Here is a 69,602-nt window from a genome sequence, read left to right on the forward strand (position 1 = left end):
CTGTGGGTTGTCCATCTCTTTATTGTGTTCTAATTCCAGATATCTCTGTGGGTTGTCCTTCTCTTTATTGTGTTCTGATTCCAGCTATCTCTGTGGGTTGTCCTTCTCTTTCTTGTGTTCTAATTCCAGCTATCTCTGTGGGTTGTCCATCTCTTTATTGTGTTCTGATTCTAGCTATCTCTGTGGGTTGTCCATCTCTTTATTGTGTTCTGATTCTAGCTATCTCTGTGGGTTGTCCATCTCTTTATTGTGTTCTGATTCTAGCTATCTCTGTGGGTTGTCCTTCTCTTTCTTGTGTTCTGATTCCAGCTATCTCTGTGGGTTGTCCATCTCTTTATTGTGTTCTGATTCTAGCTATCTCTGTGGGTTGTCCTTCTCTTTATTGTGTTCTGATTCTAGCTATCTCTGTGGGTTGTCCTTCTCTTTATTGTGTTCTGATTCCAGCTATCTCTGTGGGTTGTCCTTCTCTTTCTTGTGTTCTAATTCCAGCTATCTCTGTGGGTTGTCCATCTCTTTATTGTGTTCTGATTCTAGCTATCTCTGTGGGTTGTCCTTCTCTTTATTGTGTTCTGATTCTAGCTATCTCTGTGGGTTGTCCTTCTCTTTATTGTGTTCTAATTCCAGCTATCTCTGTGGGTTGTCCTTCTCTTTATTGTGTTCTGATTCTAGCTATCTCTGTGGGTTGTCCATCTCTTTATTGTGTTCTAATTCCAGCTATCTCTGTGGGTTGTCCTTCTCTTTATTGTGTTCTGATTCTAGCTATCTCTGTGGGTTGTCCATCTCTTTATTGTGTTCTGATTCTAGATATCTCTGTGGGTTGTCCTTCTCTTTATTTTGTTCTGATTCTAGCTATCTCTGTGGGTTGTCCATCTCTGTATTGTGTTCTAATTCCAGTTATCTCTGTGGGTTGTCCATCTCTTTATTGTGTTCTAATTCCAGCTTTCTCTGTGGGTTGTCCATCTCTTTATTGTGTTCTAATTCCAGTTATCTCTGTGGGTTGTCCATCTCTGTATTGTGTTCTAATTCCAGTTATCTCTGTGGGTTGTCCTTCTCTGTATTGTGTTCTAATTCCAGCTTTCTCTGTGGGTTGTCCATCTCTTTATTGTGTTCTAATTCCAGTTATCTCTGTGGGTTGTCCATCTCTTTATTGTGTTCTAATTCCAGTTATCTCTGTGGGTTGTCCTTCTCTTTATTTTGTTCTGATTCTAGCTATCTCTGTGGGTTGTCCTTCTCTTTATTGTGTTCTAATTCCAGCTATCTCTGTGGGTTGTCCTTCTCTTTATTTTGTTCTAATTCCAGCTATCTCTGTGGGTTGTCCTTCTCTTTATTGTGTTCTGATTCTAGCTATCTCTGTGGGTTGTCCTTCTCTGTATTGTGTTCTAATTCCAGCTATCTCTGTGGGTTGTCCATCTCTTTATTGTGTTCTAATTCCAGCTATCTCTGTGGGTTGTCCTTCTCTTTATTGTGTTCTGATTCCAGTTATCTCTGTGGGTTGTCCATCTCTTTATTGTGTTCTAATTCCAGCTATCTCTGTGGGTTGTCCATCTCTTTATTGTGTTCTAATTCCAGCTATCTCTGTGGGTTGTCCTTCTCTTTATTGTGTTCTGATTCCAGTTATCTCTGTGGGTTGTCCATCTCTTTATTGTGTTCTAATTCCAGCTATCTCTGTGGGTTGTCCTTCTCTTTATTGTGTTCTGATTCCAGTTATCTCTGTGGGTTGTCCATCTCTTTATTGTGTTCTAATTCCAGCTATCTCTGTGGGTTGTCCATCTCTTTATTGTGTTCTAATTCCAGCTATCTCTGTGGGTTGTCCTTCTCTTTATTTTGTTCTGATTCTAGCTATCTCTGTGGGTTGTCCTTCTCTTTATTGTGTTCTGATTCTAGCTATCTCTGTGGGTTGTCCATCTCTTTATTTTGTTCTGATTCTAGCTATCTCTGTGGGTTGTCCTTCTCTTTATTTTGTTCTGATTCTAGCTATCTCTGTGGGTTGATCTGATCTCAGATCTGTCAGCCTTCAGCTGTTCAAGGCTCTAATAGAAACTGACTTATGCTGCAGCACTGAATATCGTCAGGGATATAAAATAGTGCCTCTTCACTCCAGAAATGTGGTTGTCCATAGCTGATTGAAGGCTAGTTTTCGTAACAATGAGGGGTTCACGGGGTTTTGGAAGAGATAAGATATAAGGCTTCTAATGGGTTCACATGAGTAGCAGTGGGTTCTCACTCATACCGTTCTTTATCAACCTTTTGTATTGATAAATGGTTGGTTTTTAATCAGTACATTTCTCACATTTCCAATGTATCTTTGCTGGGGTTATAGACCCTTCAGATGCTGAGGATTTAATCCATCTTTCTTCCCCTCCAGTGCCTGAAATCACCAAGGTGACCAGAGTGATCGAAGGAGAGCCGACCCTCACCAAGGTTACGAGACGCATCGAGGGAGTACCGTCCATCACCAAGGTTACGAGACGCATCGAGGGAGTACCATCCGTCACCAAGGTTACCAGGGTCATCGAGGGCAAACCCGCTATCACCAAGGTTACCAGAGTTGTCGAGGGCGAACCCGCTATCACCAAGGTTACCAGAGTTGTCGACGGCGAACCCACAATCACCAAGGTTACAAGGGTTGTCAAGGGCAAACCCGCTATCACCAAGGTTACAAGAGTTGTCGAGGGTGAGCCTGCCTTCAACAAGGTTACCAGGGTCATCGAGGGAGAACCAAGCATTACCAAGGTTACCAGGGTCATCGAAGGAGTGCCTTCCATCACAAAGGTCACCAGAGTTATTGAGAGTAAGTTCCCATGTTTCAAAAATGTTGGATCTGGAATATTGGCTCACAGCAAGGCCATGGCTAAGGCTTGGGTTGGTCAATTTGTGGGTCAGGATAGCATTTGAAAGATTTGCTTGAGAAGCAAACGAAAGTTTGGGACTCACAGCTCTCTGACGTCACATTGAGGATAGTTGAATGTAAATATTACATTGACCCGCTGCCGGGTTGAGTTAGATTACAGTGGGAGACATAAATAACTCCTCTCTATCCTCTCACACAGCTCCCCGTGGTTCCTCCGATGGAAGAATGAAGACTGAAGGAGACATCAACGAGATGCTTGAGGAAGGTCAGTAAAGATTTGCTACTTTAATCCTTCAGATGTAGTACTTCAATAAATAATCCATAGTGTTATATCTATTTATATCAAATGTATACAGATGCTGTTTCTTAATTTGATCATCCTGCTGTGCGAAGGTGGTGTATTGGAGGTTTAAGAACGCTTCTAACGTTTGTAATTTCCACTAATATTTCAGACTTGATTTACCGTAAAAAAATAAAATTCTGTGAATTATTATCCACATAACGATTTACATTTCCTGTTCCTGCACCTTTATTTTCCTGCTGTAGCAAACTGGCTCAAATTAAGATACGGCATCTGTATCAATATATGGATGTCTTTTTAAACAATATAAGGTATAGACGTCAATGTACGTTAACATTCTATAGACGTCAATATACGTTAACATTCTGTACAGGTCAATGAATGTAACATTCATTAGACGTCATTGAATTTAACATTCATTAGACGTCATTGAATTTAACATTCTATAGACGTTAATGAATTTAACATTCTATAGACGTCATTGAATTTAACATTCCATAGACGTTAATGAATTTAACATTCTATAGACGTCATTGAATGTGACATTCTATAGACGTTAATGAATTTAACATTCTATAGACGTTAATGAATTTAACATTCTATAGACGTCATTGAATTTAACATTCTATAGACGTTAATGAATTTAACATTCTATAGACGTTAATGAATTTAACATTCTATAGACGTCATTGAATTTAACATTCTATAGACGTTAATGAATTTAACATTCTATAGACGTTAATGAATTTAACATTCTATAGACGTCATTGAATTTAACATTCTATAGACGTTAATGAATTTAACATTCTATAGACGTCATTGAATTTAAGATTCTATAGACGTTAATGAATTTAACATTCTATAGACGTCATTGAATTTAACATTCTATAGACGTTAATGAATTTAACATTCTATAGACGTCATTGAATGTAACATTCTATAGACGTTAATGAATTTAACATTCTATAGACGTTAATGAATTTAACATTATATAGACGTTAATGAATTTAACATTCTATAGACGTCATTCAATTTAACATTCTATAGACGTTAATGAATTTAACATTCTATAGACGTTAATGAATTTAACATTCTATAGACGTTAATGAATTTACATTCTATAGACGTTAATGAATTTAACATTCTATAGACGTCATTGAATTTAACATTCATTAGACGTCATTGAATTTAACATTCTATAGACGTTAATGAATTTAACATTCTATAGATGTTAATGAATTTAACATTCTATAGACGTTAATGAATTTAACATTCTATAGACGTTAATGAATTTAACATTCCATAGACGTTAATGAATTTAACATTCTATAGACGTCATTGAATTTAAGATTCTATAGACGTTAATGAATTTAACATTCTATAGACGTCATTGAATTTAACATTCTATAGACGTTAATGAATTTAACATTCTATAGACGTCATTGAATGTAACATTCTATAGACATTAATGAATTTAACATTCTATAGACGTTAATGAATTTAACATTCTATAGACGTTAATGAATGTAACATTCTATAGACGTCATTCAATTTAACATTCTATAGACGTTAATGAATTTAACATTCTATAGACGTTAATGAATTTAACATTCTATAGACGTTAATGAATTTACATTCTATAGACGTTAATGAATTTAACATTCTATAGACGTCATTGAATTTAACATTCATTAGACGTCATTGAATTTAACATTCTATAGACGTTAATGAATTTAACATTCTATAGATGTTAATGAATTTAACATTCTATAGACGTTAATGAATTTAACATTCTATAGACGTTAATGAATTTAACATTCCATAGACGTTAATGAATTTAACATTCTATAGACGTTAATGAATGTAACATTCTATAGACGTTAGTGAATTTAACATTCTATAGACGTTAAATTCATTGACATGTATAGAATGTTAAAGTACATTGACATGTATAGAATGTTAACGTACATTGACATCTATAGAATGTTAAAATACATTGACATCTATAGAATGTTAAAATACATTGACATCTATAGAATGTTAACGTACATTGACATCTATAGAATGTTAACGTACATTGACATCTATAGAATGTTAACATACATTAACATCTATAGAATGTTAACGTACATTGACATGTATAGAATGTTAACATACGTTGACATCTATAGAATGTTAACGTTCATTGACATGTATAGAATGTTAACGTACATTGACATGTATAGAATGTTAACGTACATTGACATCTATAGAATGTTAAAATACATTGACATCTATAGAATGTTAAAATACATTGACATCTATAGAATGTTAACGTACATTGACATCTATAGAATGTTAACATACATTAACATCTATAGAATGTTAACGTACATTGACATCTATAGAATGTTAACGTACATTGACATCTATAGAATGTTAACGTACATTGACGTCTATAGAATGTTAACGTATATTGACGTCTATAGAATGTTAACGTACATTGACATCTATAGAATGTTAACGTACATTGACATCTATAGAATGTTAACATACATTGACATTATAGAATGTAGAAGTGCGAAAGAAGACGTCAACGTACGTTAACATTCTACATGTCATGTTCTGACTAGTTCTTGTGTTATTTGTTTGTTTTAGTTGGTCAGGACGTGAGTTGGGTGGGCATTCTATGTTTTTGTGTTTCTAGGTTGGTTTTCTGTGTTCGGCCTAGTATGGTTCTCAGAGGCAGGTGTCGTTAGTTGTCTCTGATTGAGAATCACACTTAGGTACCCTGGGTTTCACTGTTGTTTGGTGGATGATTGTTTCCGTGTCTGTGTTTGTTCGCCACACGGTACTGTTTCGGTTTTGTTCACGGTTATTGTTTTGTATTCATTGAGTGTTCAGTTTATGTTTTTAAATAAACAACCATGGACACTTACCACGCCGCATCTTGGTCCGATCCTTGCTACACCTCCTCTTCAGACAAAGAGGAGGAAAACCCTTACAGAATCACCCACCAACCAAGGACCAAGCGGCATGGTTAACGGGCAGCAGCAACAGCGGCCGAAGACACAAGACTCCTGGATGTGGGAGGAAATCCTAGACGGGAGAGGACCCTGGGCAAAGCCAGGGGAATATCGACGCCCCAAAGTGCAGCAGGAGAGGCAGCAGCAGCAGCAGCAACGGCCAGGATCACAAGCCTCATGGACATGGGAGGACGAGTTGGACGGAAAAGGACCCTGGGCAGAGCCAGGGGAATATCGCCGCCCCAAAGCAGAACTGGAGGCAGCGAAAGCAGAGAGGCGGCATTACGAGGAGCTGGCACGGCAGCGCCGAGTGTGGCAGAGTCAGGAGTCAGACCTGAGCCAACTCCCCCTGTTTACCGTGAGGAGCCATACTCGTCCTGAGGTGCCTGCTAGTCGTCTGGTGAAGACTGTGCCAGCATCACGCACCAGGCCTCCTGTGCACCTTCCTAGCCCTGCATGTCCTGTGCCAGCTCAGCGCTACAGTGCTCCTAGCCGTGCTAACCGTGGTGGGCGTTGTACTGGTCAGGCACCGTGTTATGCAGTGGAACGCATGGTGTCCCCAGTACGCGTGCTTAGCCCGGTGCGCTACATCCCAGCTCCCCACATCTGCCGGGCTAGGGTGAAGATCCAGCCGGGGCAGATGGCGCCAGCCCTGCTTTCAAGATCTCCAGTACGCCTTCACGGTCCGGTCCATCCAGTGCCACCTCCACGCACCAGCCCTCCGGTGGCAGCCCCCCGCACCAGGCTGTCTCTCCGTCCTTTGGCTACAGGTGCTCCCGCCTGTCCAGCGATGCTAGAGCTTTCCTCCTCTCCAGCGCAGCCAGATTCTCCCGTCTCTCCAGAGCTGCTAGAGTCTCCCGTCTCTCCAGAGCTGCTAGAGTCTTCCGTCTCTCCAGAGCTGCTAGAGTCTCCTGCCTGACCAGAGCTGCTAGAGTCTCAGTCCAGTTCAGAGCTGCTAGAGTCTCCTGCCTGACCAGAGCTGCTAGAGTCTCAGTCCAGTCCAGAGCTGCTAGAGTCTCAGTCCAGTCCAGAGCTGCTAGAGTCTCCCGCCTGTCCAGAGCTGCTCGAGTCTCCCGCCTGTCCAGAGCTGCTCGAGTCTCCCGCCTGTCCAGAGCTGCTTGAGTCTCCCGTCTGTCCTGAGCCGCCAGTCTGTCCTGAGCCGCCAGAGCCGCCAGTCTGTCCTGAGCCGCCAGAGCCGCCAGTCTGTCCTGAGCCGCCAGAGCCGCCAGTCTGCCCTGAGCCGCCAGAGCCGCCGGTCTGTCATGAGCCACCAGAGTCGCCAGTCAGCATGGAGCCGCCAGAGCCGGCAGTCAGCATGGAGCCGTCAACCAGCCTGAGCTACCTCTCAGTCCTGAGCTACCTCTCAGTCCTGAGCTACCTCTCAGTCCTGAGCTACCTCTCAGTCCTGAGCTACCCCTCAGTCCTGAGCTACCCCTCAGTCCTGAGCTGCCCCTCAGTCCGGAGGAATTTGTTAAGTCCAGGGGGGTCCCTCAGTCCTGTGGGCCTATTTATTAGGGTTCCCAGGTCAGGGTCGGTGGCAAGAGTTGCCGTTCCTAGGGGGCCACAGAGGCGGACTAAGACTATGGTGGAGTGGGGTCCACGTCCTACGCCAGAGCCGCCACCGCGGACAGATGCCCACCCAGACCCTCCCTTTGTAGTCCATATTCTGTAGTAGTCCATATTCTGTTGTAGTCCATATTCTGTAGTAGTCCCATGTTCTGTAGTAGTCCATATTCTGTAGTAGTCCATATTCTGTTGTAGTCCATATTCTGTTCTAGTCCATATTCTGTAGTAGTCCATATTCTGTTGTAGTCCATATTCTGTTCTAGTCCATGTTCTGTAGTAGTCCATATTCTGTTATAGTCCATATTCTGTAGTAGTCCATATTCTGTTGTAGTCCATATTCTGTTGTAGTCCATATTCTGTAGTAGTCCATATTCTGTTGTAGTCCATATTCTGTTGTAGTCCATATTCTGTTGTAGTCCATGTTCTGTTGTAGTCCATATTCTGTTGTAGTCCATATTCTGTTGTAGTCCATATTCTGTTGTAGTCCATATTCTGTTGTAGTCCATGTTCTGTTGTAATCCATATTCTGTAGTAGTCCATATTCTGTTGTAGTCCATGTTCTGTTGTAGTCCATATTCTGTAGTAGTCCCATGTTCTGTTGTAGTCCATATTCTGTAGTAGTCCATGTTCTGTAGTAGTCCATATTCTGTTGTAGTCCATGTTCTGTTGTAATCCATATTCTGTAGTAGTCCATATTCTATAGTAGTCCATATTCTGTTGTAGTCCATATTCTGTTGTAGTCCATGTTCTGATGTAGTCCATATTCTGTAGTAGTCCATATTCTGTAGTAGTCCATATTCTGTTGTAGTCCATATTCTGTTGTAGTCCATGTTCTGTTGTAGTTCATATTCAGTTTTGTCCAATAGTTTGAGAGAGAACACATATGAATGTGAAACATGGTGGTTTGTGGGTATATGTCTGTCCATCATCCGCCAGTCTGTCTGTCTGCACTGATGGGTTATGGTGCCCAGTGTGAATTGTGAATGGATTGGTCCACTTCTGTAAGGGTGAAGTGTGTGTGTTTGTGCATCGTGCATCGAGATGTGTGTTAGTGGTGGTGAAGTCGGAGGCATAGCCAGGTGTGTACTGTGTTTGTCAATCTGTGTCTCTGGTCAGTATATGTTGATAAGTCATTAAATGACTACGACATCCCTCCACTCCTCTCTGCTGCTGTTCTTAAGGTGGAACCGGACACACAACGGTCACCAAGATCATCGAGCCTCACATCATTGAGGGTAGGGCCACCTTAAATGAACTCTCTTCTCTCTAGACAGAATATCTTACTGTTAATGCTCAGTACAACCTCCCCTGATTCGGAGACCATTGATATCCCCAAAACCTTTCAGTGTTGCAGATCTGAAGAAAGTAGAACACAGGTGGAATCAAAATGGGATCAGGTTCCATGTTGGATTGTTAGGTGGAGTCGTTTTTACCAACAACTACCAGGGTCGCGGGTACGGGACCAGGGTCGCGGGTACGGGACCAGGGTCGCGGGTACGGGACCAGGGTCGCGGGTACGGGACCAGGGTCGCGGGTACGGGACCAGGGTCGAGGGTACGGGACCAGGGTCGCGGGTACGGGACCAGGGTCGCGGGTACAGGACCAGGGTCGCGAGTACAGGACCAGGGTCGAGGGTACAGGGCCAGGGTCGAGGGTGCAGGACCAGGGTCGAGGGTCGCGGGTACTCGACCAGGGTCGCGGTACAGGACCAGGGTACAGGGTACAGGACCAGGGTCGAGGGTACAAGACCAGGGTCGAGGGTACAGGACCAGGGTCGAGGGTACAGGACCAGGGTCGAGTGTACAGGACCAGGGTCGAGTGTACAGGACCAGGGTCGAGGGTACAGGACCAGGGTCGAGGGTACAGGACCAGGGTCGAGGGTACAGGACCAGGGTCGATGGTACAGGACCAGGGTCGAGGGTACAGGACCAGGGTCGAGGGTACAGGACCAGGGTCGAGGATATAGGACCAGAACTAGGGAGCTGTGTTCTACAGTGTGAAACCGTATCTGTGGATCCATGCATCCGCCATTTTGTGTCTAAAAGCTCCAGTTTCCTCCCACAGGCCCGGAATTCTCTAAGATCACCACCATCCACGGCAACCCGGAAATGATCGACCAAGAGTCAGAGAGGATCACCAAACTAATCCAAGGTCAGAACCTACAATCTTTCAAACTGAAGTCCTAATAAAGATTTTCAGACCTGAAGACAAGTTGTCTCTGTTAATAAGTATCTTCGCCTAATTTAAACAACAGTTTTCAGACCTCAAGGCAAGTTGTCTCTGTTAAGCACCTTCCCCTAATTTAAACAACACACAAGCATGCACGCAATAACCGTTAGGAAGGATATCCTCCCTGCATAGCGTTTTGCTTCAGAAATATGCATATTTTGTAACACAGAAAGGTGTCAGGAAAGCCATTTTACAAAGTGTCTTGCTTTCTTGCATTGGGTACTTGCAAAAGGTATAGATTGTGTTAGGCTGCATGTTCCATTTGAGTGATGTTTTGTTATCTCTCTCTCTCTACAGGTGGAGGGGGTATAGGGGCCCCTGCCAAAAGAGCTCCTGGTAACTACAGAGACATGACAAGACACACACATACACACACCACACATCAGTGAAATTACAACTCATTCAGCGACAGGTTCGTCAACAGCCCTACTTAACACTGATGATCAAAACAAGCTGTCAAATGATTGTTGTCAGCACTGTAAGACACTATACAGACAGTCACCAACTCAACAATATGCAGACAGTCACCAAGTCACCAACTCAACAATATGCAGACAGTCACCAACTCAACAATATGCAGACAGTCACCAAGTCAACAATATGCAGACAGTCACCAAGTCACCAACTCAACAATATGCAGACAGTCACCAACTCAACAATATGCAGACAGTCACCAAGTCAACAATATGCAAACAGTCACCAAGTCACCAACTCAACAATATGCAGACAGTCACCAAGTCAACAATATGCAGACAGTCACCAAGTCACCAACTCAACAATATGCAGACAGTCACCAAGTCAACAATATGCAGACTGTCACCAAGTCAACAATATGCAGACAGTCACCAACTCAACAATATGCAGACAGTCACCAAGTCAACAATATGCAGACAGTCACCAAGTCAACAATATGCAGACAGTCACCAACTCAACAATATGCAGACAGTCACCAAGTCAACAATATGCAGACAGTCACCAACTCAACAATATGCAGACAGTCACCAAGTCAACAATATGCAGACAGTCACCAAGTCACCAACTCAACAATATGCAGACAGTCACCAACTCAACAATATGCAGACAGTCACCAAGTCACCAACTCAACAATATGCAGACAGTCACCAACTCAACAATATGCAGACAGGCACCAACTCAACAATATGCAGACAGTCACCAACTCAACAATATGCAGACAGTCACCAACTCAACAATATGCAGACAGTCACCAAGTCACCAACTCAACAATATGCAGACAGTCACCAAGTCACCAACTCAACAATATGCAGACAGTCACCAAGTCACCAACTCAACAATATGCAGACAGTCACCAACTCAACAATATGCAGACAGTCACCAACTCAACAATATGCAGACAGTCACCAAGTCACCAACTCAACAATATGCAGACAGTCACCAAGTCAACAATATGCAGACAGTCACCTAGTCAACAATATGCAGACAGTCACCAACTCAACAATATGCAGACAGTCACCAAGTCAACAATATGCAGACAGTCACCAAGTCAACAATATGCAGACAGTCACCAAGTCAACAATACGCAGACTGTCACCAAGTCTACCGATCAAATATCTGTTATCGTTGGAAAACCCTTACCTGTGATTCATACTGGTGGTCTCTACCTCTCTACCTCTGTCTCTGTTTCTCTCTTTTGGCTCTCTCTTTCCATTTATTTTTCTGTTATACTCTTATTTTTCCTTTCCAACTCTTCTTCCTGTTCCGTGACTTTTCTTCTGTCCATCTCTTTCTCTACAGTTGGTGTAAGGAGGAGGAAGGTAAGGCTGGTTAGACGCCACAACAACCAAAAGTCACATCCAGCCAAGACCAGTCCATACCAGTCCAGGCCTGCCCAGTCCATATCAGTCCAGCCCTGACCAGTCCATACCAGTCCAGGCCTGACCCGTCCATACCAGTAAAGACCAGTCCAGACCAGTAAAGACCAGTCCAGACCAGTAAAGACCAGTCCAAATCAAATCAAATCAAATGTATTTATATAGCCCTTCGTACATCAGCTGATATCTCAAAGTGCTGTACAGAAACCCAGCCTAAAACCCCAAACAGCAAGCAATGCAGGTGTAGAAGCACGGTGGCTAGGAAAAACTCCCTAAAAAGGCCAAAACCTAGGAAGAAACCTAGAGAGGAACCAGGCTATGTGGGGTCCAGACCAGTAAAGACCAGTCCAGACCAGTAAAGACCAGTCCAGACCAGTCCAGACCAGTAAAGACCAGTCCAGACCAGTAAAAAACGGTAATGACCAGTCTGGAGCAGACTAGCCCTGCAGGGATATCTTTACAGATCACCATAGAGACACTGCAAAGAGCTCGCCAAGGTATACAGCAACACAAAAACACTTTCTAAGTTCTCTTGATGGGAAACAAAAGGAAGAACCCATGTGGAACATCTATAACAATCAAGTAATCGCCCTGGGGAGCAAAAGAGGTTGAAAAGGTGTTGGAAATACGCATTTTTGGGGGGTTGAAAAGACGTTGGAAATGCTGTACATCTTTTTTTGGGTTGAAAAGAAGTTGAAAATACATAGTTTCAACCAAATTTTGCTCACTGGGCAGCGGTGAACAATGAAATCAACCTAGAGTGAATCAACTGGGCCAATGGTGTCGGACATGATGTTTTAACAATGCTAAGAGAATCAGTTATCCTACACGTAATGTTCGTACTGTATGCCAAGAAATGAACTTTTATGAACTTTTGCTTTGGTATGGATTAGGTAGAACATTGGAAATAATGATTGTATGGTGGAAAAGAATAAACGTTTGTTTTTGTTAATCACATGGTTTAATAGGGTGAAGACATTTTGTACGTTTTTTTATGGTGCTGGCATTCTGTATTGTGCATCTCGACCAATAGAAATGAAGCACTCTGTCTTATAGTTGCTTCTTGACCAATAAGACTTAAGCATTCTGTTTTATGGATGCATCTCAACCAATAGAAATTAAGCAATACTTTTTATCCTTTAAAGATGCTGTAGTTATCGTAACTTGACAACCAACCAGGTTTCTTTAGTTTTACTTAGTTTTTAGTTTTTCCTGTTGTTGATTACTGTTTTCTGATTCATTTGTTGGGGTTTGTTATTGAGACTGTTGATGTTCAGTTGTACAATAAAACCTACCCAACATAAAACCTACCCAACATAGACCTACCCAACACAGACCTACCCAACAAAAGACCTACCCAACAAAAGACCTACCCAACATAGACCTACCCAACATAAGACCTACCCAACATAGACCTACCCAACATAAGACCTACCCAACATAAGACCTACCTAACATAGACCTACCCAACATGTATTGGAAATAAATGTTCAATAAATGTTTTTTTTATCATGTCTGGTCATATTTTTATTGTATTCAATCTTTATTTTATCAGGGATTCCTATTGTTACTGAGGTGTCTTTTACAGAGGAACCCTGCACTACAAGACCAGCAGCAATTAGACAAAGACCATTAGACAAAGACCATTACACAAAGTGAATTACACAATTACACAAAGACCATTACACAATTAGACAAAGACCATTACACAAAGACCATTACACAAAGACCATTAGACAAAGACCATTAGACAAAGACCATTAGACAAAGACCATTAGACAAAGACCATTAGACAAAGACCATTACACAAAGACCATTAGACAAAGACCATTAGACAAAGACCATTAGACAAAGACCATTAGACAAAGACCATTAGACAAAGACCATTAGACAAAGACCATTACACAAAGACCATTAGACAAAGACCATTAGACAAAGACCATTAGACAAAGACCATTAGACAAAGACCATTACACAAAGTGAATTACACAATTACACAAAGACCATTACACAATTAGACAAAGACCATTACACAAAGTGAATTACACAATTACACAAAGACCATTACACAATTAGACAAAGACCATTACACAAAGTGAATTACACAATTACACAAAGACCATTACACAATTAGACAAAGACCATTACACAAAGTGAATTACACAATTACACAAAGACCATTACACAAAGTGAATTACACAATTACACAAAGACCATTACACAATTAGACAAAGACCATTACACAAAGACCATTACACAATTAGACAACGGCCATTACACAAAGTTGAATAACACAAAGTGAATTACACATATAGTATACAGGATCAGAATACATGATCAGAATACATAATTAGAATACAGGATCAGAATAAATTATTAGTATACAGGATCAGAATACATGATTAGTATACAGGATCAGAATACATGATTAGTATACAGGATCAGAATACATGATTAGTATACAGGATTAGAATACATGATTAGAATACATGATTAGAATACATGATCAGAATACATGATTAGAATACATGATCAGAATACATGATTAGAATACATAATCAGAATACATGATTAGAGTATATAATCAGAATACATGATTAGAATACATGATTAGTATATAGGATTAGAATACATGACCAGAACTCCATGAGCAGAACTCCATGAGCAGAACTCCATGACCAGAACTCCATGACCAGAACTCCATGAGCAGAACTCCATGACCAGAACTCCATGACCAGAACTCCATGAGCAGAACTCCATGAGCAGAACTCCATGACCAGAACTCCATGAGCATTAAGCAGAAGCACAAGCATTTCGCTACACTTGCAATAAAATCTGCTAACCATGTGACCAATAACATCTGCTAACCATGTGACCAATAACATCTGCTAACCATGTGTATGTGGCCAATAACATCTGCTAACCATGTAACCAATAACATCTGCTAACCATGTGTATGTGACCAATAACATCTGCTAACCATGTAACCAATAACATCGGCTAACCATGTAACCAATAACATCTGCTAACCATGTAACCAATAACATCTGCTAACCATGTGACCAATAACATCTGCTAACCATGTAACCAATAACATCTGCTAACCGTGTGACCAATAACATCTGCTAACCATGTAACCAATAACATCTGCTAACCATGTCACCAATAACATCTGCTAACCATGTAACCAATAACATCTGCTAACCATGTGACCAATAACATCTGCTAACCATGTAACCAATAACATCTGCTAACCATGTAACCAATAACATCTGCTAACCATGTAACCAATAACATCTGCTAACCATGTAACCAATAACATCTGCTAACCATGTAACCAATAACATCTGCTAACCATGTAACCAATAACATCTGCTAACCATGTGACCAATAACATCTGCTAACCATGTAACTAATAACATCTGCTAACCATGTGACCAATAACATCTGCTAACCATGTAACCAATAATATCTGCTAACCATGTAACCAATAACATCTGCTAACCATGTAACCAATAACATCTGCTAACCATGTAACCAATAACATCTGCTAACCATGTGACCAATAACATCTGCTAACCATGTAACCACTAATATCTGCTAACCATGTAACCAATAACATCTGCTAACCATGTAACCAATAACATCTGCTAACCATGTAACCAATAACATCTGCTAACCATGTAACCAATAACATCTGCTAACCATGTAACCAATAATATCTGCTAACCATGTGACCAATAACATCTGCTAACCATGTAACCAATAACATCTGCTAACCATGTAACCAATAACATCTGCTAACCATGTAACCAATAATATCTGCTAACCATGTGACCAATAACATCTGCTAACCATGTAACCAATAACATCTGCTAACCATGTGACCAATAACATCTGCTAACCATGTAACCACTAATATCTGCTAACCATGTAACCAATAACATCTGCTAACCATGTAACCAATAACATCTGCTAACCATGTAACCAATAACATCTGCTAACCATGTAACCAATAACATCTGCTAACCATGTGACCAATAACATCTGCTAACCATGTAACCAATAACATCTGCTAACCATGTGACCAATAACATCTGCTAACCATCTAACCAATAACCATGTGTATGTGACCAATAACATCTGCTAACCATGTAACCAATAACATCTGCTAACCATGTGACCAATAACATCTGCTAACCATGTAACCAATAACATCTGCTAACCATGTAACCAATAACATCTGCTAACCATGTAACCAATAACATCTGCTAACCATGTAACCAATAACATCTGCTAACCATGTGACCAATAACATCTGCGTGTAGGTGTGTAGGTGTGTATGTGTAGGTGACCAATAACATCTGCTAACCATGTAACCAATAACATCTACTAACCATGTAACCAATAACATCTGCTAACCATGTAACCAATAATATCTGCTAACCATGTGACCAATAACATCTGCTAACCATGTAACCAATAACATCTGCTAACCATGTGACCAATAACATCTGCTAACCATGTAACCACTAATATCTGCTAACCATGTAACCAATAACATCTGCTAACCATGTAACCAATAACATCTGCTAACCATGTAACCAATAACATCTGCTAACCATGTGACCAATAACATCTGCTAACCATCTAACCAATAACCATGTGTATGTGACCAATAACATCTGTTAACCATGTAACCAATAACATCTGCTAACCATGTGACCAATAACATCTGCTAACCATGTAACCAATAACATCTGCTAACCATGTAACCAATAACATCTGCTAACCATGTAACCAATAACATCTGCTAACCATGTAACCAATAACATCTGCTAACCATGTGACCAATAACATCTGCGTGTAGGTGTGTAGGTGTGTATGTGTAGGTGACCAATAACATCTGCTAACCATGTAACCAATAACATCTACTAACCATGTAACCAATAACATCTGCTAACCATGTAACCAATAACATCTGCTAACCATGTGACCAATAACATCTGCTAACCATGTGTAGGTGACCAATAACATCTGCTAACCATGTGTAGGTGACCAATAACATCTGCTAACCATGTGTATGTCACCAATAACATCTGCTAACCATGTGTAGTTGACCAATAACATCTGCTCACCATGTGTATGTGACCAATAACATCTGCTAACCATGTGTAGGTGACCAATAACATCTGCTAACCATGTGTATGTGACCAATAACATCTGCTAACCATGTGTATGTGACCAATATCATCTGCTAACCATGTGTATGTGACCAATAACATCTGCTAACCATGTGTATGTGACCAATAAAATGTGATTTGATTCGATGATCAGAACTCCATGATCAGAATATATGATCTGTCAAGTGACACATCGCTAGAATTTGGGCTCCCGAGTGGCGCAGCAGTCTAAGGCACTGCACCTCAGCGCTAGAGGCGTCACTAGACCCTGGTTAGATTCCAGGCTGTATCACAACCGGCTGTGACTGGGAGTCCCATAGGGCGGTGCACAATTTGCCCAGCGTCGTCCGGGTTTGTCCGGTGTAGGCCGTCATTGTAAATAAGAATTTGCTCTTAACTGACTTACCTAGTTAAATTTAAAAACCTTAAAATTACAAACAGAATCACATTGTTAACAGATCAAAAAATCACAATTTTAAAAGGTTTTAAAATGCATGTACCCAATCCCAGATTGACCATTTTGACAATTCATAAAATCATCAAATCCCGAACTTGAGATCGGCACACATTCAATACATTAACTCTGACTTCCGTGTCAATCAATCAGAGTTTGAACACTTGTGTAAAAAATGTTCAGGTCCGTTTGCTCAGCATTTCATTTGTTATAACCACAGGTCTGATTCAAACCTGTATGTTGCATCCGCGACCATGTGTTTATTGGATTGTGTATCAATGATTTGTAGCGGGATAGAACAAAAATGATATCTTTTGTTTCCTGATTGAGTGGGCGTACCAGATGTGTATGACAATATACACATGGAGACACTTACGAGTCTTCAAAGGATAGTAAACATGTATTCATCTGTTTAATCAATAGTTGTTAAACAGCAACAGTTATCATTACAAAGGATGGTATTAAATACCAGGCAATTTTAGGGCCGTTGGAGAACGAAACAAAATGTATTTGTCATTTATACGAGGCACTATTCATCCCTACTAATTCAACCACCCTACGTGATACCAGCTGTCGTTTCTGGACTATCATTAAAATGTGAATACATATTTACATCAAATCAGTTCTCTAGGTTTAACTATTACGTGATTAAACTAATCATGTAAACATGAAGTCCCTAGTGGACGAAGCCGATATGACAGCTTGGTAGACGAAGGAAAGAGGTGGGGACTGAGAAAGAGCGGGAAAAACTAAATGGATTCACTACACACAGTTTAATTATATTTACTGAAATGCTAATACTTTGCACATGAACGGCTGCTTATTCGAGAACAATTGCAATGTATATATATTTACGCCCTTAAGTCGTTGTTGTCTTCTCTATTGGAATCGCCGGTCCGTCTGCTTAGAGAGTCACTTCATCAGAGAGACTCAGGTTAACTTCCCCAGAAATCACAATGTCCTTAGTGATTGGTAACTTTCTCTGCGGCTCTGGATAGTGTCTGTTGTCGTGGATACGTCAGGCGTACCACGTTCTTCCCATAGATGCTTCGGCGGTTGTCGGTATTCTCGTACTCGACTTACGTAATTTCTAGCTGCAGACTAGTAATTCTACGTCTGAGATTTACTCTTGTTCTGTAGTGATCGATAGTCTCAGAGTTGAACCATTTCCAGACGTGTTGCCAAGCTACAGTGGCGTTCTCTGACTTAATGTGTATTCTGTAGGAAGAGGGTTTAATACACTGTGGAAAAAGGGGCGGTTCTATGACACCTGATGTCATGTCTGGGCTCACTGGGGGTGTGGCCACTGTAACGGGAGTCGTCGTCTGAAGAAGAGGAATCACACCAAAGCGCAGCGTGCTAAGTGTTCATGACTTTTTATTTAAACTGAACACTAAACAAAAATAACTAAATGAATAACCGAAACAGTCCTGTAAGGTGCAAAACACTAAATAGAAATTAACTACCCACAAAAACCATGTGGGGAAAAAGCTACCTAAGTATGGTTCACAATCAGAGACAACGATAGACAGCTGTCCCTGATTGAGAACCATACCCAGCCAAAAACAAAGAAATACAAAAACATAGAAATACAAAAACATAGAAAAAATAACATAGAATGCCCACCCAAATCACACCAAACCAAAATAGAGACGTAAAAAGTGACAGCCACTGACTAGTTAAAACTTTATAACTAATGTGACGACCCTCCCACTCTGTCTGCCGTATTCTCTCTTTGTTCTTGTTTCCTTATTAGGATGACGGTGGGCGGAGTTGGGAGGGTCGTCAGCTACATGGGGAACACCTGGGCCAGGTGTGTCCCAGGATAAATACACCTCTTCCCCATTCATGGAGGAGACTCTCTCCACGCAGACACCTTTACAGATTTTTGTTGTGTTTCTTGGTGGCCTTTTGGTTGTTTGCTTTGGCACCTTTCAACACCCTGCATTATCACATTCATGCATGCAAAACACTCACTTACACTACTGATTACTGATTACACACACCATTGTATATTGTACTTAGTTACTTATTTAATAAATATATATTTTGTTACTCCTTATCTCCACGTTGTCTCCCTTTTGTTACGGGCTTTGTGAGAGTCTAGTGAGAGAGGGGGGAGAGAGTCTAGTGAGAGCGGGGGGAGAGAGTCAAGTGAGAGAGGGTGGGAGAGTCTAGTGAGAGAGGAGGGAGAGAGTCTAGTGAGAGAGGGGGGAGAGAGTGTAGTGAGAGAGGGGGGAGAGAGTCTAGTGAGAGAGGGGGGAGAGAGTCTAGTGAGAGAGGGGGGGGGAAGAGTCTAGTGAGAGAGGGGGGGAGAGTCTCTGCCAGGATTTAATGAACTGTCATAAAGGCATAAAACTTGTGGTGGGAGAGAGAGAGTGAGAGGGGGGGGGGAGCCACAATATACAGCCCAAAGGGCAACGTGACACAGCACTATTCATCACTCCTAATTCAACCACCCTACGAGACACTATTCATCCCTACTAATTCAACCACCCTACGAGACACCAGCACTATTCATCATTACTAATTCAACCACCCTACGAGACACTATTCATCCCTACTAATTCAACCACCCTACGAGACACTATTCATCCCTACTAATTCAACCACCCTACGAGACACCAGCACTATTCATCATTACTAATTCAACCACCCTACTAGACACTATTCACCCCTACTAATTCAACCACCCTACGTGACACTATTCATCACTCCTAATTCAACCACCCTACGAGACACTATTCATCCCTACTAATTCAACCACCCTACGAGACACCAGCACTATTCATCCCTACTAATTCAACCACCCTACTAGACACTATTCATCCCTACTAATTCAACCACCCTACGAGACACTATTCATCCCCACTAATTCAACCACCCTACGAGACACTATTCATCCCTACTAATTCAACCACCCTACTAGACACTATTCATCCCTACTAATTCAACCACCCTACTAGACACCAGCACTATTCATCCCTACTAATTCAACCACCCTACTAGACACTATTCATCCCTACTAATTCAACCACCCTACGAGACACTATTCATCCCTACTAATTCAACCACCCTACGTGACACTATTCATCACTCCTAATTCAACCACCCTACTAGACACCAGCACTATTCATCCCTACTAATTCAACCACCCTACTAGACACTATTCATCCCTACTAATTCAACCACCCTACGAGACACTATTCATCCCTACTAATTCAACCACCCTACGAGACACCAGCACTATTCATCCCTACTAATTCAACCACCCTACTAGACACTATTCATCCCTACTAATTCAACCACCCTACGTGACACTATTCATCACTACTAATTCAACCACCCTACAAGACACCAGCACTATTCATCCCTACTAATTCAACCACCCTACTAGACACTATTCATCCCTACTAATTCAACCACCCTACTAGACACTATTCATCCCTACTAATTCAACCACCCTACTAGACACTATTCATCCCTACTAATTCAACCACCCTACGTGACACTATTCATCCCTACGAGACACCAGCACTATTCATCCCTACTAATTCAACCACCCTACTAGACACTATTCATCCCTACTAATTCAACCACCCTACTAGACACTATTCATCCCTACTAATTCAACCACCCTACTAGACACTATTCATCCCTACTAATTCAACCACCCTACGTGACACTATTCATCCCTACTAATTCAACCACCCTACGAGACACCAGCACTATTCATCCCTACTAATTCAACCACCCTACTAGACACTATTCATCCCTACTAATTCAACCACCCTACGAGACACCAGCACTATTCATCCCTACTAATTCAACCACCCTACTAGACACTATTCATCCCTACTAATTCAACCACCCTACGAGACACCAGCACTATTCATCCCTACTAATTCAACCACCCTACTAGACACTATTCATCCCTACTAATTCAACCACCCTACGAGACACCAGCACTATTCATCCCTACTAATTCAACCACCCTACTAGACACTATTCATCACTACTAATTCAACCACTCTACGAGACACCAGCACTATTCATCCCTACTAATTCAACCACCCTACTAGACACTATTCATCCCTACTAATTCAACCACCCTACTAGACACTATTCATCCCTACTAATTCAACCACCCTACTAGACACTATTCATCCCTACTAATTCAACCACTCTACTAGACACTATTCATCCCTACAAATTCAACCACCCTACGAGACACCAGCACTATTCATCCCTACCAATTCAACCACCCTACTAGACACTATTCATCCCTACTAATTCAACCACCCTACTAGACACTATTCATCCCTACTAATTCAACCACCCTACTAGACACTATTCATCCCTACTAATTCAACCACCCTACTAGACACTATTCATCACTACTAATTCAACCACCCTACTAGACACTATTCATCACTACTAATTCAACCACCCTTCTAGGCAGGGTTGCAAAGAAAAAGGCATATCTCAGACTGGCCAATAAAAAGAAAAGATTAAGATGGACATTATATATATATACTGTATATTTTTATAGTGGAAAGTATTCAGACCCCTTGACTTTTTTCCACATTTTGTTCTGTTGTATACATAGGGCTTCTGAGTGGCTCAGTGGTCTAAGACACAGCATCACAGTGCAAGAAGTGTCACTGCAGTACCTGGTTCGAATCCAGGCTGGTTAGATTACAGGCTTTATCGCATCCAGCTGCAATTGGCACAATTGTCTGGGTATAGGCTGTCACTGTAAATAAGAATTTGTTCTTAACTGACTAGTTAAATAAATATATATACTCCCCATCTGGTTTGGCTGTCATTTGTTTCTCAACGGGTCAATGACCCAACACACCTCCAGGCCAATAACTCAAATACACATGAAAACATGAAATGATCCAGGGAATCGAAAGAACATTACTCAGAGATGGACAAAACAATATAACATTCATTATGGGCGAGCCTTTCCTTTTACAAAGCCAGGCACAAAACACCACACAGGCATGAAGACAAACGTTAGTGGGAGAAAAACGTTTTTTTTTAAAACATCTCTGGGGGCTGGTGTCTACATTCACTAGGAGTGACGTGGTTCACTATGAGAACACGAAAACACAGCATGTCGAAACTTCCTGATTCTACCAGGGAAATGAAAATGTGCTCGTTTTGATTCTACCAGGGAAATGAAAATGTGCTCGTTCTAGCTTTGTGGATTGGATGTTTATGATCAAAACGTATCGTTGCTAATATGATAATGACTACATGTTGTGGCAGAGCCAGGGTGAAATCCCTTTTAACTCAGCAACATTTGTGGGTTTTTGAGTAGGAACGGCTCATTTAAGGTCCTGCCACAACATGTCAATTGGGTTTAGGTCTGTTTGTCTGAGGAGCTTGCATGGCTGCGTGCTCGATTGTATACACCTGTCAGCAACGGGTGTAGCTGAAATAGACAAATCCACTCATTTGAAGGGGTGTCCACATACTTTTGTATACATCTTGGCCAAAAGTATTGAGAATGACACCATTTTTTATTTTCAAAGTCTGCTGCCTCAGTTTGTATGATGGCAAATTGCATAAACTCCAGAACGTTATGAAGAGTGATCAGATGAATTGCAATTAATTGCAAAGTCCCTCTTTGCCAAGCAAATGAACTGAATCCACAAAAAAACATTTCCACTGCATTTCAGCCCAGCCACAAAAGGACCAGCTGACATCATGCCAGTGATTCTCTCGTTAACACAGGTGTGAGTGTTGACCAGGACAAGGCTGGAGATCACTCTGTCATGCTGATTGAGTTTGAATAACAGACTGGAAGCTTCAAAAGGAGTGTGGCGCTTGGAATCATTGTTCTTCCTCTGTCAACCATGGTTACCTGCAAGGAAACACGTGCCGTCATCATTGCTTTGCACAAAAAGGGCTTCCAAGAAAGTCCAGAAAGCGTCAGGACCGTCTCCTAAAGTTGATTCAGCTGCAGGATCGGGGCACCACCAGTACAGAGCTTGCTCAGGAATGGCAGCAAGCGGGTGTGAGTGCATCTGCACGCACAGTGAGGCAAAGACTTTTGGAGGATGGCCTGGTTTCAAGAAGGGCAGCAAAGAAGCCACTTCTCTTCAGGAAAAACATCAGGACAGACTGATATTCTGCAAAAGGTACAGAGTGGCCCAGAAGTTCATTGACAGCATGCCAGGGTGGATTGCAGAGGTCTTGAAAAAGAAGGGTCAACACTGCAAACATTGACTCTTTGCATCAACTTCATGTAATTGTCAATAAAAGCCTTTGACACTTATGAAATGCTTGTAATTATACATCAGTATTCCATAGTAACATCTGACAAAAATATCTAAAGACACTGAAGCAGCAAACTTTGTGGAAATTTTGTTTGTGTCATTCTCAAAACTTTTGGCCACGACTGTATACAGTGTACATTCATCTGCTTCTGTTGGCACGTTATGAAGACATACCTTCAGGTTCTTCTGTGGCACGTTATGAAGACATACCTTCATCTGCTTCTGTAGGCAAGTTATTCAGAAAGTATTCAAACGCCTTTATTTTTTCCACATTTTGTTGTGTTACAAAGTGGGATTAAAATTGGTTTAGTTGTAAAGTTGGCAACGATCTACACAAAATACTCTAACATTTGTAAAAAATAAAATAAAAAGTAATGAAAAGTAAAACACCAATATAACTTGATTAGATACAGTAAGTATTCAACACAATACATCTCACAGCGATGATTCTTTCTCAGTATGTCTCTAAGCAAAAGCACACCATACAATTATGTTAGGTCAGAGCCTAGTCACAAAAAAACATACAGCCATTTTCCAGCCAAAGAGAGGAGTCACAAAAAGCAGAAAAAGAGATACAATTAATCACTAACCTTTGATGATCTTCATCAGATGGCACTCATAGGACCTCATGTTACTCAATACATGTATGGTTTGTTCGATAAAGTTCATATTTATATCCAAAAACGCACATCGGTGCGTTATGTTCAGTAATGTTGTGCCTCGAAAACATCGGGCGAATTTGCTGAGAGCCACATCAATTTACAGAAATACTCATCATAAACTTTGATAAAAGATACATGTGTTATGCATAGAATTAAAGATATACTTCTCCTTAATGCAACCGCTGTCTCAGATTTTAAAAAAGCTTTACGGAAAAAGCACACCATGCAATTATCTGAGTACAGCGCTAAGCCACAAAAACAAGCCATGTTGTGGAGTCAGTAAAAGTCAGAAATAGCATCATAAATATTCACTTACCTTTGATGATCTTCATCAGAATGCACTCACAGGAATCCCAGTTCCACAATAAATGTTTGTTTTGTTCGATAAAGTTCGTCTTTATGTCCAAATGCCTCCTTTTTTGTTAGCGCATTTAGTTCACCCATCGAAACTCACAAGGCGCGAGCAAGTCCAGACGAAAGTCCAGACGAAAAGTCCAAAAAGTTATATTACAGATCGTAGAAACATGTCAAACGATGTATAGAATCAATCTTCAGGATGTTTTTATCATACATATTTTTCCTTTCTAGTGGAAGCCTTAGGAAGTGCAATATGACACCATTTACAATGTATATTGGATAGGCAAAGACTTGAAAACCTACAAACCTCAGATTTCCCACTTCCTGATTGGATTTCTTCTCAGGTTTTTGCCTGCCATATGAGTTCTGTTATACTCACAGACATAATTCGAACAGTTTTAGAAACATCAGATTGTTTTCTATCCAACTCTACTACTGATATGCATATATTAACTTCTGGGCCTGAGTAGCAGGCAGTTTACTCTGGGCATGCTTGTCATCCGAACGTGAAAATACTGCCCCCTATCCCAAACAGGTTAACACATTTGTACTCCTGAAATGGTTTAGTCTTGCCATAACAAAGGGGTTGAATACTCTTTGACTCAGGACATTTCAGCTTTTAATTTTTTATTAATTTGTAACAAAAATCTAAAAACAGAATTCCACTTTGACATTATGGGGCATTAAACCAGAGACACAAACATCTCAATTTAATCCATGTTAAATTCAGACTGTAACACAACAAAACGTTTTAAAGGTTCAGGTGAATACATTATGACAACAACCTGGAGTCAGACTAGAGGTGGACACAATCACATATGGATTGTATCAATGATAAGTAGGCATTTACATTGGGTGAGAGGTCAGTTATGTGACAGGTGTGTTTTACCAGAACTCACTAGTGTTATTGCCCATGTAGTGGGTGAATCACAAATGGCATCCTATTCCCTACAATAGTCTACTATGTCGACCAGAGCCCTGAGGACCCTGGGCAAAACTAGTGCAATTTGGGAGGCACCACTATCTGTTTGTAAATCATCTACCTGGGCTATGGCAGGACTTCTGTACTATCAGGAGTATGAACTTTCAGAAGTTCAAAGTATTGCCAGCCGATATGTAACCATTTTCGTTGTTAGTGCTGCATGGACTCTATAGCACCGGTAAGCCAACTCTTAATGGATATTCTTATTCACCTACACTCAAGTAGTTTGTTGCTATGTAATAGTGTAATAAAGCTGTGCAGACAATACTAACTTATTGACACAAGTATATAACATAATGGTGTTTAGTTTTATTGAACTGTTATTTAACTATACGTTGCACGAGACTTGACTTGCTTTCAGGTCAATAAAGCATTTTACGTCTAGAGGTGACTAGTTGGAAAAACAAGTGACTTTTGTCCCCTTTTTCCTCTGTGTAGACACAATGTATTCCCGCTCTCCTTGGGGAGACCTCTCGTTTCTAAGTCTGGTGTCATTTCTCCTTCTCCTTCCTGCACCGTCCTGCCATGGAGGAAAAGTCCTGGTCTTTCCTGTCGATGGAAGCCACTGGGTCAACATGAAGGTGCTCAATGTTGTGTCTAGCGTTTTGTTACTTTACAAAGATTTCATGCTGATTATTCCCTTCTGATGTCGGGAATCCAAGCAGGATTTCTGAAAAATCAGGGAATTTTGAAAAGCAAATAGAAATGTGTTCCATAGTTGTGTCTTGACGTATTGTACAGTGAGTGTACAAAACATTAGGAACACCTGCTCTTTCCACGATATAGACTGATGAGGTGAATCCAGGTGAAATATATGAATCCCTTATTGATCTCACCTGTTAAATCCACTTCAATCAGTGTAGATGCAGGGGAGGAGACGGGTTAATTATAAGCCCTGAGACAATGGAGACATGGATTGTGTCTGTGTGCCATTCAGATGGTGAATGGGCAAGACAAAATATTTAAGTGCCCTTGAACAGGGTATGGTAGTAAGTGCCAGGCGTACATGTTTCAGTGTGTCAATAATTGCAACTTACTGTTAACTTAGTTACATTTGACCAAATCCCTCCAATTACATAGGTTTATATTATTATATATTATGTCGCAGGGCTCGACATACAGGACTGCCCGCTGGCCGGGGGAGGTTATTAATGGAAACTTTCTGGGCAGTTGGTCATCCACGGCCTGCTTGGAAAAAATACATATATTTATGTATAAACTCTGCAAAAAATAAATAAAACGTCCTCTCACTGTGTTTATTTTTAGCAAACTTAACTTGTGTAGATATTTGTATGAACATAACAAGATTCAACAACTGAGACATAAACTGAACAAGTTCCACAGACATGTAACTAACAGAAATTGAATAATGTGTCCCTGAACAAAGGGGGAGGGCCAAAATCAAAGTAACAGTCAGTATCTAGTGTGGCCACCAGCAGCATTAAAACCTCTTAGGGATCCCTTAACTCTCCAATCCCGTTAGCGGGATCAATTTGACAACATCCAGTGAAATTGCAGAGCGACAAATTCAAACTACAGAAATATCAATATTTAACATAACCGAAAATATAAGTGTAATACATCAAAATAAAGCTTAACTTCTTGTTAATCCAGACGCTGTGTCAGATTTCAAAAAGGCTTTACGGCGAAAGCACACACATCTGAGGACAGCAACCCGCATTCAAAAACATGAAAACCACTTTCAACCAGGTGCGACACGAAAGTCAGAAATAGCCATATAATAAATGTCTTACCTTTGAAGATCGTCATCTTTTTGCAATCTCAAATGTCTCAGTGACACAATGAATGGTAGTTTTGTTCGATAAATTCCTTCTATATATCCCCAAAATGTCCATTTATTTGGCGCGTTTGATTCAGAAATACACCGGTTCCAACATGCCTACAAAGGATCTAATTAGTTACCTGTAAACTTGGTCCAAACATTTCAAACAACTTTTCTAATCCAACCTCAGGTATCCTAAAACGTAAATAATCGATGCAAGATTTAAGATGGGATAATCTGTTTCCAATACCGAAGAAAAACAACACGGAGTGCACTCCTGTTCACGCGCAACAAAAGACTAGAACCCTTCAGAGTGACACGTAGAAAGAAGAGCACTACTTCTTCATTTCTCAAAAGAAAAACATTAAACCATGTCTAAAGACTGTTGACATCTAGTGGTAGCCATAGGCACTGAAATCAGGGCCCATATTAGTCAGGTTAGCCTTAGAAAGCCATTGGATAACACAATGACCTATAAAACAAATTCCCTGGATGGATTGTGCTCGGGTTTTCGCCTGCCAAATCAGTTCTGTTATACACACAGACATTATTCTAACAGTTTTAGAAACTTCAGAGTGTTTTCTATACAAATCTACTAGGTATATACATATCCTAGCTTCTGAGTAACCTGAGTAACAGTCAGTTTACTTTGGGCACGCTTTTCATCCGGAGGTGAAAATACTGCCCCCTAGCCCGAAGAAGTACTGCAGTGCATCTCCTCCTCCTGGACTGCACCAGATTTGCCGGTTCTTGCTGTGAGATGTTACCCCGCTCTTCCATCAAGGCACCTGCAAGTTCTCAGCACATTTCTGTGGGGAATGTCCCTAGCCCTCACCATCCGATCCAACAGGTCCCAGATGTGCTCAATGGGATTGAGATCCGGGCTCTTCGCTGGCCATGGCAGAACACTGACATTCCTGTCTTTCAGGAAATCACGCACAGGACGAGCAGTATGGCTGGTGGCAATGTCATGCTGGAGGATCATGTCAGGATGAGCCTACATGAAGAGTACCACATGAGGGAGGAGGATGTCTTCCCTGTAACGCACAGAGTTGAGATTGCCTGCAATGACAACAAGCTCAGTCTGATGATGCTGTGACACACCGCCCCAGACCATGACGGACCCTCCACCTCCAAATCGTTTCCGCTCCAGAGTACAGGCCTCGGTGTAACGCTTATTCCTTCAACGATAAATGCAAATCCGACTATCACCCCTGGTGAGACAAAACAGCTCTCGTCAGTGAAGAAAACTTTTTGCCAGACCTGTCTGGTCCATCTACAGTGGGTTTTTGCCCATTGGTGACGTTGTTGCCGGTGATGTCTGCTGAGGACATGCCTTACAACAGGCCTCAGTCCAGCCTCGCTCAGCCTATTACGGACAGTCTGAGCACTGATTGAGGGATTTGTGCGATTTTGGTATAACTCAGGCAGTTGTTGTTGCCATCCTGTACCTGTCCCGCAGGTGTGATGTTCGGATGTACCAATCCTGTGCAGGTGTTGTTACACGTGGTCTGCCACTGCGAGGATGATCAGCTGTCCATCCTGTCTCCCTGTAGCGCTGTCTTAGGCTTCTCACAGTACGGACATTGCAATGTATTGCCCTGGCCACATCTGCAGTCCTAATGCCTTCTTGCAGCATGCTTAAGGCACGTTCATACAGATGAGCAGGGACCCTGGGCATATTTCTTTTGTTGTTTTTCAGAGTCAGTAGAAAGGCCTCTTTAGTGTCCTAAGTTTTCATAACTGTGACCTTAATTGCCTACAGTCTGCCTACAGTCTGTAAGCTATTAATGTCTTAATGACCGTTCCACAGGTGCATGTTCATTAGTTGTTCATGGTTCATTGAACAAGCATAGGAAACAATGTTTAAACCCTTGAACATCTGTCAAGATATTTGGACTTTTACGAATTATCACTGGAAAAGGGAAGTTTCTTTTTTTGCTGAGTTTATATATATATACAGTAGTCGATTTGGACACACCTACTCATTTAAGGTTTTTTTTGTGACAATTTTTTACATTGTAGAATAATAGTGAAGACATCAACACTATTAAATAACACATAGGGAATAACGTAGTAACCAAAAAAGTGTAAAACAAATCTAAATATATTTTAGATTCTTCAAAGTAGCCACCCTTTTGCCTTCATAACAGACTTTGGACACTTTGGACATTTGACCGCCAAACATAAACGTTGTAAATAGCCGCAAGAAGAAGAAAAAAAAATATATATTATAAAAGTACTTTTACTTAAATACGGATTTTCAGTACTGTAGAAACCTCTGCTATTGGTCATTTACCGTTATGGTGTTCTACACAAGTTTTGTGATTTCAAATGAATGATTTCAACTATATTAATCAGGCCACACCTCACCACAACCACCAAAGTGGGTGTCGGCACTCCAGGACCGGAATTGAAGAACCCTGCATCTCAATGAGACTACTGTGTGTATTGTGCTAACATATGGAGTTGTTTTAAGATGGTCATACTGTGGATCATTTAGCTAAATGATGTTGAATTATAGGACCCCTTTAGGTATTAAAAAATATATATTGAAAAAAGATTTGATAAAATATTGAATTTGGCCTTTACTACTATAGCCCATAGAACGATTGAATGACATTGGAAAAAATAAAATGATTTTGAAGTGTCTGTATTATATCTTATTTTCATTTTTTGATTTTGAAGTGTCTGTATTATATCTTATTTTCATTTTTTGAATAATTAATCCCTTATTTTTTATTTTTATTTTTGATACAAAATGACCTTCATACCTTTTGCTTGCATGGGTTAGCTTCGGACGAGTCCAGTGACACTGCTGGGGGTCGTAGAACAAAACAGAGAACACCATCATGTTTGTGAGAGTCATCTTTCCATAGACTGGTCATATTAGTTTTGTAGGTCAAACCGTTGGGACCTTACAGACGTTTTCGTGAGAAGACCGATTTCGGGATGTCTCAAAGTCTGACAAACACTGCTGTAGCTCGGCCAACTTCTACCGCAGATGTGGAAGGCTGACCTAGGCAGATGCAGTGGATTGAGATCAGGTCATGATATCTCCAGCTTGAACTAAACGATTTTGATGCACATTTACTTCTTAGGTTTCTTAGATTGAGGATGAATACCTTTTATAAGGCACATTTTTGACAGCTCTCCACAACATGCCTCTGACATAATACCATTCCCTTGTGAGCTTACTAACGTCACCAATGTGTAGGTACTGATCGAGGAGCTTCATGCCAGAGGCCACACCATCACGGTGGTCAGACCCTCCACCAGCTGGTACATCACTGAGGAGTCACCTCTATACACCTCCATCACCATTAAGGAGAAAGAATCCTTATACAGCTTCTTCGAGGCCTTCCTACAGAAGCACTTTAAGGTACAGTATATGTCTTCATAACGTGCCTATAGAAGAACCTGAAGGTATGTCTTCATAACGTGCCTATAGAAGAACCTGAAGGTATGTCTTCATAACGTGCCTATAGAAGAACCTGAAGGTATGTCTTCATAACGTGCCTATAGAAGAACCTGAAGGTATGTCTTCATAACGTGCCTTCAGAAGCACATGAAGGTTTGATGTGTCTTCTTGATTGGTTGATTGGTTGATCAATCGATCCAGCTAGCAAACCAGCCAATCAACCATCCAGCAAGACATCCATTTATTTTGTCTAAGAAACATTCAATCTCTGTTTAATATCTTACAACAGGCTCAGCAAGAGGTGGTATCGACACTGAAGTTCTTCCAACTAACCATGGAGTTCCTCAGTATGATAGAAGAAGCGCACATCCTGGCTTGCGACACACTGGCTCGCATGTTCGACGACAAGAAGCTGATGAAGAGTCTCCAGGATGCTCAGTATGACATGATGCTCACCGACCCTGCTATGGCTGGAGGGCTGCTGATGGCCCACTACCTCAAACTGCCTGTGGTACTCAACGCCCGTTGGATCACCAGCGGGGAAGGCCATTTTGCCATCGCCCCCTCTCCCCTGTCCTACATCCCGGTCCCAGGGTCTGGATTCACTGACAAGATGACCTTCGTCCAACGGGTCCAAAACATGCTGCACTACAGCATCATCGTGTATCAGCAGAGGTTCATGGTTGGGCCGAGTTATGACGCAATTTGCGCCAAGTACTTCGAAGGGGGCTGTGACATCATCTCCTTGATCCAGGAAGCTGACATCTGGCTGATGAGGTCTGACTTTGTGTTTGACTTCCCCCGTCCCACCATGCCCAACGTCATCTACATGGGGGGGTTCCAGTGCAAGCCGGCCCAGCCCCTGCCTCCAGACCTGGAGGAGTTTGTCCAGAGTGCCGGGGAGCATGGGGTGATCGTCATGTCTCTGGGGACTCTTGTCAATGCACTTCCTGTTGATATCACAGACCAGATTGCCAGCGTGTTCGCCAAGCTGCCTCAGAAGGTATCCTGATTGTTTTTCATTATTAGCTTTTATATGTAAAGCTCTCTGCAATGCAAGTGATGTAAATAAGAAGTTATTTAAAGATAAATTAATATCTTCTTCTTCTATCTAAGGTGATCTGGAGGCACCGGGGCAAGAGGCCCTCCACTCTGGGCAACAACACTCTTCTGGTGGACTGGATGCCCCAGAAAGACCTCCTGGGTCACCCCCAGACCAGAGCCTTTGTGGCCCATGGAGGAACCAATGGGGTCCAGGAGGCCATCTACCACGGCACCCCAGTGCTGGGGATACCCCTGTTCTTTGACCAGTATGACAATCTTCTGCGTCTGCAGGAGAGAGGCGCTGCCAAGATCCTGGAGCTGGCCATGTTCAACGGACCAAGTTTCCAGCAGGCTCTGAACCAGGTGCTCACCCACGCCCCCTACAGGGAGAACATGCAGAGGCTGTCCCGCCTGCACAGGGACCAGCCCATCAAGCCCATGGACAAGGCTCTCTTCTGGTTGGAGTTTGTGATGCGACACAAGGGGGCGTCTCACCTCCATACGTCAGCCAACAGGATGCCCTGGTACTCTTACCACTCTGTGGACGTGCTGCTACTGCTGCTGGCTGCCGGGGGAGGAGTCTTGCTCTCTACTGGGCTCCTGATCAGGATCCTCTGGAGAACCTGCCGGAAGAACAGGAACAAAACCAAACAACACTGACACCAGTTGCAGAATCACATTACTGGAAATCAAGACTGTTCTCAGGGCAGACCTGGATATAGCTAAATAGTTTTAATTCTACCATTTTAGGTAACCCTAACCTTTTCCCTAAACTTAATGTAGTTCTCCTAAACCACTGGGTAAGTTCTCTTAACCTGCTACAAAAAAGTAACTTCTGTTAGTAAAAATGAGCAGACACTGCCCTGAGAGCAGTGTTAGTAAAAATGAGCAGACACTGCCCTGAGAGCAGTGTTAGTATCTACTAATTAGATACAGCCCATTAGATGTTCTTTAATCTATATGAATTATAAATCTGTACTTATTTCTTATATCAGGAACAACATCAAACAACTTATTAAAACCTACAACAACCGTGCAGGGCAGACCTGGTTATAGCTAGATATATTTTCCTTAATGTAGTTCTCCTTACACCCACAGGGTCTTCAGAAAGTATTCACATCCCTTGACTTGTCCATCATGTGTGTTACAACCTGAATTTTAAATCAATTAAAAAACTTTTTTTTTTTAAAGCTGAAATGTCTTGAGTCAATAAGTTTTCAATCATTTTGTTATGGCAAGCCTAAATATGTTCATGAGTAAAAATGTGCTTCACCAAGTCACATAAGTTGAATGGACTCACTCACATGATTTTTTATGACTACCTTATCTCTGTACCCCACACATATGTAACGAGCAGATTCAACCACAAAGACCAGGGAGGTTTTCCAATGCCTCGCAAAGAAGGGCTCCTATTGGTAGATGGGTTCAAATAAAAAAACAGACATTGAATATCCCTTTGAGCATGGTGAAGTTACTCGTTACACTTTGGATGGTGTATCAATACACCCAGTCACTACAAAGATACAGGCATCCTTCCTAACTCAGTTGCCAGAGAGGAAGGAAACCACTCAGGGATTTCTAAACCTTCCTAAACCTCCTAACAGGGATTTCACCAAGAGGCCAATGGTGACTTTAAAACAGTCACAGAGTTTAATGTCTGTGATAGGAGACAGCTGAGGATGGATCAATAGCATTATAGTTACTCCACAACACAAACCTAAATGACAGAGTGAAAAGAAGGAAGCCTGTACGGAATACAAATATTCCAAAACATGGTCCAACCCACATGTTGTTATAAAACACAGTGGTGAGTTCTGTAGCCAGCACCCGTAATAAATGATAAGTAGCATCCAGCGATGTAAGTGTTGATGCCGTAACCTTCATGTAAATAACATCCCCATAATCTATAACAGACATAAAAGTAGCTTGCACAATTTGCCTTCTATTTGTAGAGGAAGCCTAGCTTGATTTTTAGCCGTTTATAAAGTTCGTCAACATGCATTTTAATAGACAGTTCATCATCCCTAAGTATTTATATGCAGAGACCCTTATCAGTAGGTGATGGTGATCCTAGAGATTATACCTGTCTATCTAAAACATGGGTCTCCCATGGTGTCTGTCTCCTTCTCCATCTGAGTGTTTAATTGCCTAATTGATCTGTTCATTGGAACCGATAACTCATTAATACGATCATCACACACACACTTGATTTTTAGTATAAAAGTTTGTCAATATGCATTTTAAAAGACAGTTTATCATCCAACCATATCCCTATGTATTTAAATGCAGAGACCTGATTAAATCGAGAAACATCTAAGCTCGTAAGTGCAAGTGTATTTTCAACCAACTTTTTTAACCTATTAAAAATCATAAAATGTGTTGTCTTTGCATTTAAAACAAGTTTCAGCTGTATAAAAGACCTTTGTAATATCTTTAAGAAATCTGTCTCCAATAATGATAATGCTTGGTCAGCCGTTGAAGCGATAGAGTACATGACAGTGTCATCAGCATATAAATGAATTTTACACTTTCTTATCTCATCACCGATATTGTTTATGTAGAGAGTAAACAGTAATGGACCGAGTATAGAACCTTGTGGGACCCCTTTAACCAACTCCAATTGCTTCAACTGGATGCCGTCTACTCTAACAGCCGGACTTCTATCCTTTAGATAGTCATGAAACCAACGACAGGCATCCAATTCCAGTCCTATTGGCGATAGTTTACCCAAAAGTATCGCATGGTCTACAGTGTCAAAAGCTTTAGATAAATCTATGAACAAGGCGGCACAGTACTTTCTATTATCTAGGGCATTAGTAATATCATTTACAACACGTACAGTGGCCGTAGTGGTACTGTGTTTAGGTCTGAAGCCAGATTGATTACTAGAAATAGTATTGTTAACAGTTAAAGAAGATTGTAGTCACCAATGACTCTAGAATATTAGCCAAACAGGAGAGCTTAGAGATGGGCCGATAATTAACCAACTCACTACCATCATCTCCCTTGTGGAGTGGTTAAACAAAAGCTGTTCTCCAAGATTTAGGAATCTTTCCAACAACTAATGTTCGATTAAAGATATGCGTCACTACACCAGCAATAATAGGTGGCGCACACTTGAGTAAATATGGATCCAGATTGTCAGCCCCTAATGATTTCTTAGAATCTATAGCAGATATAGCAGATAAGACCTCATCTCCTGTGACTTTTTGAAAATTAAAAACAGGCTTACTGTTTTCCACATCAGGCCGAGGGACTGAAACAATAGACCGGTCAGGATCATGTTGGACATTTTTTTATTTCAAAAAGAAAACCACAGAAATAAAATGCTTACTGAAAACATCACAAATTTCAGTTCGGTCCCTGCTTCGATGTCAAGGAGTTTCCTGGTCTAAGTGAGTTATCTAAAGGGAAATCGTCGAAGTACTCTAGACGGAGTGGGAGTTCGACCAGTGGATACCCCTTTAGAAGTGGCCATGGCAGCCGCCATTCACTAGCCCTCAGTGATTCACAGACCGCTGTCCTACAAGAGACGATGAAACTATTAGCACTAGAGGAAAATGAGCGTCAGATTGAGGAGAAACGACAGGCTGACGAACGATGTCACCAATTGGATGTGGAGGCCCGTAGAGCTCTACAGGAACAGGAATTCATTGCCAAGGACCTGACACAGCAGCGACGGCACCGTCAAGCCAGAAGGGAATTGGAGGATGGTCTCATCCTTCCTGGAGAGGAACGAACAGGGAGTTGACCTGACCACCCCTACACATGGACCTGACCTGTCTGCCTTTCTTTCCTAATCTGCCCCTCTGGTACAGCATGGCACACAGTCCCCGGAGGCTCCGGGGTCAACAGCCAACACGGGAGACAGGCCGCTCCGCCAACGCCCTCTATGCCAGTGACACAAGTTAGCATTCCTCCATCTGGACAAAGCATCACTCCTTCGCCTTTCTGCCAATTACCAACCACAGCAAATCATTCCTTTCGTCCAGGGCCAGGCCAGTCCTCAAACATCAGGTCGGAGGGCTCTCACCCAATTCCGGCTGCCACAAATAGAGGGTCTGGGACAGTAGGGGACCGGCCCAATGAGGCCACAGTGGGCTCATCAGAAGTCCCGGGTTTATCCTTCACGCAACCAGAAGAGGGAGCCAACATTATGAAACTTCTAGTAGCCTCAGCCTATGGAATTCCCAGACCCAAATTGCCATACTTTGAAAAGGGAAAGGAGAGTGAATTTGTCCTTTTGGAAATGGCATTGGAGAGCCTACTGGGTATTCACAGTCAAATGTCAGAACGCTACAAATACCAAGTACTAATGGATCATTTGCGGTTTCCCAGTGCATACAGGCTGGCCCAATCCTTTATGCACTCCGCAACACCATACACTGCAGCTCTCCAGGCCCTGAAGGTGAGATATGGTGAGCCACGTCAGCTAGCCCAGAATGAACTAAACAACATCCTGAACACGTCTCCAATTAAAATGGTAGACATGGCTGTCTTCCAAGAATTCTCCCTGGCTGTCCAATCCCTGACCTCGATGCTCCAATCCGTTGAAGGAGAAGACGGGAACGAGCTGAAATGTGGTTCCCACGTGGACAGGCTTCTTAGCAAACTTCCAGTGTACCTCAGAGACAATTTCATTGAACAGTGTTTGAATAAGGGCATTGTTACGAATCCCTTTTGGCCCGACAGTCTAGGGGGGATGGTAGTTGTGACAAAGTAAGTGTGAACGAAATAACCACGACAACTGAAATAATACCGTCAAACGCAGGGTATATTTATAAACACACGGTAATGGGGGGAGCAGGAAAAGGGGCTGAGCTGGACCCAAGGAAAGAAAGAATAAGTATTCAAAACACCCCTAAGCTAGACTAGCCTATTTCAACAACAGCTAACTAACTAACCAAAAATACAATGGGTGGTCCGCCCAGTTCTAACTAGTGTATTTAACAAAGTTCATCTACGGGTAGTGTATGCCCATGGTCGACTTGTCTTGGTTTCCGCCTTTTCCCACCAGCAACAAACAAACACCATAACCAAAACAATACTCACAGGGGATGACAAAGTGCTATGGAGGTGCTCAAACAAAAGAGAGGTTAATTAATACACAGAGAGCGAGTGAAACACAGAGGTCTACAAACATGGCATTTACAAAGAGATTGAGCTACAGAGATCTACAAACATGGCATTTACAAAGAGATTGAGCTCTAGAGCAAACAACTGATGGGGTTTTAAACCAAGGGAAAGGAACCGTGATAGGGTAGGAAACAGGAGGAGGTGTGTCTTCTGATTGATGATTGATTGTTGACTGATTGGGGAGTGATGATTTTCACCTGTGAGGGGAGAAGGAGAGAAAAGAAACACACACGATACACTCACAGGATACTTGTATCCGTAACAGGCATCCTGAAAGAGGGCTTGAGAAGCACCTATGCTCTCGGAGACCTGCGCCGCATGGTTGGAGGTGAAGGCAAAGGCGAAGAGCATCGCTCACCAGGCCACAATCTCAGCCATAGCCACCGGGGGAAGGAAGGAGTTTGAACGCCAGGGGGGACAGAAAAGGCCAAATCCCACTACCGTGTACTTAAATAGTGAGGCCGGGGAGGAACCCGGGAAGAAGACCCCTCTCAAGAGCAAGACCATCAAATTCCAGCCTTACTACCCATAATGCAATAGTAAGGGGCACTTCCTTGGCTCATGCACCAGGGTAAAAAAGCTCACTCAAACTCAATTGAAGGCCTGGATCACTTCAGGCGAGCGATGCTACAAGTGTGCCCGTAGCCATAAGGCGGAGACCTGCGCATTGAGGAAACCCTGAAACCGCTGTAAAGAAATCCATCTCACCGTGTTGCATAATGTAATTCCCCAAGCACAGAAGGAGCAGAGTATGCTCATGGTAGGAGCTGCAAAGGAGCTGTACCTCGACCAGCAGAACCGGTCTCCAAGGGTCATGTTGAAGGTGGTCAAGGTCACTCTGCAAAGTGAAGGGAGAAGCATCGATACATTTGCCGTTCTAGATGATGGGTCAGAAAGAACAATCATTCTCACGGCGGCCACCCGTCAGCTTAACCTGGAGGGGACCCCCGAGACCCTTAATCTCAGAACGGTGCGCCATGATGTTATCCAAATGAAAGGCTCTGCTGTGACCTTTAGCATTTCACCTTCAGGAAACAGGGACGCGGCCTATAACGTCACCAATGTCTTCACGGCAGATGGCTTGAATCTCGCAGAGCACTCCTGCCCGGTAAGTGTTCTACAGAAACAATATCCTCATCTACGAGGATTGCCTCTTCCTAACCTGGCCAGAGTAGCGCCACTTATCCTGATTGGGTCAGACCACCCACATCTCGTCACCCCGACTAAGACTATACGAGCTGGACCAGAAGGAGGGCCCATTGCTGTCCATACATCCTTGGGTTGGGCTGTGCAAGGTCCATCCCATCTACTTCTCTCCACCCAAGCTGTACAGTCACAGCATGTCCTCTTCACCAGAAGCAATCCATTTCCATTCCCCTGTGCAGCCACTGACCTCCTTCGGAATGTTGAGATGCTCTGGAAGATGGACACCTTCTCCAAGTGGAAGCTACAGGAGGTCACTCGCTCGAAACATGACTCCTATGCATTAGACCTCCTGGAGAAGAGCACCACCACCACTGAAATGGATGGCGTTCGCAGGTATGCAACCCCACTGCTACGGGTGCCCAACCATCCTCCTCTGGCAACCACGACACGGGCTGTACTCCCACTACTGCGTGGAACGGAGCGACGCCTGGTGAAGAATCCTGAGCTTGCAGAAGTTCATAACCGAGAGATTCATAACCTTGTGAAGGCAGGCTACGTCACAGAAGTGACAGCTCATGAAGAGGGAACGCACTCCGTGAATCCTGGTATCTCCCTCACCATGTTATCCAGCAACATGGTGGGAAGTACCGACATGTCTTCAACTGTTCATTCCAAGCTGCTGGTCAAAAGCCTGAATGACTGTCTACTCCCCGGACCAACCTTAGGTCCTTCCTTGCTCGGTGTCCTTCTCCGGTTCCGGCAGCACTCTACAGCCATCAGTGGAGACATCAAAGCCATGTTTCATTAGATTAGTTTACTGCCTTCCGACACCACACTGCTCCGGTTCATATGGTGAGATATGGAACGAGATGCAGAGCCCACAATCTATGAATGGCAGGTACTCCCATTTGGCACCACCTGCAGTCCTTGCTGTGCCATATACGGTCTGCAGAGACACGCACGGGAGCATCCAGACAGTGACCCAGAAGTATTGGATTCAGTGGAAAATGCCTTCTATGTGGATAACTGCTTACAGAGCGTCCCATCCACGGCTGAAGGGAAAGCACTCCTTGATAAAGTACGGAATCTCCTGTCCAAAGGGGGATTTGAGGTCCGACAGAGGGCTAGTAACAGAGCGGAGGTTATCCAGCACCTCCCGCCACAAGCTAGGTCCAGTAGCAGTGAACTATGGCTAACGCAGTCTGGTTCTAACCCAGAAGAGCCCACTCTAGGACTGAGGTGGAGCTGCATACCGGATACCCTGGGGTATAAGCACCGCTCATCCCCGAGTACCGAAACCCCCACTCTGCGCACCTTCTATCGGACCCTGGCCAGTCAATACGATCCCCTTGGGTATATCCTGCCATACACAACCCGGGCCAAAGTCTTAGTCCAGGACGTGTGGCAGACCAAGAGGGACTGGGATGAACCAATCCACCCGGCTGACCTAGGTGGAACAATGGATCTGTTGGGAAACGGAGTTAACGGAGCTCTCTGATGTCCAAATGCCAAGATGTTATGTACCATCCTGTGCTGACCAACTGGGATCATGCCTGGAACTCCATGTGTTCTGTGATGCTTCGGAGCGAGCTTATGGGGCTGTTTCCTATCTAAGAGTGGAGGATAAGGCAGGCCACACCCATGTCTCCTTTGTCATGGCCAGGTCCAGGGTCACACCGAAGAAGCAGTTGTCAATGCCTAGGCTGGAACTCAGTGCCGCCCTTTCCGGAGTCCAGTTGGCCTCTACCTTGCGAGCCGAGCTCACCTTGCCAATCCCAAAGGGTCATCTACTGGAGTGATTCGACCACTGTATTGACCTGGCTCAAGTCGGAGTCCTGCAGGTATAAGGTGTTCGTCGGAACTCGCATTGCGGAAATCCAAGACCCAACAGAAGTCCAGGACTGGAGGTATGTTGATAGCATAAACAATCCTGCTGATGACGTTACTCGCGGCAAAACCCTTAAGGAACTGGCTCAACCCCATCGCTGGAGCTTGGGACCACCATTCTTGTCCCAACCAGAGAACGAGTGGCCGACAGCCCCCAGGCGTGCGGCCCCTCCGCAGCCAACTGAAGCTCATGAGTTAAGGAAGTCCGCCCAATGCTACAGCATCTCTACGGAACCAACAACAGCTCTCCCTGACCTAGCACAATCCCAAACACTGCTGGATCTGATCGCCTCCACAAACCAGACCTCAGATGGGGTGGCTTCGATACCTACCTCCCTCGCGGCAGAGACACTACTCCCCTGAGGAGTTAAACGCTCTGAAAGCCGGTAGGGAAGTGGCTAAGGACAGCCGTCTTCTCTCTCTTGCCCCAGAATATGATCCAATCCTTGGAGTGATCAGAGTCGGAGGGAGGCTGCGCCAAGCAGAGGTTTTGGACCCAGATGCTATCCACCCAATTATCCTTGACTCCAGACACCCTCTTACCAGGCTCCTCATCAAGAGTTATGATGAGAGGCTTCTCCACCCAGGGCCAGAGAGGGTCTATGGGGAGATGAGGCGGAAGTACTGGATAATTGGAGGACGAGGAGCCATTCGTAAGCACCAATACGCCTGCGTAGAATGTCAGAGATGGCGGGCCGGAGCCACGGTGCCCAAAATGGCAGATTTACCTCCTGCTCGCTTGTGCCTCCTTAAACCACCCTTCTGGTCAACAGGAGTAGATTGCTTTGGCCCCTTGATGATCAAGCTAGGTAGTCATGTGGAAAAGCGCTGGGGTATTCTATTCTATAAGTGTTTGACATCTAGATGTGTCCACCTGGACCTACTGGAGAGTTTGGATACTGAAGCCTTCCTCATGGCCCTACGGCGGTTTATCTCCCGACGGGGGAAACCCTTCGAGATCCTGGCTGACAGAGGTACGAACTTCAGGGCAGGAGAAGCCAGGTTGGAGGAAGCCTTCAAAGCCATGGAACACAGCCTCCAGGATCAGCTGATGGACCAACAAATCTCATTCAAATTTAACCCTACAGGAGCTCCTCATTTTGGAGGAACATGGAAGCGAGAGATCAAATCTGTAAAGAAGGCCTTACGAGTCGTACTGGGGGACCAAACTGTCACCTAAACTGTCTTGAGGACCGTCTTGATAGAAGGGAAGGGATACTGAACTCCAAACCCTTGGGATATCGCTCTGCAGACATCGCTGACCCGATCCGGTTACACCGAATATGCTCTTGATGGGACGCCGAGATGCGTCACTTCCTCAAGCCATGTATGCTGATACCAACCTCGTAGGCAGACGCCGGTGGCGACAGCCCGATCTTAGCTGACCATTTTTGGGCCCGATTCATTCGGGATTACCTACCAAGTCTACGGCACAGAGGGAAATGGCGGAGAGAAATGGCCAGCCTGGAAACTGGCCAAGTAGTAATGATGGTGGACACTCAGCTGCCTCGAGCCTCCTGGCCGGTGGGCCGTATAACTAAGACCATGCCTGGGACCGATGGTCGTGTTAGATCAGTGGAGATCCAGGTGAAGAACCAGACATATATCCGGCCAGTTGCCCGACTAATTCCTCTCCCTGAGATGGCAGAGGACGGGGAGCAATGAGCCTTTTTTGAGGAGTGTGGAATTTAACAAATTTCCGGGGTGGCAGTAGAAAAGGCCCATGGAGTTGGATGAAGGGGTGTCCACATACTGCTGTATATATAGTGGATGAAGGGGTGTCCACATACTGCTGTATGTATAGTGGATGAAGGGGTGTCCACATACTGCTGTATATATAGTGGATGAAGAGGTGTCCACATACTGCTGTATATATAGTGGATGAAGGGGTGTCCACATACTGCTGTATATATAGTGGATGAAGGGGTGTCCACATACTGCTGTATATATAGTGGATGAAGAGGTGTCCTGTATATATAGTGGATGAAGGGGTGTCCTGTATATATAGTGGATGAAGGGGTGTCCACATACTGCTGTATATATAGTGGATGAAGGGGTGTCCACATACTGCTGTATGTATAGTGGATGAAGGGGTGTCCTGTATATATAGTGGATGAAGGGGTGTCCACATACTGCTGTATATATAGTGGATGAAGGGGTGTCCACATACTGCTGTATATATAGTGGATGAAGAGGTGTCCACATACTGCTGTATATATAGTGGATGAAGGGGTGTCCACATACTGCTGTATATATAGTGGATGAAGAGGTGTCCTGTATATATAGTGTATGAAGGGGTGTCCACATACTGCTGTATATATAGTGGATGAAGAGGTGTCCTGTATATATAGTGTATGAAGGGGTGTCCACATACTGCTGTATATATAGTGTATGAAGGGGTGTCCTGTATATATAGTGTATGAAGGGGTGTCCTGTTTATATAGTGTATGAAGGGGTGTCCACATACTGCTGTATATATAGTGGATGAAGAGGTGTCCTGTATATATAGTGTATGAAGGGGTGTCCACATACTGCTGTATATATAGTGGATGAAGAGGTGTCCTGTATATATAGTGTATGAAGGGGTGTCCACATACTGCTGTATATACAGTGTATGAAGGGGTGTCCTGTATATATAGTGTATGAAGGGGTGTCCACATACTGCTGTATATATAGTGTATGAAGGGGTGTCCTGTATATATAGTGTATGAAGGGGTGTCCTGTATATATAGTGTATGAAGGGGTGTCCACATACTGCTGTATATATAGTGGATGAAGAGGTGTCCTGTATATATAGTGTATGAAGGGGTGTCCACATACTGCTGTATATATAGTGGATGAAGAGGTGTCCTGTATATATAGTGTATGAAGGGGTGTCCATACTGCTGTATATATAGTGGATGAAGGGGTGTCCTGTATATATAGTGTATGAAGGGGTGTCCACATACTGCTGTATATATAGTGGATGAAGGGGTCTCATACGGCTGTATATATAGTATATGAAGGGGTGTCCTCATACTGCTGTATATATATTGGATGAAGGGGTGTCCTGTATATATAGTGTATGAAGGGGTGTCCTGTATATATAGTGTATGAAGGGGTGTCCACATAATGCTGTATATATATTGGATGAAGGGGTGTCCTGTATATATAGTGTATGAAGGGGTGTCCTGTATGTATAGTGGATGAAGGGGTGTCCTTTATATATAGTGTATGAAGGGGTGTCCTGTATATATAGTGGATGAAGGGGTGTCCACATACTGCTGTATATATAGTGGATGAAGGGGTCATACGGCTGTATATATAGTATATGAAGGGGTGTCCTCATACTGCTGTATATATATTGGTGAAGGGGTGTCCTGTATATATAGTGTATGAAGGGGTGTCCTGTATATATAGTGTATGAAGGGGTGTCCACATACTGCTGTATATATAGTGGATGAAAGGGTCTCATACGGCTGTATATATAGTATATGAAGGGGTGTCCTCATACTGCTGTATATATATTGGATGAAGGGGTGTCCTGTATATATAGTGTATGAAGGGGTGTCCTGTATATATAGTGTATGAAGGGGTGTCCACATACTGCTGTATATATAGTGGATGAAGAGGTGTCCTGTATATATAGTGTATGAAGGGGTGTCCATACTGCTGTATATATAGTGTATGAAGGGGTGTCCTGTATATATAGTGTATGAAGGGGTGTCCACATACTGCTGTATATATAGTGGATGAAGGGGTCTCATACGGCTGTATATATAGTATATGAAGGGGTGTCCTCATACTGCTGTATATATATTGGATGAAGGGGTGTCCTGTATATATAGTGTATGAAGGGGTGTCCTGTATATATAGTGTATGAAGGGGTGTCCACATAATGCTGTATATATATTGGATGAAGGGGTGTCCTGTATATATAGTGTATGAAGGGGTGTCCTGTATGTATAGTGGATGAAGGGGTGTCCTTTATATATAGTGTATGAAGGGGTGTCCTGTATATATAGTGGATGAAGGGGTGTCCACATACTGCTGTATATATAGTGGATGAAGGGGTCTCATACGGCTGTATATATAGTATATGAAGGGGTGTCCTCATACTGCTGTATATATATTGGATGAAGGGGTGTCCTGTATATATAGTGTATGAAGGGGTGTCCACATACTGCTGTATATATAGTGGATGAAAGGGTCTCATACGGCTGTATATATAGTATATGAAGGGGTGTCCTCATACTGCTGTATATATATTGGATGAAGGGGTGTCCTGTATATATAGTGTATGAAGGGGTGTCCTGTATATATAGTGTATGAAGGGGTGTCCACATACTGCTGTATATATAGTGGATGAAGAGGTGTCCTGTATATATAGTGTATGAAGGGGTGTCCATACTGCTGTATATATAGTGTATGAAGGGGTGTCCTGTATATATAGTGGATGAAGGGGTGTCCACATACTGCTGTATATATAGTGGATGAAGGGGTCTCATACGGCTGTATATATAGTATATGAAGGGGTGTCCTCATACTGCTGTATATATATTGGATGAAGGGGTGTCCTGTATATATAGTGTATGAAGGGGTGTCCTGTATATATAGTGTATGAAGGGGTGTCCACATAATGCTGTATATATATTGGATGAAGGGGTGTCCTGTATATATAGTGTATGAAGGGGTGTCCTGTATGTATAGTGGATGAAGGGGTGTCCTGTATATATAGTGTATGAAGGGGTGTCCTGTATATATAGTGGATGAAGGGGTGTCCACATACTGCTGTATATATAGTGGATGAAGGGGTCTCATACGGCTGTATATATAGTATATGAAGGGGTGTCCTCATACTGCTGTATATATATTGGATGAAGGGGTGTCCTGTATATATAGTGTATGAAGGGGTGTCCACATACTGCTGTATATATAGTGGATGAAAGGGTCTCATACGGCTGTATATATAGTATATGAAGGGGTGTCCTCATACTGCTGTATATATATTGGATGAAGGGGTGTCCTGTATATATAGTGTATGAAGGGGTGTCCACATAATGCTGTATATATATTGGATGAAGGGGTGTCCTGTATATATAGTGTATGAAGGGGTGTCCTGTATGTATAGTGGATGAAGGGGTGTCCTGTATATATAGTGTATGAAGGGGTGTCCTCATACTGCTGTATATATATTGGATGAAGGGGTGTCCTGTATATATAGTGTATGAAGGGGTGTCCTGTATATATAGTGGATGAAGGGGTGTCCACATACTGCTGTATATATAGTGGATGAAGGGGTCTCATACGGCTGTATATATAGTATATGAAGGGGTGTCCTCATACTGCTGTATATATATTGGATGAAGGGGTGTCCTGTATATATAGTGTATGAAGGGGTGTCCTGTATATATAGTGTATGAAGGGGTGTCCACATAATGCTGTATATATATTGGATGAAGGGGTGTCCTGTATATATAGTGTATGAAGGGGTGTCCTGTATGTATAGTGGATGAAGGGGTGTCCTGTATATATAGTGTATGAAGGGGTGTCCTGTATATATAGTGGATGAAGGGGTGTCCACATACTGCTGTATATATAGTGGATGAAGGGGTCTCATACGGCTGTATATATAGTATATGAAGGGGTGTCCTCATACTGCTGTATATATATTGGATGAAGGGGTGTCCTGTATATATAGTGTATGAAGGGGTGTCCACATACTGCTGTATATATAGTGGATGAAAGGGTCTCATACGGCTGTATATATAGTATATGAAGGGGTGTCCTCATACTGCTGTATATATATTGGATGAAGGGGTGTCCTGTATATATAGTGTATGAAGGGGTGTCCTGTATATATAGTGTATGAAGGGGTGTCCACATAATGCTGTATATATATTGGATGAAGGGGTGTCCTGTATATATAGTGTATGAAGGGGTGTCCTGTATGTATAGTGGATGAAGGGGTGTCCTGTATATATAGTGTATGAAGGGGTGTCCTCATACTGCTGTATATATATTGGATGAAGGGGTGTCCTGTATATATAGTGTATGAAGGGGTGTCCTGTATATATAGTGGATGAAGGGGTGTCCACATACTGCTGTATATATAGTGGATGAAGGGGTCTCATACGGCTGTATATATAGTATATGAAGGGGTGTCCTCATACTGCTGTATATATATTGGATGAAGGAGTGTCCTGTATATATAGTGTATGAAGGGGTGTCCTGTATATATAGTGTATGAAGGGGTGTCCACATAATGCTGTATATATATTGGATGAAGGGGTGTCCTGTATATATAGTGTATGAAGGGGTGTCCTGTATGTATAGTGGATGAAGGGGTGTCCTGTATATATAGTGTATGAAGGGGTGTCCTGTATATATAGTGGATGAAGGGGTGTCCACATACTGCTGTATATATAGTGGATGAAGGGGTCTCATACGGCTGTATATATAGTATATGAAGGGGTGTCCTCATACTGCTGTATATATATTGGATGAAGGGGTGTCCTGTATATATAGTGTATGAAGGGGTGTCCACATACTGCTGTATATATAGTGGATGAAAGGGTCTCATACGGCTGTATATATAGTATATGAAGGGGTGTCCTCATACTGCTGTATATATATTGGATGAAGGGGTGTCCTGTATATATAGTGTATGAAGGGGTGTCCTGTATATATAGTGTATGAAGGGGTGTCCACATACTGCTGTATATATAGTGGATGAAAGGGTCTCATACGGCTGTATATATAGTATATGAAGGGGTGTCCTCATACTGCTGTATATATATTGGATGAAGGGGTGTCCTGTATATATAGTGTATGAAGGGGTGTCCTGTATGTATAGTGGATGAAGGGGTGTCCTGTATATATAGTGTATGAAGGGGTGTCCTGTATATATAGTGGATGAAGGGGTGTCCACATACTGCTGTATATATAGTGGATGAAGGGGTCTCATACGGCTGTATATATAGTATATGAAGGGGTGTCCTCATACTGCTGTATATATATTGGATGAAGGGGTGTCCTGTATATATAGTGTATGAAGGGGTGTCCTGTATATATAGTGTATGAAGGGGTGTCCTGTATATATAGTGTATGAAGGGGTGTCCTGTATATATAGTGGATGAAGAGGTGTCCTCATACTGCTGTATATATAGTGTTTGAAAGGGTGTCCACATACTGCTGTATATATAGTGGATGAAGGGGTGTCCTGTATATATAGTGGATGAAGGGGTGTCCACATACTGCTGTATATATAGTGGATGAAGGGGTGTCCTGTATATATAGTGTATGAAGGGGTGTCCTGTATATATAGTGTATGAAGGGGTGTCCTGTATATATAGTGTATGAAGGGGTGTCCTGTATATATAGTGTATGAAGGGGTGTCCTCATACTGCTGTATATATAGTGTATGAAGGGGTGTCCTGTATATATAGTGTATGAAGGGGTGTCCTCATACTGCTGTATATATAGTGTATGAAGGGGTGTCCTGTATATATAGTGGATGAAGGGGTGTCCTGTATATATAGTGGATGAAGGGGTGTCCACATACTGCTGTATATATAGTGTATGAAGGGGTGTCCTGTATATATAGTGTATGAAGGGGTGTCCTGTATATATAGTGTATGAAGGGGTGTCCTGTATATATAGTGTATGAAGGGGTGTCCTGTATATATAGTGTATGAAGGGGTGTCCTGTATATATAGTGTATGAAGGGGTGTCCTGTATATATAGTGTATGAAGGGGTGTCCTGTATATATAGTGTATGAAGGGGTGTCCTGTATATATAGTGTATGAAGGGGTGTCCTGTATATATAGTGTATGAAGGGGTGTCCTCATACTGCTGTGTATATAGTGTTTTATGTATATCTGCCTCGTACCCATGGACTCGGTACTGGTACCATTTGTATATAGCCAAGTTATCATGAAATCCATACTGGTACCATTTGTATATAGCCAAGTTATCATGAAATCCATACTGGTACCATTTGTATATAGCCAAGTTATCATTGATTTGATAACACAAAAGCAAACCCATACAAACACAACCCAAATTCATGTTTATGAAATGCTTATTGTGTATTCTGTTGAAGCTCAAGTCAACTACAAAATCCACAATACAATGCTCTCTCTATAGGCTGGCCTAGCTAGCTATGTAGCTAGCTAGCTAGCTAGCAAACATAGCTACACACAATAATACCAAAGACAAAATCGGCATATAACGTAGATATATTTTAACTGTAAAATCGCCTAAACAAACTGCACGATCAATTTAGAAGTCTACGATCTCATCCTGTTCAATCTGCAGATCGATGTGAGGCATCACAGAGTGAACTCTAACATTCACAACGGCAGAGATACTTTATGAGGAGCTGGGAAACGTTGCCCATTGCTATGTCAATATGCAGCACGGTGCATTCTGGGTGATTCTGGGACAAGGAGTGAATGGGAGGCTATTGGGTACCAGCTCAAAAACACAACACTAGCACGAATTTCGTCGACAAGAAGTACAACATTACATATCTTTTCCCGAGATGTGATATAATTAACTTGCTATATGTAATGTAATATCGTATAGCTTTGGAATCGTGAGATTAGATACTTTTGAGGAAAATAGGCACGTTTCTCGAAATATATACACTGACTTTGACAAGGGATTCCATGACAATTAGTTAAGCAACCGCTTGACGCAGCATGACAACGTGAACACGATTGGTTGACAGTCTGCTGGGCGTGGCTATACGTTGGATTCCGATCTCCTTTCTATAATATCTCTGCCAACGACAACATGAAATGCACCCTGGACTAAACAGACAGCAGACACATAGGATAAATGTGCTTGACTCTGATTACACATTTCTCAAGGTAAGAATGGCTCATTTGAGAGAAGACATTCTCCCGAGTTATGACATCAGCCAGTGTTGAAATCTGACATGTACGATAGGTTAATGATATAAAAGTTATATTCCTATGAACTTCCAGTGTAGTGAGAGACTTTTTCACAGTGCTACGTCATACTGGACGGATGTGTGCCTGCTTGAACGCCAATAACTCAGATACACAATGAAAACATGAAATGATCCAGGGAATCGATAGAACATCACTTAAGAGTTGGACAAAAACGATATAACATTCATTATGGGTGAGCCTTTCCTTTTACAAAGCCAGGCACAGAACACAACAGAAGCATAAAGACAAACGTTAGTGGGAGAAAAAAAAAACGTAAAAAAAATATATCTTTCTCACCGAGAGAAGTTCTGAGCACAACTAAACAACACCTTATACCACCATCTAAGTTTGTTGGCACGCCCTGGGGGGCGGTGTCTGCATTCACTATGAGTGACGGGTTCACTATGAGAACACGAAAACACAGCATGTCGAAACTTCCTGATTCTACCAGGGAAATGAAAATGTGCTCGTTTGATTCTACCAGGGAAATGAAAATGGGCTCGTTCTAGCTTGTGGATTGGATGATTATGATCAACACGTATCGTTGCTAATATGATAATGACTACATGTTGTTGCAGAGCCAGGGTGAAATCCCTTTTAACTCAGCAACATTTGTAGGTTTTCGAGCATGAACGGCTTGTTTAAGGTCCTGCCACAACATCTCAATTGGAATAGAGGTCCTGGATGGCAGGAAGCTTGGCCCCGGTGATGCACTGGGCCGCTCATAGGTGTTCCTTTTGTTAGATATGTTAGGGCGGTATGACAATTAGACTGGGTCTAGGGTTTCTAGGATAATGGTGTTGATGTGAGCCATGACCAGCCTTTCAGCTTCCCTTTGTAGTCTGTAATGGTTTTCAAGGCGTCGGAGCTGGAGCAGTACGATTCGATCTTAGACCTGTATTGACACTTTGCCTGTTTGTTGGTTCACCGGAGGACATAGCAGGATTTCTTATAAGCTTCAGGGTTAGAGTCCCACTCTTTGAAAGTGGCAGCTCTACCCTTTAATTCAGTGCGAATGTTGCCTGTAATCCATAGATTCTGGTTGGGGCATGTCCTTCTGTTGGCACATTATGAAGACAAACCTTCATGTCCTTCTGTTGGCACATTATGAAGACAAACCTTCATCTGCTTCTGTTGGCACATTATGAAGACAAACCTTCATCTGCTTCTGTTGGCACATTATGAAGACAAACCTTCATCTGCTTCTGTTGGCACATTATGAAGACAAACCTTCATCTGCTTCTGTTGGCACATTATGAAGACAAACCTTCATCTGCTTCTGTTGGCACATTATGAAGACAAACCTTCATCTGCTTCTGTTGGCACATTATGAAGACAAACCTTCATCTGCTTCTGTTGGCACATTATGAAGACAAACCTTCATCTGCTTCTGTTGGCACATTATGAAGACAAACCTTCATCTGCTTCTGTTGGCACATTATTTATTTATTTATTTATTTTATTTTATTTAACCAGGTAGGCAAGTTGAGAACAAGTTCTCATTTACAATTGCGACCTGGCCAAGATAAAGCAAAGCAGTTCGACACATACAACGACACAGAGTTACACATGGAGTAAAACAAACATACAGTCAATAATACAGTATAAACAAGTCTATATACGATGTGAGCAAATGAGGTGAGATAAGGGAGGTAAAGGCAAAAAGGCCATGGTGGCAAAGTAAATACAATATAGCAAGTAAAACATTGGAATGGTAGATTTGCAATGGGAGAATGTGCAAAGTAGAAATAAAAATAATGGGGTGCAAAGGAGCAAAATAAATAAATAAATTAAATACAGTAGGGAAAGAGGTAGTTGTTTGGGCTAAATTATAGGTGGGCTATGTACAGGTGCAGTAATCTGTGAGCTGCTCTGACAGTTGGTGCTTAAAGCTAGTGAGGGAGATAAGTGTTTCCAGTTTCAGAGATTTTTGTAGTTCGTTCCAGTCATTGGCAGCAGAGAACTGGAAGGAGAGGCGGCCAAAGAAATAATTGGTTTAGGGGGTGACTAGAGAGATATACCTGCTGGAGCGTGTGCTACAGGTGGGAGATGCAATGGTGACCAGCGAGCTGAGGTAAGGGGGGACTTTACCTAGCAGGGTCTTGTAGATGACATGGAGCCAGTGGGTTTGGCGACGAGTATGAAGCGAGGGCCAGCAAACGAGAGCGTACAGGTCGCAATGGTGGGTAGTATATGGGGCTTTGGTGACAAAACGGATTGCACTGTGATAGACTGCATCCAATTTGTTGAGTAGGGTATTGGAGGCTATTTTGTAAATGACATCGCCAAAGTCGAGGATTGGTAGGATGGTCAGTTTTACAAGGGTATGTTTGGCAGCATGAGTGAAGGATGCTTTGTTGCGAAATAGGAAGCCAATTCTAGATTTAACTTTGGATTGGAGATGTTTGATATGGGTCTGGAAGGAGAGTATACAGTCTAACCAGACACCTAAGTATTTGTAGTTGTCCACGTATTCTAAGTCGGAGCCGTCCAGAGTAGTAATGTTGGACAGGCGGGTAGGTACAGGTAGCGATCGGTTGAAGAGCATGCATTTAGATTTACTTGTATTTAAGAGCAATTGGAGGCCACGGAAGGAGAGTTGTATGGCATTGAAGCTTGCCTGGAGGGTTGTTAACACAGTGTCCAAAGAAGGGCCAGAAGTATACAGAATGGTGTCGTCTGCATAGAGGTGGATCAGAGACTCACCAGCAGCAAGAGCGACCTCATTGATGTATACAGAGAAGAGAGTCGGTCCAAGAATTGAACCCTGTGGCACCCCCATAGAGACTGCCAGAGGTCCGGACAACAGCCCTTCAATTTGACACACTGAACTCTATCAGAGAAGTAAGTTGGTGAACCAGGCGAGGCAATCATTTGAGAAACCAAGGCTGTCGAGTCTGCCGATGAGGATGTGGTGATTGACAGAGTCGAAAGCCTTGGCCAGATCAATGAATACGGCTGCACAGTAATGTTTCTTATCGATGGCGGTTAAGATATCATTTAGGACCTTGAGCGTGGCTGAGGTGCACTCATGACCAGCTCTGAAACCAGATTGCATAGCAGAGAAGGTACGGTGAGATTCGAAATGGTCGGTAATCTGTTTGTTGACTTGGCTTTCGAAGACCTTAGAAAGGCATGGTAGGATAGATATAGGTCTATAGATTTGTAGGGGTCCAGATTTTGCAGCTCATTCAGAACATCAGCTGAGCAGATTTGGGAGAAGGAGAAATGGGGAAGGCTTGGGCGAGTTGTTGTGGGGGGTGCAGTGCTGTTGATTATTATCATCTGCTTCTGTTGGCACATTATGAAGACAAGTTATTCAGAAAGTATTCAAATGCCTTTATTTTTTCCACATTTTGTTGTGTTACAAATTGGGATTAAAATGGGTTTAGTTTAGTCATTTTTTGTCAACGATCGACACAATGCTGTGTAATTTCAAAGTGGAAGAAAAATTCTAACATTTGTATAATAAAAAGTAATGAAAAGTAAAACACCAATATAACTTGATTAGATACAGTAAGTATTCAACACATCTCACAGCGATGATTCTTTCTCAGTATGTCTCTAAGAGCTTTGCACATTATTATTTTTAAAATCCTTCAACCTCAAGCTCTATCAAATTGGTTGTTGATCATTGCTAGACAGGTATGTTCAAGTCTTGCCATAGAATTTAAAGCAGATTTAAGTCTGAACTGTAACTAGGCAACTCAGGAACATTCAATGTTGTCTTGGTAAGCAACTCCAGTGTCTATTTAGCCTTGCGTTTAAGGTTATTTTTATTTAACTAGGCAAGTCAGTTAAGAACAAATTCTTATTTTCAATAACGGCCTACTGGGTTAACTGCCTGTTCAGGGGCAGAACGACAGATTTGTACCTTGTCAGCTCAGGGGTTTGAACTTGCAAACTTCCAGTTACTAGCCCAACGCTCTAACCACTAGGCTACCCTGTCACCCCAGCTGAAAGGTGTATTCATCCCAGTGTCTGGTGGAAAGCAGACTGAACCAGTTTTTTCTCAGATTTTGCAAGTGCCAATCCCTTTCTTTTTATCCTAGTCCTAGGCCTGCAAAATATAATGTAGACATCACCATTCTTGTGTTGGATTTGGTCCACACTTTATATTCAGGACATTCATTTCTTTTGTTACATTTTTTTGCAGTTTCACTTCTCACTCTGTCATTTAGGTTAGTAATTGTAGTAACTATAATGTTGTTGATCCATCCTCAGTTTTCTCCTATCACAGCCATTAAACTCTGCAACTGTTTTAAAGTCATCATTGGCCTCATGGTGAAATCCCTGATTTATTTCCTTCCTCTCTGGCAACTGAGTTAGGAAGGACGCTTGTATCTTTGTCGTGACTGGGTGTATTGGTACACCATCCAATTTGTAATGAATAACTTCACCATGCTCAAAGGGATATTCAATGTCTGTTTTTTGATTTTCACTCATCTACCAATAGGTGCCTTTCTCTGCGAGTTATTGGAAAGTCTCTCTAGTGTTTGTGGTTGAATCTGTGTTTGAAATTCACTGCTCGACTGAGTGACCTTACAGATAATTGTATGTGTTTTCTCATGTTTTATCATTGGAATGTAATACAAATCTAGGAGACGGTGTGCTTTAGGACCACGCGGACACCTCCGAGCGGTCGAGTCGACAGCTTGAAGTGTTTTTCCGACCCAAATAAAAAAAATACAAGCAAATTTGACAAAATTATAATTATGTCCCCCTTACCTCTAAACCCAAAGTTGCGCCCCTGGGTACAGAGATGAGGTAGTCATTAAAAAATCACGTTATTTTTGTGATTTGTTTAACACATTTGTACTCCTGAACTTGTTTAGTTGACTTAGTCTTGCCATAACAAAGGGGTTGAATACTTTTTGACATTTCAGCTTTTAATTTTTTATTCATTTGTAACAAAAATCTAAAAACAGAATTCCACGTTGACATTATGGGGTATTAAACCAGAGACACAAACATCTCAATTTAATCCATGTTAAATTCAGACTGTAACACAACAAAACGTTTTAAAGGTTCAGGTGAATACATTCTGACTACAACCTGGAGTCAGACTAGAGATGGACACAATCACATATGGATTGTATCAATGATAAGTAGGCATTTACATTGGGTGAGAGGTCAGTTATGTGACAGGTGTGTTTTACCAGAACTCACTAGTGTTATTGCCCATGTAGTGGTTGAATCCCAAATGGCATCGTATTCCCTACAATAGTCTACTATGTCGACCAGAGCCCTGAGGACCCTGGGCAAAACTAGTGCAATTTGGGAGGCACCACTATCTGTTTGTAAATCATCTACCTGGGCTATAGCAGGACGTCTATACTATTAGGTGGACTTTGAACCCTGAAACGTTCAAAGTATTGCCAGCCTATATGTTGCAGTTTGCAGTCCCCTGCAGAGCGTTGTTAGTGCTGCATGGACTCTATAGCACCGGTAAGCCAACTCTTATTGCATATTCTTATTCACCTACACTCAAGTAGTTTGTTGTTATGTAATAGTGTAGACAATACTAACTTATTGACACAAGTATATAACATAATGACTTTTGTCCTCTTTTTCCTCTGTGTAGACACAATGTATTCCCGCTCTCCTTGGGGAGACCTCTCGTTTCTAAGTCTGGTGTCATTTCTCCTTCTCCTTCCTGCACCGTTCTGCCATGGAGGAAAAGTCCTGGTCTTTCCTGTCGATGGAAGCCACTGGGTCAACATGAAGGTGCTCAATGTTGTGCCTAGCGTTCTGTTAAAGATGGGGTTTTAAGCCTTGAGACAATTGAGACATGGATTGTGTCTGTGTGCCATTCAGAGGGTGAATGGGGCAAGGCAAAAATATTTAAGTGCCCTTGAACAGGGTATGGTAGTAGGTGCCAGGCGCACATGTTTCAGTGTGTCAATAATTGCAACTTACTGTTAACTTAGTTACATGTGACCAAATCCCTCCAGGTACATAGGTTTATATTATTATATATATATATTTTAATATATATATTATATATATATATTTATATTATTTATTTATTATTATTATTATTATATATTATGTCGCAGGGCTCGACATACAGGACTGCTCGCTCGCCGGGGGAGGAAACTTTCTGGGCAGTCAGTCATCTACGTCAGTGGCCTGCTTGGAAAAAATGAAAATAATTATATATATATATACACTCACATACAGTACCAGTCAAAAGATTGGACACACCTACTCATTCAAGGGTCATTCTTTATTTTTTACTATTTTCTACATTGTAGAATAATAGTGAAGACATCAAAACTATGAAATAACACATATGGAATCATGTAGTAACCAAAAAAGTGTTAAATAAATCAAAATAGATTTTAGATTCTTCAAAGTAGCTACACGTTGCCTTCATAACAGCTTTGCACGCTGTTGGCATATGAAATATATTTGGATTTGTTTAACACTTTTTTGGTTACTATGTTACCTTGCATCTTGCTACAAATATCAAGTTACGTTAATGTTTTTCTGTCAAAATACTTTGTGAGTCAAATCAATCCGTTTTTATTTGCACACAGTATATCATAAAATCCAAAAAAAATGTGTAACTAGTACTGAAGTAGTTTTCTGACCGGATACTTTTTTAACTTTTACTTGAGTAAATTACAACCTAAGTAAAAGTACTTTTACTTAAATACGGATTTTCAGTACTATAGAAACTTCTGCTATTGGTCATTTACCGTTATGGTGTTCTGCACAAGTTTTGTGATTTCAAATGAATGATTTCAACTATATTAATCAGGCCACACCTCACCACAACCACCAAAGTGGGTGTCGGCCCTCCAGGACCGGAATTGAAGAACCTTGCATCTCAATGAGACTACTGTGTGTACTGTGCTAACATATGGAATTGTTTTAAGATGGTCATACTGTGGATCATTTAGCTAAATGATGTTGAATTATAGGACCCTTTTAGGTATAAAAAATATATATATTGAAAAAAAGATTTGATAAAATATTGAATTTGGTCTTACTACTTTACTACTTACTACTATAGCCTATAGCATTGAATAACATTGGCAAAATGACAGAAAAAAGAAGAGGTTTTTCTTATTTGAGGTTTTTTTTCGACACATATTTAATCCATTCTTTTTGATTTTTGATAGAAATTACCTTCATACTTCCATTCCGTATGGGTCAGACGAGTCCCGTGACACTTGTAGAATAAAACAGAGAACACAGATTTCCATATTTTTCATATTAATTTCTAGGTTGAGACGTTTTCGTGAGAAGACCGACTTCGGGATGTCTCTCATGGTCTGACAAACGCTGCTGTAAACGCTGCTGTAGCTCGGCCAACTTCTACCGCAGATGTGGAAGGGTGACCTAGGCAGATGCAGTGGATTGAGATCAGCTCATGATATCTCCAGCTTAAACTGACAGATGCAAAAGTTTTATGTTTCTTAGATTAAGGACTTTTTAAAGGATTAATACCTTTTAAAACGGCACATTGTTGACAGCTCTCCACAACATGCCCCTTTGTGAGCTTACTAACGTCACCAATGTGTAGGTACTGATCGAGGAGCTCCATGCCAGAGGCCACACCATCACAGTGGTCAGACCCTCTACCAGCTGGTACATCACAGAGAAGTCACCTCTATACACCTCTATCACCATCAAGGAGAAAGATAACTTATACAGCTACATCGAAACCTTCCTACAGAATCAACTGAAGGTATGTCTTCATAGTGTGCCTACAGTGGCACATTAATGTATGTCTTCATAACGTGCCTACAGAAGAACCTGAAGGTATGTCTTCATAACGTGCCTACAGAAGAACCTGAAGGTATGTCTTCATAACGTGCCTTCAGAAGCACATGAAGGTATGTCTTCATAACATGCCTACAGAAGAACCTGAAGGTATGTCTTCATAACGTGCCTACAGAAGAACCTGAAGGTATGTCTTCATAACGTGCCTACAGAAGAACCTGAAGGTATGTCTTCATAACGTGCCTTCAGAAGCACATGAAGGTTTGATGTATCTTTATGACTGGTTGATTGGTTGATCCATCTATCCAGCCAGCAAACCGGCCAATCAACCATCCAGCCAGACATCCATTTATTTTTTCAAACAGGCATTCAATCTCTGTTTAATGTCTTAATTCAGGCTCAGAGAGAGGGGATATCTTTGCTGAAGTTCTTCCAACTAACCAAGGAGTTTCTCAGTATGATAGAAGAAGCCCACATCCTGGGCTGTGAGATGCTGGCTCGCATATTCGACGACAAGGAGCTGATGAAGAGTCTCCAGGACGCTCAGTATGACATGATGCTCACCGACCCTAACCTCGCTGGAGGGCTGCTGATGGCCCACTACCTCAAACTGCCTGTGGTGCTCAACGCCCGTTGGATCACCAGCGGGGAAGGCCATTTTGCCATCGCCCCCTCTCCCTTGTCCTACATCCCGGTCACAGGGTCTGGATTCACTGACAAGATGACCTTCGTCCAACGGGTCCAAAACATGCTGCACTACAGCATCATCGTGTATCAGCAGAGGTTCGTAGTTGGGCCGATTTATGACGCAATTTGCGCCAAGTACTTCGAAGGGGGCTGTGACATCATCTCTTTGATCCAGGAAGCTGACATCTGGCTGATGAGGTCTGACTTTGTGTTTGACTTCCCTCGTCCCACCATGCCCAACGTCATCTACATGGGGGGGTTCCAGTGCAAGCCGGCCCAGCCCCTGCCTCCAGACCTGGAGGAGTTTGTCCAGAGTGCCGGGGAGCATGGGGTGATCGTCATGTCTCTGGGGACTCTTGTCAATGCACTTCCTGTTGATATCACAGACCAGATCGCCAGTGTGTTCGCCAAGCTGCCTCAGAAGGTATCCTGATTGTTTTTCATTATTAGCATTTATATGTAAAGCTCTCTGCAATGCAAGTGATGTAAAGTGATGTAAACGAGAAGTTATTTAAAGAGAAATTAATATCTTCTTCTTCTATCTAAGGTAATCTGGAGGCATCGGGGCAAGATTCCCTCCACTCTGGGCAACAACACTCTTCTGGTGGACTGGATGCCCCAGAAAGACCTCCTGGGTCACCCCCAGACCAGAGCCTTTGTGGCCCATGGAGGAACCAACGGGGTCCAGGAGGCCATCTACCACGGCACCCCAGTGCTGGGGATACCCCTGTTCTTCGACCAGTATGACAATCTTCTGCGTCTGCAGGAGAGAGGCGCTGCCAAGATCCTGGAGCTGGCCATGTTCAACGGACCCAATTTCCAGCAGGCTCTGAACCAGGTGCTCACCCACGCCCCCTACAGGGAGAACATGCAGAGGCTGTCCCGCCTGCACAGGGACCAGCCCATCAAGCCCATGGACAAGGCCCTCTTCTGGTTGGAGTTTGTGATGCGACACAAGGGGGCGTCTCACCTCCGTACGTCGGCCAACAGGATGCCCTGGTACTCTTACCACTCTGTGGACGTGCTGCTACTGCTGCTGGCTGCTGGGGGAGGAGTCTTGCTCTTTACTGGGCTCCTGATCAGGATCCTCTGGAGAACCTGCCGGAAGAACAGGAACAAAACCAAACAACACTGACACCAGTTGTAGAATCGCATTACTGGAAACCAAGACTGTTCTCAGGGCAGACCTGGTTATAGCTAGATATATTGCGTACGGGACAGTTCTACCATTTTCCTTAATGTAGTTCTCCTTACACCCACAGTGCCTTCAGAAAGTATTCACATCCCTTGACTTGTTCAACATGTTGATGTGTTACAACCTGAATTTAAAATTGATTTTAAAAAATGTTTAAGCTGACATGTTTTTAGTCAATAAGTTTTCAACCACTTTGTTATGGCAAGCCTAAATATGTTAATGAGTAAAAATGTGCTTCACCAAGTCACATAAGTTGAATGGACTCACTCACATGATTTTTTTATGACTACCTTATCTCTGTACCCAACACATACAATCTGTTATGTCCCTCAGTCGAGCAGTGAATTTCAAACACAGATTCAACCACAAAGACCAGGGAGATTTTCCAATGCCTTGCAAAGAAGGGCACCTATTGGTAGATGGTTAAAAATAAATAAGACATTGAATATCAATTTGAGGCTGGTGAAGTTATTAATTAGTTATTAATTACACTGTGGATGGTGTATGAGATGGATGGAGATGAATCCAAGATGGCGTAGCCTTCAGACGTCCTTGTCTTGTCTCGTCCCATGTGTATATATACCTTTTTTTTTGCGTTCTTTTTAATATTTGTCCTAAACCTCAACTTCAAAATACTCTCCTGCAACCCGCCTCACCCAATGTGGTGTGGCTCTGTTTATTTTTATTTTTGATTTGTTTTGTTTTTTCCCTAAAGTATTTCTGTTTACCTCCAAACTGGAATACCTCAACTGAAGCTAGCTAGCTAACTAGCTATCAGTCAGCTAACCACTGCTAGCGGTCATCAGCTTACCTTTAGCTCGGAAAGCTCTCGCCAGTTTGTACAACGCGGTTCAAACCAGAGCATACCGGATCTATTTTTCTCTCCATATCCCCGCATTCCTACCACAAACTCTGAACCTTTTCATCTGGATCATCACAGCTAGTTAACCGCAACCCGGATTAACTACTCCTGGCTAACGTTTCTGTCCCGGAGCTAGCACCAACTAGCCTGGGGCTAGCCCATGCTAGAACCATCTCCCGGCTCACTCCTGGGCTACAATATCCGGACCCCTTCTATTGCCGGTTCGGGGCACGGAACCCCGCCGATCCTTTACGACTGGAATACCGACGACATCTACCCGAGGATTCCAACAGGCCCCTCAGGCGCGACACCCGCTGAAGGCCCATTCTGCTAACCTGCTAGGCCTGCTAGCTACCTAGAGCTACTTGGAACCCTACTAATTCCACGACTGGTCTATCGACGTCACCGCACGAAGAAGCAAAAACAAACTTACCCCCATTGCGACGTCCCCCAAAGGCTAACTTGCTAGCCCCGGGTCTACTAACTGCTAGCTCGCCTGCCCCGGTCTGCTAACTGCTAGCCCCTGCTAACTACTTGCTTGCTAACCCGGTCTGCTAACTGCTAGCTTGCCAGCCCCGGTCTGCTAACTGCTAGCTTGTTTAGCCCCGGCCTACTAACTGTTAGCATGTTAGCATCGGCCTGCTAACTGTCTGAAACGCCGTGTTCCCAGTCAGCCCAACCACTCACTGGACCCATATGTTCACTTGGCTACGCATGCCTCTCTCTAATATCAATATGACTCGTCCATTACTGTCCTGGTTAGTGATTACTGTCTTATTTCACTGTAGAGCCTCTAGCCCTGCTCAATATGCCTTAACCAACTATGTTGTTCCACCTCCTACATATGCGATGACATCACCTGGTTTAAACGTCTCTACAGACTATATCTCTCTCATCATTACTCAATGCCTAGGTTTACCTCCAATGTACTCACATCCTACCTTACCTTTGTCTGTACACTATGCCTTGAATCTATGTTATTGTGCCCAGAAACCTGCTCCTTTTACTCTCTGTTCCGAACGTGCTAGATGGCCAGTTCGTATAGTATTTAGCCATACCCTTATCCTACTCTTCCTATGTTCCTCTGGTGATGTAGAGGGTAACCCAGGCCTTGTAGTCCACAGCATCACTCCCATTCCCCAGGTGCTCTCATTTGTTGACTTCTGTAACCGTAAAAGCCTTGGTTTCATGCATGTTAACATTAGAAGCCTACTCCCTGAGTTTGTTTTACTCACTGCTTTAGCACACTCTGCCAACCCAGATGTCTTAGCCGTGTCTGAATCCTGGCTTAGGAAAACCACCAAAAACCTTAATCTCCATCGCTAACTATAACATTTTCCGTCAAGATAGAACCGTCAAAGGGAGCTGTGTTGCAATCTACTGCAAAGATAGCCTGCAGAGTTCTGTATTACTATCCAAGTCTGTACCCAAACAATACAAAGCTTCTACTTCTAAAAATTCACCTTTCCAGAAACAAGTCTCTCACTGTTGCCGCTTGCTATAGACCTCCCTCTGCCCCCAGCTGTGCCCTCAATACCATATGTGAATTTATCTCCCCCCCCCCCCATCTATCTTCTGAGCTCGTGCTACTAGGTGACCTAAACTGGGACATGCTTAACCTCTTGGAACTCCCCATACCGGATCCGGTATCAGGAATACAGACTCAAGCTCATTACCATAACGCAACGTTAACTATTCATGAAAATCGCAAATTAAATGAAATAAATATGCCATCTCGCAAGCTTAGCCTTTTGTAAACAAAACTGTCATCTCAGATTTTCAAAATATGCTTCTCAACCATAGGAAAACAATAATTTGTGTAACAGTAGCTAGCAAACAAAGGATTTAGCGTTAGCATTAGCGTTAGCATCCAGCACGCAACATTTCAACAAAAACATAAAAGCCTTCAAATAAAATCATTTACCTTTGAAGAACTTCTGATGTTTTCAATGAGGATACTCTCAGTTGGATAGCAGATGCTCAGTTTTTCCAAAAAGATTCTTTGTGTATTAGAAATAGCTCCGTTTTATACATCACATTTGGCTACCAAAAAAAAACCGAAAATTCAGTCCTCAAAACGCGAACTTTTTTCCAAATTAACTCCATAATATCGACTGAAAACATGGCAAACGTTGTTTAGAATCAATCATCAAGGTGTTTTTCACATATCTCTTCATTGATACATCGTTCTTGGACACATGCTTTCTCCCCTGAATCAAATGGTAAAGTGGAAGCAGCTGGCAATTGCGCACCGAATTCGACGCAGGACACCAGGCGGACACTTGGAAAATGTAGTCTCTTATGGTCAATCTTCCAATGATATGCCTACAAATACGTCACAATGCTGCTAAGACCTTGGGCGAACGACAGAAAGTGTAGGCTCATTCCTTGCGCAATCACAGCCATATAAGGAGACAATGGAAAACAGAGCTTCAGAAATTCTGCTAATTCCTGGGTGATGCATCATCTTGGTTTCGCCTGTAGAATGAGTTCTGGGGCACTTACAGACAAAATCTTTGCAGATTCTGAAACTTCAGAGTGTTTTCTTTCCAAAACGGTCAAGAATATGCATAGTCGAGCATCTTTTCGTGACAAAATATTGCGCTTAAAACGGGAACGTTTTTTATCCAAAAATGAAATAGCGCCCCTAGAGATCCAAGAGGTTAACACCCTGGCCATCCTACAACCCAAACTTGATGCACTCAATCGCACAGAAATGATCAATGAACCTACTAGGTACAACTCCAAATCCGTAAACACGGGCACCTTCATAGATGTCATCCAAACTAACTCGCCCTCCAAATATACCTCTGCTGTTTTCAATCAAGATCTCAGCGATCACTGCCTCATTGCCTGCATCCGTAATGGGTCAGCGTTCAAACGGCCTCCACTCATCACTGTCAAACGCTCCCTAAAACACTTCTGCGAGCAGGCCTTTCTAATTGACCTGGCCGAGGTATCCTGGAATGACATTGACCTCATCCCGTCAGTAGATGATGCCTGGCTATTCTTTAAAAGTGCCTTCCTCACCATCTTAAATAAGCACGCCCCATTCAATTTTTTTTTAACTAGGAATATATATATATATATATATCCTTGGTTCACTCCAGACCTGTCTGCCCTTGACCAGCACAAAAACATCCTGTGGCATTCTGCATTAGCATCGAATAGCCCCCGTGATATGCAACTTTTCAGGGAAGTTAGGAACAAATATACACAGGCAGTTAGGAAAGCTAAGGTTAGCTTTTTCAAACAGAAATGTGCATCCTGTAGAATCAACTCAAAAATGTTCTGGGACACTGTAAAGTCCATGGAGAATAAGAGCATCTCCTCCCAGTTGCCCACTACTCTGAGGCTAGGAAACACTGTCACCACCGATAAATCCACAATAATTGAGAATTTTAATAAGCATTTCTCTACGGCTGGCTATGCTTTCCACCTGGCTACCCCGCAACCCGCCAAAGCCTCCCCCATTTCTCCTTCACCCAAATCCAGATAGATTTGGGTGAAAGAGCTGCAAAATCTGGAAACCTACAAATCAGCTGGGCTAGACAATCTGGACCCTCTCTTTCTAAAATTATCCGCCAAAATTGTTGCAACCCCTATTACTAGCCTAGTCAATCTCTCTTTTGTATCGTCTGAGATTCCTAAAGATTGGAAAGCTGCCGCGGTCATCCCCCTCTTCAAAGCGGGTGACACTCTAGACCCAAACTGCTACAGACCTATATCTATCCTACCCTGTCTTTCTAAGTTCTTCAAAAGCCAAGTTTACAAACAGATTACTGACCATTTCGAATCTTACCGTACCTTCTCCGCTATGCAATCTGGTTTCAGAACTGGTCATGGGTGCACCTCAGCCACGCTCAAGGTCCTAAACGACATCATAACCGCCATCGATAAAAGACATTACAGTGCAGCCGCATTCATCGACCTGGCTAAGGCTTTCGACTCTGTCAATCACCACATTCTTATTGGCAGACTCGACAGCCTTGGTTTCTCAAATGATTGCCTCGTCTGGTTTACCAACTATTTCTCAGAAGGAGTTCAGTGTGTCAAATCGGAGGGCCTGTTGTCCGGACCTCTGGCAGTCTCTATGGGGGTGCCACAGGGTTCAATCCTCGAGCCGACTCTTTTCTCTGTATACATCAATTCTGTCGCTCTTGCTGCTGGTGATTCTCTGATCCACCTCTACGCAGACGACACCATTCTGTATATTTCTGGCCCTTCTTTGGACACTGTGTTAACTAACCTCCAGACGAGCTTCAGTGCCATACAACTCTCCTTCCGTGGCCTCCAACTGCTCTTAAATGCAAATAAAACTAAATGCATGCTCTTCAACCGATCGCGGCCTGCACCTGCCCGCCTGTCCAACATCACTACTCTGGACGGCTCTGGCTTTCAGTATGTGGACAACTACAAGTACCTAGGTGTCTGGTCAGACTGTAAACTCTCCTTCCAAACTCACATTAACTCTCATCAACTAATCCAAAATTCATTTTAGAATCGGCTACCTATTTCTCAACAAAGCATCCTTCACTCATGCTGTTAAACATACCCTCGCCATCCTTTTTGTCACCAAGGCCAATATACTACCCACCACTGCGACCTGTATGCTCTCTTTTGCTGGCCCTCGTTTAATTTTCGTTGCCAAACCCACTGGCTCAAGGTCATCAAGAAGTCTTTGCTAGGTGAAGCCCCACCTTATCTCAGCTCACTGGTCACCATAGCAGCACCCATCCAGCAGGAATTTTTCACTGGCCATCCCCAAAGCCAACTCCTCCTTTGGCCACCTTTCCTGCCAGTTCTCTGCTGCCGATGACTGGAACGAATTGCAAAAATCACTGAAGCTGGAGACTTATATCTCCCTCACTAACTTGAAGTATCAGCTGTCAGAGCAGCTTACCGATCATTGCACCTGTACACAGCCAATCTGTAAATAGCCCACCCAACTACCTCATCCCCATATTGTTATTTATTTTTTTGCTCCTTTCCACCCCAGTATCTCTACTTGCACGTTCATCTTCTGCACATCTATCACTCCAGTGTTTAATTGCCAAATTGTCATTTTTTTCACCACTATGGCCTATTTATTGCCATACCTCCCTAATCTTACTACATTTTCACACACTGTATACAGTCATGCACAAAAGTTTTGAGAATGACACAAATATTAATTTTCACAGTCTGCTGACTCAGTTTGTATGATGGAAATGTGCATATAGTCCAGAATGTTATGAAGAGTGATTTGCCATGCAAATTAACTGAATCGCCAAAACACATTTCCACTGCATTTCAGCCCAGCCACAAAAGGACCAGCTGACATCATATGTCAGTGATTCCCTCGCTAACACAGGTGTGAGTGTTGATGAGGACAAGGCTGGAGATCACTCTGTCATGCTGATTAAGTTAGAATAACAGACTGGAAGCTTCAAAAGGAGGGTGATGCTTGGAATCATTGTTCTTCCTCTGTCATCCATGGTTACCTGCAAGGAAACACGTGCAGTCATCATGGCTTTGCACAAAAAAAGGACAAGGATATTGCTGACAGTAAGATTGCACCTAAATCAACCATTTATCGGATCATTAACAACTTCAAGGAGAGCGGTTCAATTGTTGTGAAGAATGCTTCAGGACGCCCAAGAAATTCCAGCAAGCGCCAGGATCGTCTCCTAAAGTTGATTGAGCTGCAGGATCGGGGCACCACCAGTACAGAGCTTGCTCAGAAATTGCAGCAGGCAGGTGTGAGTGCATCTGCATGCACTGTGAGGCAAATACTTTTGGAGCATGGCCTGGGGTGAAGAAGGGCAGCAAAGTAGCCACTTCTCTCCAGGAAAAACATCAGGGACAGACTGATATTCTTCAAAAGGTACAGGGATTGGACTGCTGAGGACTGGGTTAAGTTATTTTCTCTGATGAATCTCCTTTCCGATTGTGTGGGGCATCTGGGAAAAAAGCTTGTCCGGGGAAGACAAGGTGAGCGCTACCATCAGTCCTGTGTCATGACAACAGTAAAGCATCCTGAGACCATTCATGTGTGGGGTTGCTTCTCAGCCAAGGGAGTGGGCTCACTCACAATTTTGCCTAAGAACACAGCCATGAATAAAGAATGGTACCAACACATCCTCCGAAAGCAACTTCTCCCAACCATCCAGGAACAGTTTGGTGACGAACAATGCCTTTTCCAGCATGATGGAGCACCTTGCCATAAGGCAAAAGTGATAACTAAGTGGCTCGGGGAACAAAACATCGATATTGTGGGTCAATGGCCAGGAAACTCCCCAGACCTTAATCCCATTGAGAACTTGTGGTCAATCCTCAAGAGTCGGGTGGACCAACAGACCCACAAATTCTGACAAACTCCAAGCATTGATTATGCAAGAATGGGCTGCCATCAGTCAGGATGTGGCCCAGAAGTTCATTGACAGCATGCCAGGGTGGATTGCAGAGGTCTTGAAAAAGAAGGGTCAACACTGCAAACATTGACTCTTTGCATCAACTTCATGTAATTGTCATGTAATTGTCAATAAAAGCCTTTGACACTTGTAAAATGCTTGTAATTATACTTCAGTATTCCATAGTAACATCTGACAAAAATATCTAAAGACACTGAAGCAGCAAACTTTGTAGAAATTAATATTTGTGTCATTCTCAAAACTTTTGGCCACGACTGTATAGATTTTTCAATTGTGTTATTGTATATTTGTTTATTATATATATTATATTCCATGTGTTGTTGTTTGCGTCAAACTGCTTTGCTATATTTTGGCCAGGTTGCATTTGTAAATGAGAACTTGTTCTCAACTGGCCTACCTGGTTAAATAAAGGTGTTCTCAACTGGCCTACCTGGTTAAATAAAGGTGTTCTCAACTGGCCTCCCTGGTTAAATAAAGGTGTTCTCAACTAGCCTACCTGGTTAAATAAAGGTGTTCTCAACTGGCCTCCCTGGTTAAATAAAGGTGTTCTCAACTGGCCTACCTGGTTAAATAAAGGTGTTCTCAACTAGCCTACCTGGTTAAATAAAGGTGTTCTCAACTAGCCTACCTGGTTAAATAAAGGTGTTCTCAACTGGCCTCCCTGGTTAAATAAAGGTGTTCTCAACTGGCCTACCTGGTTAAATAAAGGTGTTCTCAACTGGCCTCCCTGGTTAAATAAAGGTGTTCTCAACTGGCCTCCCTGGTTAAATAAAGGTGTTCTCAACTGGCCTACCTGGTTAAATAAAGGTGTTCTCAACTGGCCTACCTGGTTAAATAAAGGTGTTCTCAACTGGCCTCCCTGGTTAAATAAAGGTGTTCTCAACTGGCCTACCTGGTTACATAAAGGTGAAATAAAAATAATTTAAAAACACCAAGCACAACAAAACCTATCCCCCCCCCCCCCCCCCCCCCCCCCCCCAGGAGACGAAAAAGATTTGTCATGGGTCCTCAGATCCTCAAAAGATTCTACAGCTGCACCATCGAGAACATCCTGACTGGTTGCATCACCGCCTGGTATGCCAACTGCTCGGCATCCGACCTGGGGCCAAGCTTCCTGCCATCCAGGACCTATATACTAGGCGGTGTCAGTGGAAGGCCCCAAAAATGGGTTGTCTATGGAGTGTGTGTGGCTGTGTGCTCGATTCAATACAATAATAATTACCGAATCCACTCACTTAAAGGGGTGTCCACATACTTTTTTATATATATAGTGTATTTGTACATATCTGTCTCGTACCCATTGACTCTGTACTGGTACCATTTGTATATTGGCAAGTTATCGTTACTCATTGCACATTTTTATGTGTGTGTGTGATCAGTATGATGACAGTATCTTTCTGTGAGCAGGTTCGTACAGGAGGTAAATTCAACAGTGTTCTCAACTACTCCCCCCCCCCCCCCCCCCGTCTCTCTCCCTTCTTCAGCTGAAGGGGCTGTTGAAAGGAAAAACAAACACTCAGGAACAGATGGGATGATGTGTTGGATAAAAGAAACAATGGAAGGATACTCCCTTCCTCTACCTAGTGCAAGGCTCTTTAAATTCTCCTTCAGGCGTAATGTTATCTCGGTCTCTCCTTCAGAAATAATTCCCTCTCTTTTCATCGCTTTCTCTCTCCTAGCGAGCTACTGTGATGGAAACACTCTCAGGGTTGTACTGATATTGGCACAAAGTCATCAGATTTTCCGTTGATTTCCCCCCTATTGAAATGTGTTTTTACAGAAGCTGATGCAAAACAATGCATCAGATGCCAGGAGAACGCTACCTGCCCCAATGCATAGTGCCAACTGTAAAGTTTGGTGGAGGAGGAATAATTGTCTGAGACTGTTTTTCATGGTTCAGGCCCCTTAGTTCCAGTGAAGGGAAATCTTAACGCTACAGCATACAATGACATTCTAGACGATTCTGTGCTTCCATGTTTGTGGCAATAGTTCGGGCAGGGCCCTTTCCTGTTTCAGCATGACAATGCCCCCGTGCACAAAGCGAGGGCTATACAGAAATGGTTTGTCGTTATCGTTGTGGAAGAACTTGAATGGCACAGAGTCCTGACCCCCATCGAACATCTTTGGGATGAATTGGAACACTGACTGCGAGCCAGGCCTAATCGCCCAACATTGGTGCCCGACCTCACTAATGCTCTTGTGGCTGAATGGAAGCAAGTCCCTGCAGCAATATTCCAACATCTAGTGGAAAGCCTTCCCAGAAGAGTGGAGGCTGTTGTAGCAGCAATGTTCCAACATCTAGTGGAAAGCCTTCCCAGAAGAGTGGAGGCTGTTATAGCAGCAATGTTCCAACATCTAGTGGAAAGCCTTCCCAGAAGAGTGAAGGCTGTTGTAGCAGCAATGTTCCAACATCTAGTGGAAAGCCTTCCCAGAAGAGTGGAGGAGGTTATAGCAGCAATGTTTCAACATCTAGTGGAAAGCCTTCCCAGAAGAGTGGAGGCTGTTATAGCAGCAATGTTCCAACATCTAGTGGAAAGCCTTCCCAGAAGAGTGGAGGAGGTTATAGCAGCAATGTTTCAACATCTAGTGGAAAGCCTTCCCAGAAGAGTGGAGGAGGTTATAGCAGCAATGTTTCAACATCTAGTGGAAAGCCTTCCCAGAAGAGTGGAGGCTGTTATAGCAGCAATGTTCCATCATCTAGAGGAAAGCCTTCCCAGAAGAGTGGAGGCTATTATAGCAGCAAAGGGTGGAACAACTCCATATTAATGCCCATGATTTTGGAATGAGATGTTCAATGAGCAGGTGTCCATATACTTTTGGTCGTGTAGTTTGTATATACTGAACAAAAATATAAACACAAGATGCAAAGTGTTGGTCCCATGTTTCATGAGCTGAAATAAAAGATCCCAGAAATGTTCCATACGCACAAAAAGCGATTTTCTCTCAAATGTTATTTCTCACACGTGTTTACGTCCCTGTTCGTGAGTATTTCTCCTTTGCCAAGATAATCCATCCACCCGACAGGTGGCATATCAAAAAGCTGATTAAACAGCATGATCATTACACAGGTGCACCTTGTGCTGGGGACAATAAAAAGCTACTCTAAAATGTGCCGTTTTGTCACACAACACAATGCCACTTTTGAGTGTGCCATTGGCATGCTGACTGCAGGAATGTCCACCAGAGCTGTTGCCAGAGAATTCAATGTTAATTTCTCTACCATAAGCCGTCTCCAAAGTCGTTTTACAGAATTTGGCAGTACGACCAACCGGCTTCACAACCACAGACCACGTGTAACTACGCCAGACCAGGACCTCTACATTGAGCATCTTCACCTGCGGGATCGTCTGAGACCAGCCTCCCTGACAGTTTATGAAACTGTGGGTTTACACAACCGAATAATTTCTGCACAAACTGTCAGAAACCGTCTCAAGGAAGCTCATTTGCTCGTCGTCCTCACCAGGGTCTTGACCTGACTGCAGTTCGGCAACCGACAGTGGGAAAATGCTCACCTTCGATGGACCTCTGGAGAAGTGAGCCCTTCATGGTTGAATCACGGTTTTAACTGTACCGGGCAGATGGCAGAAAGTGTGTATGGCGTGAGGTAGGGTGAACAGTTTGCTG

At 42.7% G+C, this 69,602-nt stretch overlaps 3 protein-coding genes across 5 annotated transcripts in view; all 3 read left to right on the forward strand.

Annotated features, from left to right (window-relative positions):
• LOC139417914 (periostin-like) overlaps positions 1-13,316 on the forward strand; it is a 70,504-nt gene extending 57,188 nt beyond the window's left edge. The window contains exons 18-23 of one of the 2 annotated variants that reach the window (XM_071166904.1): positions 2,366-2,791; positions 3,051-3,116; positions 8,905-8,958; positions 9,788-9,874; positions 10,250-10,288; positions 11,726-13,316. In XM_071166904.1, coding sequence (XP_071023005.1) covers positions 2,366-2,791; positions 3,051-3,116; positions 8,905-8,958; positions 9,788-9,874; positions 10,250-10,288; positions 11,726-11,844 — 791 coding nt within the window. In that variant the 3' untranslated portion in view covers positions 11,845-13,316. The remainder of the gene's footprint in view (positions 1-2,365; positions 2,792-3,050; positions 3,117-8,904; positions 8,959-9,787; positions 9,875-10,249; positions 10,289-11,725) is intronic. The other variant, XM_071166905.1, reaches the window with a different exon arrangement.
• A 12,486-nt stretch (positions 13,317-25,802) lies between these two features.
• Positions 25,803-34,357, forward strand: LOC139417913 (UDP-glucuronosyltransferase 2C1-like). The gene is made up of 5 exons (XM_071166903.1): positions 25,803-25,908; positions 26,169-26,311; positions 30,731-30,895; positions 31,224-31,937; positions 32,051-34,357. The coding sequence occupies exons 2-5, from the start codon at positions 26,174-26,176 to the stop codon at positions 32,636-32,638; spliced, it is 1,605 nt and encodes a 534-aa protein (XP_071023004.1). The 5' UTR covers positions 25,803-25,908; positions 26,169-26,173; the 3' UTR covers positions 32,639-34,357.
• A 14,190-nt stretch (positions 34,358-48,547) lies between these two features.
• Positions 48,548-59,155, forward strand: LOC139417912 (UDP-glucuronosyltransferase 2A1-like). Of its 2 annotated transcripts, XM_071166901.1 has the most exons (6): positions 48,928-49,003; positions 54,412-54,535; positions 54,672-54,814; positions 56,622-56,786; positions 57,219-57,932; positions 58,056-59,155. In XM_071166901.1, exons 1-6 carry the CDS (start codon positions 48,932-48,934, stop codon positions 58,641-58,643), a joined length of 1,806 nt encoding a protein of 601 aa, XP_071023002.1. In that variant the 5' UTR covers positions 48,928-48,931; the 3' UTR covers positions 58,644-59,155. The 2 variants fall into 2 exon arrangements, with proteins under 2 accessions (XP_071023003.1, XP_071023002.1); XM_071166902.1 differs by lacking the exon at positions 54,412-54,535 and having other exon boundaries at positions 48,548-49,003.
• Positions 59,156-69,602: the final 10,447 nt, after the last annotated feature.

The sequence above is a fragment of the Oncorhynchus clarkii genome, chromosome 10 (assembly GCF_045791955.1).
Source record: "Oncorhynchus clarkii lewisi isolate Uvic-CL-2024 chromosome 10, UVic_Ocla_1.0, whole genome shotgun sequence".
Classification (NCBI taxonomy): domain Eukaryota; kingdom Metazoa; phylum Chordata; class Actinopteri; order Salmoniformes; family Salmonidae; genus Oncorhynchus; species Oncorhynchus clarkii.

Excerpts from the sequence above, each read along its gene's own strand:
- LOC139417913 (XM_071166903.1), top strand. The coding sequence starts at position 26,174 with ATGTATTCCCGCTCTCCTTGGGGAGACCTCTCGTTTCTAAGTCTGGTG. Across the intron at positions 26,312-30,730 it reads GCCACTGGGTCAACATGAAG|GTACTGATCGAGGAGCTTCA; the intron begins GTGCTCAATGTT and ends ACCAATGTGTAG. Across the intron at positions 31,938-32,050 it reads TCGCCAAGCTGCCTCAGAAG|GTGATCTGGAGGCACCGGGG; the intron begins GTATCCTGATTG and ends CTTCTATCTAAG.
- LOC139417912 (XM_071166901.1), top strand. The coding sequence starts at position 48,932 with ATGCACCCTGGACTAAACAGACAGCAGACACATAGGATAAATGTGCTT. Across the intron at positions 49,004-54,411 it reads CTGATTACACATTTCTCAAG|CAGGACGTCTATACTATTAG; the intron begins GTAAGAATGGCT and ends CCTGGGCTATAG. Across the intron at positions 57,933-58,055 it reads TCGCCAAGCTGCCTCAGAAG|GTAATCTGGAGGCATCGGGG; the intron begins GTATCCTGATTG and ends CTTCTATCTAAG.